This window comes from Saccostrea cucullata, unplaced genomic scaffold (genome assembly GCF_032062105.1).
Source record: "Saccostrea cucullata isolate Sc308-1 unplaced genomic scaffold, CSIRO_AGI_Scuc_v1 ctg7155, whole genome shotgun sequence".
Taxonomy (NCBI): Eukaryota; Metazoa; Mollusca; class Bivalvia; order Ostreida; family Ostreidae; genus Saccostrea; species Saccostrea cuccullata.
In genome coordinates this window covers 1-52,067 of record NW_026932687.1, presented here as the reverse complement: position 1 = coordinate 52,067, position 52,067 = coordinate 1, and the positions used below count along the sequence as shown (strand labels likewise).

At 33.7% G+C, this 52,067-nt stretch overlaps 1 protein-coding gene and 2 long non-coding RNA genes across 3 annotated transcripts; 2 read left to right on the top strand and 1 right to left on the bottom strand.

Annotated features, from left to right (window-relative positions):
• Positions 1 to 24,409: 24,409 nt before the first annotated feature.
• LOC134235777 (uncharacterized) lies at positions 24,410 to 47,762 on the bottom strand. Its single transcript, XM_062717921.1, has 3 exons — positions 47,652 to 47,762; positions 24,654 to 24,873; positions 24,410 to 24,459 (listed from the first exon to the last, which is right to left on the bottom strand). The coding sequence occupies exons 1-3, from the start codon at positions 47,697 to 47,699 to the stop codon at positions 24,410 to 24,412; spliced, it is 318 nt and encodes a 105-aa protein (XP_062573905.1). The 5' UTR covers positions 47,700 to 47,762.
• LOC134235779 (uncharacterized) lies at positions 32,681 to 38,149 on the top strand. The gene is made up of 3 exons (XR_009985482.1): positions 32,681 to 33,115; positions 34,488 to 34,615; positions 37,694 to 38,149. It is a non-coding gene; the product is annotated as an uncharacterized LOC134235779 (long non-coding RNA).
• LOC134235778 (uncharacterized) lies at positions 43,098 to 44,540 on the top strand. The gene is made up of 3 exons (XR_009985481.1): positions 43,098 to 43,221; positions 43,498 to 43,545; positions 43,926 to 44,540. It is a non-coding gene; the product is annotated as an uncharacterized LOC134235778 (long non-coding RNA).
• Positions 47,763 to 52,067: the final 4,305 nt, after the last annotated feature.

Sequence of the window (52,067 nt, the reverse complement as noted above, 5' to 3'; positions counted from 1 at the left end):
TTTTTCTGTACAATATCATGAATTATATATTTTAATAGCATTTCACACAAAAATTAATTAAAAATCTTATTTCGTTTAAAAGTTATTAAAACTTTAAGTTTTTTGGCGAGTTTGATTGACACATCCTTGCACTTTCACAAATTTTAACTGTATTCTTATTCCTTAGGAAAAGTGACAATTTTGATGTGTTTTAATGAGAAATATTAAAACTTTTATCAAGAAAAATAATTTTATTCAGAGTAGAAATGTTAGAAAGCAAAACACCTTCACAAGTATCGTCATTCCGAACTAAGAGATGCATGCAGAGTTTAGCAAATCGAGCACACTCGTGTTATGTACACAGTTTTTGTAAACAGGGCTAGAGTTCCGTTATTGTTTATATTTAGAATTCACCGGGTGCGTTCAATCGTCACAGTCTGCTTACCACAACTGCATGGACTGACAATATATTGTGTGTGTATGTTTTGCTTTCCAACGTGTCTACTTTGAATTTTCTGGATTATAGCATTAATATTTTTCATTTATACAAAACGAGATTGCCACTTTTCCTAAGGATTAAGAATAAAGTGAGAGTGCAACGATATGTCAATCAAACCCGCCGAAAAATTTGAAATTTCAAAATCTTTTAAACGAAATAAGATTTTTAAATAATTTTTGTGTGAAATGCTATTAAAATATATAAGTCGTAATATTACAGAGAAAATAATAACTTCAAATCTGTGTCCAAGTACCTTTAAGGGAAAAGTGAACAAACACTTGCAAGTAAAATCAAACGAATGAGACTCTATTTTATTAAACCAGTATGATTTATTTCTTTTGCGTTTCTAAGTGATTAATCATTCCTTTTAGTCAAATATTGTATAAGCTATTTTCTATATTTTGTTGTGAAATCTTCCTCGAAGTCTGAAAATTAAATGTACCTAGGTTTGTACACGAGATGACCATGATTCGTACATATGCGCAAACCAAAGTTCAAGCTATTTAAATGGCCTTTTTAAAAAAAATCGGAGAGTGAATAAATTACGTGATTGATATTCAAAGCATACGGATAATATATTGTTTTTAAAAAATCATAAGTCATGTAACTATAAAAAAAATGTATATATTTTAAATGTACATACGTGTACTACAGTATAGTATTTTCAATCGATCAAAATGAGATCAAACATATATGATATTATTATATGCATTTTTCAATTTTTTGATATAATAAAATTAATTCAATTGATTAAGTAAATGATGTTCAATAAATTGAAATTTAAACCAATTCATTAATCATAAATACTATTATTTCTAGCATTTAAAACAAATCCCTATTTAGCACAAAGAACTTTTGATTGGTTTAGAAATGAACAAGTGCTGGTTACATCTTTAATTAATACATAGACTTCGTTATTGTAGATTTCAATGAAATAATAATCCCTAGTTTACAGGGGATGACAAATCCCATTGCCCGACGCCCGGGGCTAGTGAATTTTAGGGGTGGGCAAGTGGAATTTTATCAACCACTTGCCCGTGGGCAAGTAACTTATCAAAAGTAAAATCAATATGTAACCCATAGATTTAAAGCTGGGCATAGGGGCTTTTATGATCTACTTAGTATTTGTCTTCCTCTTGTTATGAAATATATAAGAATACAGTATTAGCTCATGTCAGGACAAGCAAAAATTCAGGTAGGGCAAGTGAATTTTGACCATGTACTTGCCCTTGGACAAGTGCCTTAAAAATCTATTTGTCAGCCCCTGGTTTAGAAGGAAAACGTCATAATTAAGGGTGTGTATGGTCTCAGTATAGATGTACTACATGTATTTGGGTGCTAGATAACTAGTGTATCATTTGTTCAAATCATGAACGCAATAATCAGAAAGACATGTATTGATGCTATTGCAGTTCATGAAGATTGTGCACTGACATGCAGAGAAAAGATTTTATCTCCGCCGTGAGCATTCGTCATTTCTTTATTTAGAACGAAAATTAACTGAGGGTCAACCTGCAAAATGCGGAAGAAAGTTGAAGAAAACACCCCTAGCAAAAATAAATTGCATTTCAATTCAAACAACTTGTCGACAGCCCAGAAGTTTAATAATGAGAATACTTACACTCATTGCTTGTAATTAAAAAAAAAAAAAAAACAGAAAAAAATATATTTTTTATTTCTTTTATTATGGAAACAAAAAAAAACAAAAACAAAAGGGATAAAGGTTATCCTTACAATAATCAGCTCTTAAGGGTGTGTCAGCATGTCATTAAACAAAATCCTTGGACCTCGTGTGTATATTCGAGGAGGTGGAAGGGGAGGGGGGTTAAACATTTTGTAACACACGAGCTACCTTGTTATGGGGCATGGTATAGACATTAACCTATACGAATCCCTCTTAGTACAATTAGCAAGAGACGATGCCAAGCCCAAGCTTTCCATTGAAGACGAAAAGATTGAAGCTAACACGAACTTGCAAACAAAGGAATCAGACCCCTGTGAATTGATATTCATGATTTTAAGAACCTTTATGAGTTGTTCATAATTGTTCATGAATGGTTCTTAAAGGATTCTTAACAGGTTCATAAAAGTAGTTCATGAATAAAATTCATGAAAACATTCATAATTCCTAGTTCATGAACAAATGATGAACAAATATGAATATTGGTAATTTTCAGTTTAAAGAAAAAACTTAATAGTTCAAGGTAATGAATGTTCATGAATTTTCATGAAGACTAAAAATGTAAAAATTATTGTCACAAACGATCGCCAGAAAACACTCATTACTCCCATAATACAACTTTTGTATGCATATACAATTGTTGAACAAGCCCCCGATTTAATTAATAACATGCTTTTGTTTTGATTTTGAAAGTATGGGATCAGAGCCGAGTAGGGGAACATAAGAGGTTAAAATCACTATTTTCTACTCTATGTAATTGATAACTTAGATTCTTCAGGATAATAAAACTCTGTTATGAACTGTCTAGAAGGGAGATTGTAATTAAATTATGATTAATTTATAAAACACTGCATCAATATTGACAGCATTTTTTTCTCATATTGAATTACTAATGTTTCTTCATCATTTAAATTCACAGGCCAGCTATATTAATATTGTACTTTAAATTATCTCATTTTTCATGAAACAACTTTGTTCAACCGAATTTTCTCTATTTGTCAAACTTTTAACAAGTTGTAAGAAAATGAAACAGACTTACAGTCTAGGTAAAATTTCATAATCTTCGTAAAACTGTATCATAAATTTATTGACAACTAAAAAATTATATCTCTTGTCTGTACTGTACCGTACCATTCTTGGGTCGAAAAGCATTATATTTTGATGCAGTTATAAAGTCACATTTTTCTGTCCATAGTGTGTGAATGATACAGCACAGGCTGCATGGTTGTGAAGAAGCTATGATATGAACCACATTCGTATTTTGTAGTCTATCCTCCTATACACTTTCATAGCTCAGGGTACTCAGTTTGAGGGCGAGTGGTTCCAAGAGATATTTGTTGTCCTCTGATATGGAGGCGGCCATACTTGAATACGAAACTATGGCTCTACAGGTATAATGTAAAACAATCCAGTTCAATAAATGATATAACTTATATTAATTTTAAAAAATTAATTTCAGCGAAAAAGCATTCAGATAGTGTTTGTTATTTTTTGTTTAACAAAAATCTTGGCAATTCGAAACTATTTCTTAATTAGCTCTACATGACACTTTTTAAAAGGCGCAAACTTTGAAACGCGCGAGACGCTGGAAAGTGAATCGGTAGAGTGGGAGGATTATTAGCGTAGATCGAGTCATTCTTTGTCAACCTTTGAAGAAATTAACAGAATACGAAGAAGGAATATCCAGAGGATCAATTTACTTCATAACTGCAGATATTAGTGGCAATCGCTGAATCTGTGAGATATTTGTCAAGATGTTACTGTCTATTTGTAAGAGTTCAGTTATGTCCTTTTTAATGAAAATTTTGTCAAACTTTGTTATGAGTAAGATCCAACCAAATAACGTTACATTTAATTATTAAAGATTGAAACATTCATCCTGTTTACCTATAACATCTTGAACATGGCGGGCAAGGGAAACATTCAAACAGGCTAAACTCCCGCTCGGAATGCTTTAAAATATGGCAGTGCCTATGATGCAGAAGTAAATGAAACAAATATGCAAAAAAAACAAAACAAAAAACAATTAAGTCTCAAGTTTTCACATTTATCATGTTTATGAGCATTTTTAGAAAATCTTTTTTCTTGTAGGGAAAAGAGAAGCAGTTAACAGATAATGTTGATGAGTTGAGATAATAAGATTAAAAAACTCTGGCTGCCAAAAAAAAAAAAAAAGAATATAAAAGATCCAGGCTCTTGAAGAAAAACAAAAGAAAGGAATGAAAATATGAATCGTAATCGATCAAAGGATCCAAGTGATGAAATTCTGAAAATTCCACACTCCTGGGAAAGCCAATAAGATTTTTTTATTTGACCACCTCTCCACAAAATCCTTGAAAGCCCTTTTAGCTGATGCCCTAATTGCTGAACACACTTTTCTGCCAGACAGTGAAACTTGGATTAAAAATCATTCCATTTTAGGCATACACTTTGAAATACACTGAATAAGGAAGCCACTAAGGTTAAGGATTCTGCAAAGAGTCGCGTTTGAATTAAAATTTTTCATAATTTTACTAGGAATGAACTACATAATTTATTTATTACCGTTATCACTTTTCAGAGTTGTTTACTTGAACAAAGATTTTGTTACCATGATTGGAAAACAAAAATTCTGTGAAATCTTTCAAGATGCTATTAAAATATTTTCTTTTACAGTTTTTCATTTTGCATAACTTATTACATTTTTGTTTACAAAAAGCAAGAACATTCATGAATAGTTCATGAACATTCCTACATAACTTTTACAAATTATTCATGAATAGTTCATGAAAATGCATTGAACCTATTAATATCATTCATGAAGTTTTCTTGAAAGTTTAAGAATATAATTCATGAAGTTTTCTTGAAAGTTCAAGAATTATTCTTTATCATTTTGCAGGCATTTAAAAAATCCAAGTTTGTTCATGAACAACAAATAGTTCTTGAATATTCTTGAACTGGGTTTTCATGAATAAAATCCATGAAATCATGAGTGTCCAATTTTAACTTCATGGGATCTTCATGAACAATTCATGAGCTGATTCAAGAATATAATTCATGAACTTTTCTTAAAAGTTCAAGAATTATTCTTGATCATTTCGCAGGGGGATCTTCTAAAGCAAAACTATATTTGCTTCGCTGTAATATGCAGTGGTATTAGAAACAAATGGTGATTTCGAGTGAAACATGGCCTTCCAAATATGCATTGAGACAGCAAGAACTAGCGAAATCAATTACATTTAAATACAATTAATTTTTTTTTAATTCCACAATTTCAGTCTCGTTTTTTGGACATATTTGAGGTTACAGTTGAAGAAAATGGGAAGGGTGATCAAGCAATAGAAATGGATTTTTTAATATTTATTTTTCAGTGTGTTTTCATTGCAAATAACAGACGAACTCAAACGATTGTCAGTTGCTTGAAGCTCTCGCAGCACGTAATTATTATATATCAGAGTTGATACCGCTGACTACAGCGATGATTTCTTACTGAAATTGAAACTGCGACATAAGTCCAAATATGACGAAACTTTTGTCACCATACGTCATTTGATACTTATAAAGACAAACTAGAATACAAAAAGAGGAAAGAGATATAAAGAAAAAGAAGGCTAGTTTGAAATAAAAAAAAAACAACAACATATTTTTATTAGGAATGGGAAAGATATGATTAAAATCTTATTGGAGGTTTCTTATTATGTCATGCTACTCTATATGTAGTATTTGAAAGAAATCAGACACGCGTTATCGATTTTGAAGGGTTTTGGAGGGTAATCAGAAAAAATAAATTAACAACTTATCTGATAAAACTTTGACAATAAAATAAAATAAAATAAAAAAAATGAAGCAAACGAACGACCCCAAAGAAAATGTTCCGAAATTGAAAGGGGGTCACACTTTCTTTCACTTTTAAATTTTATCAAAGGTCGGAATGTGTTACCAAAACATTGCGATGTGACAATGCTATGACAAAAGAAGGGGACAGACTTTCAATGAATAGGCTTTCCCCCCTAAAATCTTTCCCCCCGGAAAACTGGCTCTACAGTAAACTTCCCCCCCCCCAGAAAACTGGCTCTAGAGTAGGATTTCCCCCCAGGAAAACTGGCTCTAGAGTAAGATTTGTCCTACAAAAATCCCACACCAGAGTAAATTTTCCGGGGGAAATCCTACTCTGTACAGTAGTTATAGAGTGCAATTTCCGCCAGAGTCAACCCCTCCCCCCAATGAAATATAATTTAAGGAAAAATGTAACAAACAAACCTTGAAAATTACAATCTATGTCCTATTTTAATAAGTAAGATAAAAGTTTAATTTTTCATTAAAAGTTTCACATAAATTAAATTTAAGGAATTTTAATATGACAAAAAAATGTATAGATTAATATGGATGGTTACAGAAAGGTGGAAATTTGAACATCATAGTAAGTTTACAATTTTTAAAAAATATTTTATCATTTCTTTTTTTTATAAGTTTATTATTGAAATCATTTAGAATCAAAAACGGTCCATTTTTTTGTTTTGAGAATATTTACATTTCATTTGAAATCTAAATATTTTGGTTGAGATTCCATCATTTGCCTTACAACAAAAGTAAAAAAAAAACCAAATTATTTACCTTTAAACTGTTAAAAAATCAGTTTGTCGTTTATATTTTTCTCACAAAAATATTGCGGCTGTGGTTTATATTGACTCTATAACGAGGGGGGAAATCCTACTCTGAGAAAGAAAGAAGGGAAATTTGGCTCTGGTGTGAGATTTCCCCTCGGGGGAAATCCTACTCTAGAGTACGATTTCCGGGGGGGGGGGGGAAGCTGGCTATGGGGGAAATCCTACTCTACAACACTGGTATCTATAAATTTAAATTTCAATAGTAAAATGTTATGTTTTAGAGGGGGGGGGAAGGGGGGGGGGGCTCGAGATCGCTACTACGAGCCTGTAAATATTGCATATCTGTTATAAAAAAAAAACAACAACATTTGTTTACCGTATACTATCATGTCCGAACCTTGGTCAGATACGTTTGAACCATGGTAAAAATCGCTTGATGACTTTAACTTCTAGTTGAAACAGAGGTATTTAGTGTTTTGGTGATATATTAACAATTGATAAAACCCGAAAGGTTCCAATACACTTTCCATTAGATAGTACGAGTCTAGACCACTGTCACTCGGAACAATAGCTTATTGCTTGTAAGCGAAACAAGAACCGTCTGAACCATGGTCAGTTTGCCCTAAACCGTAGAGGTATGAAACCTTCACCAATGTCTTCAACTAATCGAGAGGACTCTGGAATCCATTAATTGCAAAAGTCTTTGGTGACTCCTTCAATGAGTTATTTTTCCTGAAAGTTTTAAAGCTTACAAGAAAAATTAAAAACTTTTAAATGACAAGTGGTAAAGATATAGGACCAAATGCATGAGATCTTATGACCTTTGACCTTGAAAAGTAGGTCAAGGTCAAAGGTCAAAGTCATTGGAAACGTAGAGAAATTGTCAATTTAAGCTTAATATCCAAATGACCTTGACCTTTGACTTGATATTTGACCTTGACCTTTGACCCTTACTCAAAAAGTAAAAAAGAAATATTCATTACCTTTATCTAGATTCGGCTTCAAGTGTTAATCTCAAGTTTATCTCTCTCTCTCTCTCTCTCTTTTTTTTGATGACCTTGACCTTTGACCTTGATAAATGACCTTGACCTTTGACCCATTGACGCAAAAGTCACAATCAAGCTTAAGGTTGTGGAGGTATTTGCAACTCTTACTCTAGGCAAATGCTTATAAAATATCCCTTCCCTTCTCTTAAAAAAAAAAAAATCATCAGCAACGTAGAGGAAATGTCTACAAGTAAAACGACACAAAATATCGACATAAGACTCGGAATAAAATCAAGAAGAGACCTGAAAGAATGTGTACTGAGAGTTTTAAGGTGAGTCTCTCATGTATAATGAAATTCTAGTGAATATCGGCAAAGTCTGCATTTTTTTTTGTCTGAAATTTAGTTATTGCTGAGCATAAAAATTAATTAAAGCTCGTATTGGCTATTTCTGCAATTGTTGTTAAGACCATTCGATTGTCCTGCTCTATTATGACATTTTAATACCAAGTATTCTTGCTTTCTTTAGTGTATGGAATTTATTTGAATTTTATTTAGATTTAAAGATTAATCGACTGAATCTCGGAAATAGCATATTTTCATATAAAATAAATTTCCACGCTCTCCCTGACACCGTTTTCTTCATGAGATGCATGTTTCAAGTTTAATTTATGCTCATTTCTATTAATTCAATCCAAATAGAGAGGATTATTTAATCTAACCTATAAGTTCGCCATTTCTGTCAAAACGAACGCGCCTATATTTTCACATATTGTAAACACAGTGCCGACACGGAAGTTTGAATGTATCATAAGCTCTGTATGATTAATTCAATCTATTCAAACTATAAACAAACTCAAGTAATTTTTTTTTTATAGGAAATCTCCATTTTCATTATCCACCAATCGTTTTTCTCAGAACTATTCATTATTCCTCTCTATGTTCCATCACAAACAAATAAATACACATGTTTCTGTACTATTTAAAACTATCCACGTGCTTTCATTTCTTCTTTTTTTCTACACTATTAGTTTACTGAAAGCAATTTCATCGGAGTCTGTGGCATAGTGCATAGAGCGCTCGCCTATCAATTTGAGGGTCCACAGTTCGAATCCTGCTGGCAACACTTTTTTAAATTTTTTTTTTTTTTTTTTTGCGTTTTTCTTCTTTTTTTCAACCCAAATGACACGGAAAGGTGGAAAGACCATTAACTGTGCTCTGAACAATTAGTTAGGTCTTTCCACCTTTCTGTGGAAAGACCTATTGATTTTCTTCTGTTTCTTTTTTTTATTAGGTCTTTCCACCTTTCCATGGAAAGACCTATTGAAATTGTTCTGTTTATTAGGTCTTTCCACCTTTCTGTGGAAAGACCTCTTGAAATGCTTCTGTTTATTATTATTTTATTTCTGGAGATGTTTTGAAACCGTAAGACTTATCGAAAAACTTTATAATTCATGAAACTGGATATTAAAAGTTATTCCGAAAAATAACCCCCATATTTGATCTTTGACCCCTTTCGAAGTTATTGCCCCTTTTGCAAGAAATACTTGTTATCACTACTCCTCAGAAACCGTAAACCATAGAGGTATGAAGCCTTCACCAATGTCTTCAACTAATTAAGGGGACTCTTCAATCTATTCATTGCGAAAGTATTCGGTGACCCCTTCAATGAGTTATTGCCCCTGAAACTTTTTGAATTTTACAAATAATTAAAAAATTTTAAAACGACAAGTCGTAGAGACATGGGACCAACTGCATAAGATTTATTGACCTTTGACCTTAAAATTCATGTAAAGATCAAAGGTCAAGGTCATTCCAAAAATGAGAAATTTAGCTCATTTTATATCTCTTTTGTCTTTTAACATATACAAAACATCTATGCATCATTTATATGTACTCTTGAAACTGTTTCAAAGATTTCATTCTTGTCCCCTAACATTATCCCCTTCGAAAGTTATTGCCCCTTGTGCTAAAAACTTTGTTATCGCTACTCCTCCGATACCGTAGACCGCAGAGACACAAAACCTTCACTAATGTCTTAAGGGCCCTTAAGCCTAACTTTGTTGTATAAGTGTTAAAGGATCTGATGACCCCTCCTATGAGTTATTGCCCTTCAACTTCTTTGTACTTACTATTAAACCTTATAACTTGAAAACTATAAGTTTCAGAAGCATGGGGTCAATTGCAATGTGACCCTTGACCTTGAATATTTTTTTTCAAAATCAAAGGTCAAGGTCATTCTTTTTTTTTTAATTTCATTTTTTTCTATGCTTTAAAACAATTTTGGTTTCTTTTTCATGGAATTTAATTTTAAGGAGTGAAATATAAAACAAATTTGAAATTGAAAGAAGGTGGAAAGACCTCTTATTGTTCTGTGAACAATAAGTCCCCTAGTTAGGTCTTTCCACCTTTCTGTGGAAAGACCTATTGATTTCCTTCTGTTTCTTCTTTTTTATTATTTTTCCGCCGTGTGATTTTTTGTTTCAAGATTTATCGAAAAGATTTTTAGTCGATAAGAATGTACTTCGTAAAAGATTATTGCAGTTCACCCTGCGTAAATGAACCCTGACCCCTTTCGAAGTTATTGCCCCTTTCGCAAGAAATACTTGTTATCGCTACTCCTCTGAAACCGTAAACCGCAGAGGTATGAAACCTTCACCAATGTCTTTGACTAATTAAGGGGACTCTTCAATCTATTCATTGCGAAAGTATTCGGTGACCACTTCAATGATTTATTGCCCCTGAAACTTTTTGAATTTTACAAATAATTAAAAAATTTTAAAATGAGAAGTCGTAAAGACATGGGAACAACTGCATGAGATTCATTGACCTTTGACCTTAAAATTCATGTAAAGGTCAAAGGTCAAGGTCATTCCAAAACTGAGGAATTAAGCTCTTTTTATATCTCTTTTGTCTTTTAACATATACAATCAGTCTTTGTATCTTTCATATGTACTTTTAAAGCTGTTTCAAAGATTTTACTCTTGTCCCCTAACATTAACCCCTTTAAAAGTTATTGCCCCTTGTGCGAAAAACCTTGTTATCGCTACTCCTCTGAAACCATAGACCATAGAGACACCAAACCTTCACTAATGTCTTTTGGGTCTTTAGGCCTAACTTCACTGTAAAAGTGCAAAAGGATCTCATGACCTCTTATATGAGTTATTGCCCTTTTACTTCTTTGTACTTACTATTAAACCTTATAACTTGAAAACTATAAGTTGTAGAAGCATGGGGTCAATTCCATTGTGACCCTTGACCTTTGACCTTGAAAATTTTTTCAAGGTCAAAGGTCAAGGTCATTTCAATTTATTTTTTAATTTTCTTTTTTTTATGCTTAAAGAGAGTTTTGGTTTCTTTTTCATTGAATTTAATTTTTAGGAGTCAGATATGAAACAAATTTGAAATTCAAAGAAGGTGGAAAGACCTCTTATTGTTCTGTGAACAATAAGTATCCTAGTTATTATTATTATTTTTCCGTCACGTGTTTTTGAGTTTCAAGATGTATCGAAAAGATTTTTATTCCATGAGAGTGTACTCCAAAAAAGATTTTTGCAGTTCACCCTGCATAAATGAACCTTGACCCGTTTCGAAGTTATTGCCCCTTTTGCAAGAAATGCTTGTTATCGCTACTCCTCTGAAACTGTAAACCGCAAAGGTATGAAACCTTCACCAATGTCTTTGACTAACTTCATAGATGCTCTGACATTTCAATGCAAAAAGATTTATTGATCCCTTGAGATAGTTATTGCCCCTGAAAAATTTTAAATTTTCCAAATAATTACAAATCTTGAAAACGAAAAGTTGTAGAAACATGGGACCATAAGATTCATTGACCTTTGATCTTAAAATTTATGCAAAGTTCAAAGGTCAAGGTCATTCCAAATATGAGAACTTAACCATTACTTATTTCTCTTTTGTCTATAATTAATTAATTAATTACCCGATAATTATTTTTAATGATATATACATAAACCAGGGATCCATGTGTTTTCTGTAAAACTGTCTCCTTACAACAATACAAACTGACTGTAAGTACTTGGTACTGTTATACCACTGATTAAATGATCAAAGAATAATTTATTCTGATAATTACACTCTTCACACTTTTAAAGTAATCCAACAGGACCGTCTTTCATTTTTTTTTAAATCAAATGTTATTCATGTCAACGGTATGAACTTCATTCAATTTCAAATAAAACTTGTCAGATTTTTCTCTCTATTAAATGCTTGTATACTTAAAAACCGAATATTCGAATCACAAATTTGTATTCGAATATCAACTCATCGAATGAATATTCGAATATTCGAATATTCGTTGACATCCCTAATATATATATATATATATATATATATATATATATATATATATATATATATATATATATATATATATATATATATATATATATATATCTTCTTTAATCTATTTCTTGTTTTTAGAATTTAATGAAATCAGAACTCATTGTGTAGGGTATTTCAACAAAAATAAAGTAAAAACATTTATACTTCAATCCACATTTCAGAGTGTTCATAGCATTCCAAATGGACTTAACTTCAAAACAAACTTCATTTGCAGACAGAGGTGGTAATTAATCTCAATGTGACAGATAAAGATAATGCTTCAGATTTTCTTCAGGAGGAAAGCTAATTAATCCCAAGGGACTCATTCATTGCAGTATTCCCGTGGGGATCCGGGTTAGAATAGGTCCTCAGTACCCCCTTGCTTGCCGTAAAAGGCGACTAAATGGGGCGGTCCTTCGGATGAGACTGTATAAACTGAGGCCCCGTGTCACAGCAGGTGTGGCACGATAAAGATCCCTCCCTGCTCAATGGCCCTGAGTGGCGAGCATAGGCCCAAATTTGCCCCCCTTCACCGGCAATGGTGACGTCTCCATATCAGTGAAATATTCTGGAGAGGGACGTTAAACAGTATATAATCAATCAATCATTGCAGTATTCAGTTTACAATGGGAACATTTTCAGAAGTTATCTCTCTTTGCCAATTCATTCTTATATAAAGTTTAGGAATCTACCCCACCACCCCAGCTCCAAACCAGAGGACACAGAGAAACAAACTTAGCATCAAAATATGTCTTTTTGCCTACTGAACTACCATACCAAATTTGAACTTAATTGGTCTACCACAAAAAAAGTTATTAGGAAAAAACAGAAAATTTGTGGACGGAAGAATGACAGATGGACAGACGGACAGACAGAGTGATTACTATAGTGCATCCGCAAATTCTTGCGGGGCCCTAATTAAAAATTTTCAAAACAACAAGTCGTAGAGACATCGGACCAACTGCATAAGATTCATTGACCTTTGACCTTAAAATTCATGTAAAGGTCAAAGGTCAAAGTCATTCCAAAACCGAGAAATTTAGCTCTTTTTATATCTCTTTTGTCCTGGAACATATACTTTATGTCTATGCATCATTAATATGTACTCTTAAAAGTGTTTCAAAGATTTCATTCTTGTCCCCTAACATTAACCCTTTAAAAGTTTTGCCCCTTGTGCTAAAAACCTTGTTATCGCTACTCCTCCGAAACCGTAGACCACAGAGACACCAAACTTTCACTAATGTCTTCAGGGTCTTTTAAGGCCTAACTTCATAGCTGTAAAAGGATCTGATGACCCCTTATATGAGTTATTGCCCTTTAACTTCTTTGTACTTACTATTAAACCTTATAACTTGTATTCTATAAGTCGTAGAAGCATGGGGTCAATTGCATTGTGACCCTTGACCTTTGACCTTGAAATATTTTTTTCAAGGTCAAAGGTCATTCTTTTTTTTTTTTTTTTTTAAACTTCATTTTTTTTCCATGCTTTAAGAGAGTTTTGGTTTTTTATTTCATGGAATTTAATTTTAAGGAGTCAGATATAAAACAAATTTGAAATTCAAAGAAGGTGGAAAGACCTCTTATTGTTCTGTGAACAATAAGTCTCCTAGATTTAATGAAAATTTTGCCAAATTTTGTTATGAGTAGGGATCCAACCAAATTAGGTTACATTCAATAAAAGAATTAGGCTCAAAACATTCATAATCCTATTGACCCACAACATAGCGGGCAAGGGAAACAGGCTAAACTCCCGTTCGAAATGCTTTGATATATGGCAGTGCCTATGATGCAGAATTAAATAAAACAAATATGCAAAAAATAAAATTAAAGGTTTTCACATTCATGAGCATTTCCTGAAAATGTTTGTTCTTGTAGGGAAAAAAGGAGCAGTTCACAGATAATGTTGATGAGTTGAGATCAGAAGACTCTGGCTGCAAAAAAATCCAGGCTCTTGAAGAAAAACAAAAGAAAGAAATGAAAATAAGAATAGTTTTCGATCAAAGGATCCAAGTGATGAAATTCTGGAAATTCCACAGGGAAAGCCAATAAGCAACTTTTCCTAATAGTTCAGAATTATTCTGGATCATTTGGCAGAGGCTATTTCTATGTAAAACTTTGATCGGCTATCGTGTCCTGGCCCTACCACCAGGGGTCATGATTCTGTATAAATATTATCATTCATGCCTTTGTTGTTCTTGAGAAGAAGATTTTAAAGAATTTTACTTTATATTTCTATGTAAAACTTTGGTCGGCCATTGTGGCCCCTGTCCTACCCCCTGGGATCATGATTTGAACAAATCTGAATCTACACTACCTGAGGCTGCTTCCCTAAAAGTTTCATCTTTCCTGGCACATTGGGTTTTGAGAAGAACATTTTTAAAGAATTTTCCTATATATTTCTATGTAAAACTTTGATCAGCCATTGTGGCCCCAAACTACCTGGGGGGTCATGATTTGAACAAACTTGAATTTAAACTACCTGAGGATGCTTCCCTGTAAGTTTCATCTTTCCTGGCAAAGCCGTTCTTGAGAAGATTTTTAAAACATATCCTCAAATTTTCATTATTTCTGAATTACAGCGTCATGCCATAAGTATTCGGTAGAAAGGGCTACCATGATTTAATAGTTTTTGCGGTTGCTACATAAAAGTCACTCAAATGCAACAAAAACAAAACAAACGCTTACCTTCAGTACTTTGTTAAATGTCCCTTGGATCGTATACATGCCATGATGCGTTTTATAGAGATTGAGAAGGTTACTTAAATATTTCTTGACATTAATGTGTTACCTCGTACCTTGCATAAAGTCCCTGGACCATACCAGCTGATGCATCCCCATATCATTGCGGAAACTTTTGGTTTTGAAATCACATACATGCACTCCGGATGGTACGATTCCTGGGCACATCTCCAGACATACACATGATTATTTTGCTCTATAACCACTTGAGATTCATCACTAAATATGATAGGTTTCAAATTTTGTTCAACAGTCCATCTTCATTTGAGTAAACACCATGCTAAACATTTCTTTCTATATACAGGTGACTCTCGATCTCTCGAAGTTCAAGGGACCGCAAGAAAAGTTCGAGAGATCGAAGGGTTCGAGAGATAGAAAGTAAAAAAATCCGGAATTCTCAGTTCCGATCACCGAAGTTCTACTTTTATAGATACCGGAAGTATATGTAAATAAATTCATTGCACGTTTTCAATCGTATTTTGACAGGTAATTTACGTGATATCAACAACAATGATTGTATTTCGAATAAATAAAACGAATTTCTAAAGTTTCAGTATTTATTTGTTCTTATTTCATGATTACATGAAACCCGAATAGCCATTGTCGGTTTGGCTATTCCGCGGCTTGATCGGAACCTTCACCAGTGTTCACCAGATTTTTCTTAATCGGTATTCAGTCCTTGAAATAGGAATTTTCTTGTGCAATATTTGCCGTGCTGGAATTATTTAGACTCTATTTAATCATAATAAAAGTTCATAGTCTATCGGAACTTGCTGAAACGAACATCTATAAATTAAATTTCTAAAAATTTTCGTCTCAGTTTCAATTCGAAATAAGTTGTGAAATTGTTTATAATTTACCCTGTAATTAATAACCAATTAATTAAATCAAAACACGGACGACCCACAGGTGTAGTGTCATCTATGTAAACACCCAATTAACACCTCCATGCCAGCTCAAGGCTTTCATTGTTTCCAGGTAAGTCCAGACTGCATCAATTTTACGCTTGAATGGCGTGTATAAACGCGCAATCAAAACTTCGAGAGATAGAGAGTAAAATTCAATGAAATATGTGTAATGGGACCAAGATTTTGGTTCGAGAGATAGAGAACTTTGAGAGATAGAAGTTCAAGAGATCAGGAGTAAATTTGATTAATTATATAGAGGAAAAAAATGGGACCGGAGGTTCACTTCGAGAGATCGGAGTTCGAGCCATCGAGAGTCACCTGTACTTCTTTGACAACCATACGCTTTCTCACTACTCTTCTGTAAATTTTGTTATGATGTAGAATCCGCTTGACTGGCCGTTCACTAATAGGTTCACAATAATTTCCATCGTTAAAATCATTTGTAATGTCCTTCAAAACACTTCCCCGATTCTTCCTAACCATACGAAGTAATCTTACATCACCATGTTTTGACACTTTCCTGGGACGTCCTGAACGAGGAGATCTTTCCACATTTTTTCACTGATGAAACATTTTCAAAATTGATCTGCACGGTATGATAGAATCGGGAATTTTCATAATTCTTGAGATCTCACTGACTTTATGTCCATTTTCTTTCAAATCTATAATCAGCTGTTTTATATCTAAGGACAGTTCTTTTGATTTTTAACTTTAGCAGATGTCAAACATGACATCACGGTAAACTTTGACCTTATGCCGTTTTAGGGAAGATGTCAAAATACAAAAAAGTGATTGCATAATGATTAAGGATGATTTGAAAAAAACACGAAGTGTGAACGTTTTACGACGGCTGCCATTTTTCCGTGAATACTTTTGGCACGACACTGTATCTCCCCTTTAATAAGGACTTGGCCCTTCAATTGAAATAAAGTGCCGCGCCACAGCATGATACGCCCGTCAAAAAATTAACCAGAAGTCTCTGTCGAGACTGTAGCTCTACTGGTTTGTACTTATAACAAAGGATGAGAAAAGAAGCCATTGCCATCAGACCAAAACTGTAGGATGACTAGCGTTTTAAAGGAATTTCAAAGAAAATTCAATTTTGAGTTACCATGGCAACACTGTTCATCGAAATTAAAATCCAATGCACTATTTTATGTATCTTAGTGTAGTCTACTTGTGTGCCAAGTAATATTGAAATCAAATCAAAACTGTAGGAGGAGTAGCGTTTTAAAGGAATTTCAAAGAAAATTCTTTTTTTAGTAACCATGGCAACACCGTTCATCAAAATAAAAAACAAATGCATTATTTTATGTATCTTAGTGTAGTCTACTTGTGTGTTACGTAATATTAAAATCAGACCAAAACTGTAGAAGGAGTAGCATTTTAAAGGAATTTCAAAGAAAATTTCTATTTTTAGTAACCATGGCAACACCCTTCAACGAAATCAAAAACCGATGCACTATTTAATGTATCTTAGTGTAGTCTACTTGTGTGCCAAGTAATATTGAAACCAGACCAAAACTGTAGATGGAGTAGCATTTTAAAGGAATTTCAAAGAAAATTCTATTTTTAGTAACCATGGCAACACCGTTCACCGAAATCAAAAACCGATGCACTAATTTATGTATCTTAGTGTAGTCTACTTGTGTGCCAAGTAATATTGAAATCAAATCACCAGAAGTCTCTGTCGAGACTGAAGCTCTACTGGTTTGTACTTATAGCAAAGGAAGAGAAAAGTTCTTAAGCAGTTGGAAATTGAAAGTTTTCAACAGCAATAAATAGAATAATGATCCTTGATTAAGTCTCTTTATGTTCTTAGTGCAGTCTACTTGCATGCCATTTATATAGGGTTGTCAACGAATATTCGAGTACTCGACTATCGTTCGATCATACCGACTATCGACTAAAATTTGTTTAGTCGGTTATTCGTTAAAAATGTGTTTTCATCAAAGTAATATTGAATTCAAGGCAATAAACTTATATTTGCCCATTTCATTTATTTTCATATATAAAAATTAAGGGTATGGTATAACTGTTCAAAGGAAATTTATTATTTTTTACGTCGATGTATTTTCGGCAAACATATCTTCAAAGTACATGTAGGGTCAGTTTTAAGAGTAATTAAACCGTGTTTTCTTTTTCTGATATCATGCAATCATTGATTGTTTGCACAAAATTTCATAATTAAAATTTATCCCAAGCTCTCTCTTTATTTTTATAAGAGACACGCTTTAATTGTTTACCTGTCAAAGATCATTGACGGACACGTAGATATTGGCTTCAATTATGGGGTACTTGTACTACCGTTACAGTTATGTAAAGAAAGGACAAATAACAGCTTTTGATATCCCGCATTTAGATAAAATGTACAGCTGAACTATTAATTTTGAAATTAAATACATTGGATACATATTGATGTGCAGTTTTTATTGTACTACGTACATGTTTACAATTCAGAAATTCGTGGTATAATGGTGATAGTGTAGGTTAAATATTGTAAAGTAGTCTGTAAAAGACAAACAGTGAAGATGATATGAACAAATAATTAAAATTAAACGAATATTCGACTATCGTTCGACTAAAGCATCCGACTATTCGACTAAGCTGTCCGAGTAAAATTGACATCCCTACATTTATATTATAATCAGACTAAAATTGTATTTGGAGTAGCATTTTGAAAGAATTTCACAGAAACTTCTATTTTTCGTAACCACGGCAACACTGTTCATCGAAATCAAAAATTGATACACAGAATTATGCATCTTATTGTAGTCTACTTGTGTGCCAAGTTATATTGAAATCAGACTAAAACTGTAGGAGGAGTAGCATTTTGAAACAATTTCACAGAAATTTCTATTTTTAGTAACCACGGCAACACCGTTCATCGAAATCAAAAACTCATATACAGAATTGTGTATCTTATTGTAGTCTACTTGTGTGCCAAGTTATATTGAAATCAGACTAAAACTGTTGGAGGAGTAGCATTTTGAAACAATTTCACAGAAATTTCTATTTTTAGTAACCACGGCAACACCGTTCATCGAAATCAAAAACCGATACACAGAATTATGTATCTTAGTGTAGTCTACCTGTGTGCCAAGTTGTATTAAAATCAGACAAAAACTGTAGGAGGAGTAGCATTTTGAAACAATTTCACAGAAATTTCTATTTTTAGTAACCATGGCAACACCGTTCATCGAAATCAAAAACCGATATATAGAATTATGTATCTTAGTGTAGTCTACTTGTGTGCCAAGTTATATTGAAATCAGACCAAAACTGTAGGAGGAGTAGCATTTTGAAAAATTGTTTACAGACAGACGGACAGACAGACAGACGGACGGACGACGGACGCATTACTATCGCATAAGCTCTTCTGGTCTCTGACCAGTAGAGCTAAAAACTGTAGGAGGAGTAGCGTTTTAAAGGAATTTCAAAGAAAATTCTATTTTTAGTAACCACGGCAACACCGTTCACCGAAATCAAAAACCGATGCACTCTTTTATGTATCTTAGTGTAGTCTACTTGTGTGCCAAGTAATTTTGATATCAAATTAAAACTGTAGGCGGAGTAGCGTTTTTAAGGAATCTCAAAGAAAATTCTATTTTTAGTAACCATGGCAACACCGTTCATCGAAATCAAAAACCGATGCACTATTTTATGTATCTTAGTGTAGTCTACTTGTGTGCCAAGTAATATTGAAATCAAATCAAAACTGTAGGAGGAGTAGCGTTTTAAAGGAATTTCAAAGAAAATTCTAATTTTAGTAACCATGGCAACACCCTTCATCGAAATCAAAAACCGATGCACTATTTTATGTATCTTAGTGTAGTCTACTTGTGTGCCAAGTAATATTAAAATCAGACCAAAACCGTAGGAGGAGTAGCGTTTTAAAGGAATTTCAAAGAAAATTCTAATTTTAGTAACCATGACAACACCGTTCATCGAAATCAAAAACCGATGCACTATTTTATGTATCTTAGTGTAGTCTACTTGTGTGCCAAGTAATATTGAAATCAAATCAAAACTGTAGGAGGAGTAGCGTTTTAAAGGAATTTCAAAGAAAATTCTATTTTTAGTAACCATGGCAACACTGTTCATCGAAATCAAAAACCGATGCACTATTCTATGTATCTTAGTGTAGTCTACTTGTGTGCCAAGTAATATTGAAATCAAACTAAAACTGTAGGAGTAGCGTTTTAAAGGAATTTTACAGAAAATTCTATTTTTAGTAACCATGGCAACACCGTTCATCAAAATCAAAAACCGATGCACTATTTTAAGTATCTTAGTGTAGCCTACTTGTGTGCCAAGTTATATTGAAATCAGACCAAAACTGTAGGAGGAGTAGCGTTTTGAAAAATTGTTTACAGACAGACGGACAGACAGACGGACGGACAGACGGACGGACGACGGACACCTTACTACTTACTTTACATTTTTCATCCAATTTCTTTATAAGCTTAAATAATTGAAAATAATATAATCACTGGGACATTGAAATAGTGAAAATTTGATTTGTGTAAATCTAATATACTGATTTAGGTTCTGATTTGCGGAAAAAACATGACGCAGAAAAAACCTGATATATGGTATTTATGCATCCCCTGTGATGTAGGCCTTAATTATTATAATAAATATAACATCACTGATAGATTTCTGTGCTGGTTGTGTTAGACCTTGTCAAATGCCCATCATATTAATCAATATCAAATTAGTCTGAACAACTTAATCTATACCAAATTAATTTTGAAAAGAAAAGGCTGGCCATCAAAGGACATATGTTATAAACTGACCAGCAGTTCTTCTGTCTAATCCCCAAAGGGTACAGATAAGACTGCTTGATCACATAGCCTTCCTACATTGAACTCATTAAGTAATTAATCTTAACTGGATGCTTGTTTTCTCATTACTACCAAGAGATGAATGGGTCTGCACTATCCACCATAATTTTTTTTGAAAACATAAAATACTCAAATATTTTTTTTTTCTTTGGTTGAGATTTAATATCGAACAGGTTTTAATATATAATTTATATGGACATGCTGATTCCAACCCAACCCATAAAATTAGTTTTTAAATTGATAATATTACATAATATCAGATTAGTCTATTATGCAAAATCTTTAAAACTTAAGCTAGCCAACAAGTGCTATTTTTAATCAAACAGGCTTACCCATTTGCCCAATACTCAAGGGATATAGATAACACCAATGCCCTGTCAGTTAGCTCCTCACACTCAATACCCATTAATTTCTCTACAATTTGACATGCAATTTTCTGTTATCAAAATTCTTCTTGACCAGTGCATGATAATTACACTCATGGGAGAGGTAGAATTTCTCTAACATACATTATATTTGTTATAGATTGCTGTCAAGTATATGCTTAAAAAAATAAGTATTTTCTTGATTTAACACTTTTTTAATAGGGACAGTGCAATACTCTTACATTATTTGGGATGTGTAAATGAATAGTAAAAAGACACATTTTTTTTAATTTCACTTAAATTAAAGGTCACAGTGATCTTGAAATAGGTCGCGACACACCTTCTACCTAAGATGCATAAACTGGCCAAGTTTGATGATTGTAAGTCTTATAGTTTCCTAGTTATGGGCCAGAAAGGATTTTCCCTATTTGGCTATAACTTCTTAATTAAAGGTCAGATCGACCTACTTCTACCCAAGATGCATCAGATGACAAAGTTTGATAATCCTAAGCCTAGTAGTATTGAAGTTATGAGCCGGTGTAGTATAATATTTTGATACCGCGATATATTGAACCTGGGTTCGAAATATCGCATAATATTTTGAACCCGGGTTCACTTTTTCGCTGCGATATATTGAACCCCCTTATAAAATATTGAACCCCTACCTTTTTCATTTAAGAGGTAGGGGGTTCAAAATATTATGGCCATAATATACCGAGTCCCCCTGCCCATTTAATTTTACAGGGAGGGGGGTCAAAATATTATGGCCATCAAATATAGAGTCCCCCTGTCCTTTAAATTGATGAGGGAGGGGGTTGCAAAATATTATGGTCATAAAATATTTAGTCCCCCCTACCCTTTTTAATTCAAGAAGGAGGTGGTTCAAAATATTATGGCCATAAAATATTGAGTCCCCCTACCCTTTTAATTCAAGAAGGAGGGGGTTCAAAATATTATGGCCATAAATATCAAGTCCCCTGATCTTTTTATGTTTTAGGCACAAAAAAAGATCCATCACTGATCAATGGCCGTAAAGTACCGAGCATAGGGCAAAATTTGCAGCTCTACATTGGCAAGTGGTGATGCCTGGCCATATGAGTAAAAATTTTTGAGAGGGATGTTAAACAACGTACAAACAATACCATCAACTCATAGCAGTACTTTGATTAATGTAACTAAAGCAAAAATTGTCTGCATTCCATACACACAGTCAAGGGCATCATGGAAACAAGTTATTTTTTAAATGACTTGTTTAAGTTATTAAATGTCAACATTTTGGGTTATCTTTCCCTGATTATGCTTTTCTTCAGTAACTTATTCCAGTTATTGATACTTTACTACTCATTATTGTAAACCTACTGGTATTTGAAAGGCTTTATTCATGCTGTGCTTGGGTTATTAAGTAGAAGGAAATCATTCATGACATAACTTATTTCTGTTATTTCATCCTTAACCTACCTCACTTCAGAACTCTTGCACAAAAATATACAGCTTTGCACAAAAAATGTAAGACTTAGAGATTGTACAGTAATGTCCAAAGATTATAAGAAAATTAGTCTCAGTGTTGGCAAAATTGGCGGAAGATGTGTAATTGACTCCTGAAATGTTCATGAAATGTCATTATTTTTCCTTTGATTTTTTAAAAAAATATCATCTTATCTGCTCAGGAGATATTAAGTCTGATGATTTTATTAAAAGAAGTACATATATTTACAACTTTCTCAGCCTTATATCATCTTTAATCAGCAGAAAACTCAACATATTGATGTTTTTTGGCAAAACTGATAGGCATTCTACTTTTTCAGAGTTAACTCAAATGAGTTACTTCTTTGTTTAGTCATAAATAAGTGAAGTAACCTAAACAAGTTATTTTAAAGAATAACTTGATTCCATCATGCCCCTGACTGACACAGGTAAACAAACAAATTTTACCTCTGGTGTTAAATGGAACAGTGTAATCGAGACATGGTGATCTAATTCGTTTCTCTGTAGAGGAAACAATCAGCCGTACTTTAGTGATTTTAGTAGACATGGAAGAATAGAAATAAAGTCCTTGTTGTCGTGAATGATGCAGAAAAATCTCCTCAGTCTTGGCTTTTATCTTTGAAACAACATTTCTCAACCCTCGGAGGTTATTCTGCAACATTCATGAAAATGTGGACTTTATTTCTTAAGTAAACTAGGGTATTCCCGACATCTGTCTACAAATAAAATTTTTTTAGACTGTTACATATTGTAGACCTTGGTCTGTAAAAGAGCTATACTGGAGGTCAGGAAGAAGATTATAGATGAAAACTTTATCCGGACTGTAAAGAGCATGACTGAGAGTAACCAATTTCACACCATATCTCACAAATACACAAGAATTAATGCTTTACTTGTTAAATAGATTTTAAGCTTGACAAGAAATTGTGTAGAAATGTTTAGTAGATAAGGTAACATATTCTGTTCATGAACTCTTGGGAAAATGTTGAGAAAAAGAAAGCTCATATTTTATCATGCCCAAGACATCTAAGATTTTTCTGCTCTGTGACTGAATGATATGTCGATATGTCCTAATAAATCACCAAAACTTGATACCAATTTACAATATTTTGATATGAAATTGTGAAGTTCATATAAATAAAGCTTCTAGCTTTCATATTATTTATTGTGTGACTTTTTGCCTTACATGTTGACACTTTTTTTCTGTGCAAGAAGTCAACGGGGACTCGATATTTTATGGCCATAATATTTTGAAACCCTCTCCCTCTAAAATTAAATGGGTTGGGGACACGATATTTTATAGCCATAATATTCTGAACCCCCTCCCTGTAAAATTAAATGGGTCGGGGACTCAATATTTTATGGCCATAATATTTTGAACCCTGGGTTCAATATTTTATAGGGGGGTTCAATATTTCGCAGTGATATTTTGAACCCGGGTTCAAAATATAGCGGGGTTCAATATATTATATGACACCGGAAACGAAAAAGCTAACAGACAGACAGACGGACACGAAGCCTAAAACATAATACGTCCCGTCTTAAGACGGGCGTATAAAAACTTGAATCCCCTTCACATATGGAAACTATGTATTTAGTTTGGTTGAAATTGGCCAGGTGGTTCTTGAGAAAAAGTTGAAAAGTTAACAACAACAATGACAACAACCAACAATGGACAAATTTTGAACAGAAAAGCTCACTTGAGCCTTTGGCTCAGGTGAGCTAAAAACTCATCAATAGCTGCCATGTTTTACATCTTGTTCATACATGTACACACAAATTGGAAAAATAAAGAGGAGCTAGTTCCCATCTAGTATTGGATGTTAACAGTAAAAGCAGTTGCTATGATGTATTCATTATAGTTTAACAAACATAAAACAAGCAATATTATTTGAGTATATGATTTTCTACTTTTCCACTTGTCTGTGGACTGGTAACAATTATCAAATTATTTGCCCGCCACACTACCTGTCTAGCCCTGATTATTTTGGTCATTCTCTAGCTGCAGCGTCTGAAACCTTGACTAGTACAATGAAACATACTAGAAGCATTTCAATACATCTCTGATTAATACAAGGTACAGAAGACCATGTACTTGAAAATAAACCTGCTCAAAAAACTTTAATCTATTACATATTCCTCAACTTCATTAAAGTGACCTAAAATTGACAATAAACTACCAGGATTTAAAACAAGTTTTCAGCATTAATTCTCTCTTAAAATACTTCAACATACCTGATATTAAAGTGAATTCCGAAATTGTGTATGTCGCAGAAGAAGTACCAAACATTGCTGTAGCCTTTATTTTTGCTGATTCTTTTAAATTTGTGTCTTTCAGGGTAAAAGTTCCACTCACAGATATTGCTCTACTATCAACTACAGGACAATTCAATGCTGTGCCATTGGTAAATTTAACTTCACTTTCACTACTCAGAACGCTATCTGTGTCAAACTCCTAAATGAAATGTAAAGCAAACATAAATAATTGACAGATTAAATTAAATTTTTAGACATATATCAATGCCTTATTTGACATTATTATCTGATACAATAAATTCTGGAAAGTTTTTAAATTCTGTGACTGGATAAATATAATTTTTAAATCTACGAAATATAACTATATTCATTTATTTTCCAATACAAAGTGAAGCCCAGTGCAGTAACTGTTAAATCTTTTCTTAGCAAAATTCTGGACCTATAATATAAAGAAATAGAACTAAATGAGATTTCATTGGGTGCAACAAGTAGGTCTTCCGTCCGATTTTTCGATAAGATGAGATATAATTTTGACTATGATATTTGTTAGATCATAATGATAGATATCAAGACTTCATTCTTTGATTAAATTATTTTATCTATAGAACATTACAACATTATTTAATAGTTAAAGATGAAAGTTAGCAATTCCCTTTTGTTTTCGAGCTTTGTAAAATGGAAAACTTAAGGGGCCAGCCTTTTACATCCTTTAAGGGACGTTTTTGAAAATATTGAATGGTTTTCTTTTGTTAAGGATATTATTCAGGCTGAACATCTTTGATTCAATACTGCCTATTAAAATATTCCCCCCTTTGGAGATATAAAGAATTCAAGAATGAGCATTTTTGGCCCCCTTATGGCCCCTAATTACATAACATATGATCATAATTTTACAATGCATTGATGCAAATCATTATGATGCTTCAGTAATTTACCGTAAAATCCTGTGTATTGGTTGCACTTCTTTTTTGTCAGAAAATTGTTCAAAAGTAGGGATGCGCTCAATACATAGGAACAAAATTCAACCCTCTTTTTTTCAGGTCACTTTTTCAGTGCCGATGACCATTTTCCTGATCCATTTGAATTGATTACCCTTTGTAACCAATTACGTCAAAGTTAATCTAATTTCTGAGAGTTATATACGTTAGCCCTATCTGTTGTAGAAATAAACATATACCTCAAGTAGGAATGTCAAATCGGTCAATTTTTACTACTCGGATACTCGGACGTTTCTCCGATCGAGTATCCGGGTACTCAGTAAAAGTGTACATAAATATGAAGAAGTAACATTGAAAACTGTAAAACATTGTAAACTCTTGTAGAAATAAAACCACATGCTCCGATGGGGAGGTTTACCCATAAATCTGATGTAGTAATTATGAGCACTTCATGCCCAAAGAAATTTAATATAACATTATTTTAAGTTCAATTTATTCATCTGATAAACACAAGGAATTAAACCATAAATAGTTCAGAGTTTTGTTTATTATTATTTTTTTTTAATGTTACTCTGCTCCGTAATTGTAATGTAACTCTTTGGTTGCATTTGATCAGTCGTCCGAGGTTCAGTATCAACTTGATCAAGTTCTCCTTTGACAGATTGGATTTACTATATATCTTCATACATTTTTCCGATCCTATAGTTTATAGTATTATGGGATGGTATGTTCTATTTTGATGCAACTATGGACATCGGTTTTTTAAACCCTTTGTCTCAACCATCTGAATTAATTGGCATGTAATCAAACACAACCATATCAACAATCCGTTCGCACGTGTACATATAATATCATCTGTCTCTTTTCCCGAGAATTACGACTTCTTGATGAATTGAAAAAAATTATCTAATTTATCTAAACATAATAGACCATAAACGATGTTCAGTGAAAACAAATCATTAAAGCAAACAACAAATATGGGTAATCAATCAATCAATCATTTATTTGAATCTCTTCACCATTTTACAATAGCGTACAGAGACTACAAAAACATATAGGTGATTTTATATACAACAACAGGTCTAGAAAGGCATGCGTGAGTAAGAAACTGAACAAAAACAAAAAAAAAAATTGTAGGTTACTATAAATGTGAAGCATGGGAATTTAGGCTGGGGAGCATACTGTATACAGGGAAATTTTCGCCCCCGTTTTATTTTCGCCCTTTTCGCCCTACTCTGATTTGGGCGAATTTAAAACGGGGCGAATTCAAAGAATACAGTATAATTTCTTAAACAAAACTATGACTGGGCGAATTTAAAACTGGGTGAAATTGTTTTCAAGAGTTAAAGGGCGAAAATAAGACGGGGCGAAAATAACCCAGTATACAGTATTTTATTTATTTTCTTTACAAAGGAGCACAATTTTCTTAGAAAGCAGTGTTTATTGTTGTTCATAGTTTTTAAAACTAATTAAGGTCTTCCGTTTTCAACGGAAGACCTTCTACTGATTCTGATGATTAAGATTATTCTTATTATTCTTTTTTTTTTCATTTTTCTAGATGCCATCTTTGAGGCCTCATATTTCACTCATTTCTCAATCGATTTTGCTCAAATTTTCAGAGTTTATAGACGTTACTAAATTCTATCAGAATTTTGTCTAGGGTTCCAAAAATTTACTTCCGGTTTTGAGTTATTTCCCTTTAAACGAAAATTTATAGGCTTTCTGGAACAGAAATTTTATTGATTTTACACAATAGAAGGATTGAAGTTGTGCATAGCGGTTTTTGTTTTTCGATTTCTTGATTTAAAATGGTGCTATTTAGGGGTCAAAAATTAGAATGCCTAAAAGAGCGAAAATTTACACATATTTTGCTTTTTATCTTTTAAACAAAAAATATTTTATTAAAACATATAGAACAAAATTATTGCAGAATTACAAGATCTTTCAAATGTTATCTCAAAAAAAGGGCTGACCACTAAATTAAGGAATCTAGAGGGGCCAAAAGTTTTTTTTCCAGATATTTCAAAAAGTATTGAGAATTTGTAATACGTACAAGAAGCAAAGTTGTTCAAAATGTCAAGCTTAATCTATTGAAGTCATCAAAATGCGTCCGGCGATGTCACTTCCGGTCAAACCGGAAGTAGTCAGAAAATGCATATTTTTGCTGTTCTCAGACCTGTTTACCCATATCGTTGTCTCTCAGTATTTTTGATTAGATTTCTCCGTGAGATTTGTAATTTCCCAGTAAGATTTAAATTTCCGTCGATTTTACATATATTAAAATAGATCAACTACTATACTGAAAAAAAAAAAACTTGGTTTAACAACATGGTCATTGTCATTTTATAATACCACATCGTTTTGGCAACCCGACATCACTTAGGTGTTTGACATTTTTCTCCTTTTAATCGACTCAAATGCATGAAACGAAGACATATCAAAACGAAAACTAACTGCTAAGTTCCAAATGAACGTATTTCCAATTTCCGTATTTTCATAAAAGCAAAACGTGAGACGTATTTTAGACGAAAAATCCGTACAAAATACGGCGAAATCGTAAGAGTAAACAGGTCTGTGTTCTTGACAAGTTTTTGAGTAACATATGTCACTGGAAGCATAAAACTTAATTTTCCGTCCGTCGACGTCACTTCCGGTCAAACCGGAAGTAGCCAAAAATAGCTTATTTTTTAAGGGTTTGATGCAAAATTGAAATTATAAAGTGACTGGAGACGACTTAGCTCATTGTTTTCTTTTGTTGACGTCACTTCCGGTCAAAACAGGATTGAAGACCTACTCGTTGCTTTGCAACGAGCTTTGCTCTAGTTACATTCTGGAATTTTATGTGTTTTTCTGTTAAGCAAAGTTTTCTTTCTGTTTGTAGCGAGTTGCACTTTAAAATGTAATGAAACTCATCTCCAAGTTCTTTTAGATTACAATGGGGACAAATTCTATCTTGTCTTCATATATTAAGCCAGCGTCCACTTTCAATATATTGGTAAATGATGGTTACACGTTCGAAATCTATAAAATGTTATTAAGTCCTTTTTTGATAAAATATTAAAATAGTTTTCAAATTTTAGTTCGTCTTTGTATATTCTATAATTTGAAGCTTTGGGTGAGGTTTGAAGGATTGATTGCCAACTTTGTTTGAATTGATCCAATAATGTGAGTTTAACTTTTGGGTAGAAGACAGTCGCAGGTGAGAAAAGCCAGGTAACAGGTGCTTGGTCACGATAATTATTGTATAAACACTGCCACGGGCGATAACGGTCATTTAGAGATGTAGAAAATCCTAATTACTGTATGTACAAATGCAATGAACATTTTACTTTTTAAAACTGATGTTTTAATGCATTAATAAATAAGCTTTGAAACATTAAACAAGAGGTCCAAGGGCCTTGAATCACTCTTCTGATAATTGTACAATCTATCAGAAGCCTCCAACTCTATTAGTATCATAAGACCCAAAATGCATCAACTTACAAAGTTTGATGATATTTAGCCAGTTAAGACTGAAGATATAATATAATTATATTTTACCATAAGTAGGTCACAGTGAATCAAAAGTAGGTCACAATGACCTACTTTTTGGTCAACATTCTCTGAAAACCCAAGATGCATCATCTGACAAAGTTTGACGATTCTAAGCCAATTAGTACCAGAGATAATTAAATATAGCCTCAAATGTCAAAAGTAGGTCACCAAAAACCCAAGATGCCTAAACTGACAAAATTTGATGATTCTAAGCCAATAAGTACCTGAGATATTCAAAAGTAGGTCACCGTGACCTACTTCTTCTTGGACATTCAATGAAACCGTAAGATGCCTCATCTGACAAAGTTTGATGATTTCGAGCCAATATGTACCAGATATAATTAAATATAGCCATAAAATGTCAAAAGTAGGTCACAGTGACCTACTTTTTGGTCGACGTTCTCCGAAAACCCAAGGTGCCTAAACTGACAAAGTTTGATGATTCTAAGCTAATACGTACCTGAGATATTCAAAAGTAGGTCACGGTGACCTACTTTTTGGTCGACATTCTCCGAAAACCCAAGATGCATCAACTGACAAAGTTTGATGATTCTTAACCAATAAGTGCCTGAGAGATACTTAAATATACCAATAAAATGTCAAAAGTAGGTCACTGTGACCTACTTTTTGGTCGACAATCTCCGAAAACCCAAGATGCATCAACTGACAAAGTTTGATGATTTTAGGTCAATAAGTACCAGAGATACTTAATTATAGCCACAAAATGTCAAAAGTAGGTCACCATGACCTACTTTTTGGTCGTCACTCATCGAAAACCCAAGATGCATCAACACATAAAGTTTGATGATTCTAAGCGAATAAGTACCGGAGATACTTAAATAAAGCCATAAAATGTCAAAAGTAGGTCACCGTGACCTACTTTTTGGTCGTCACTCTCCGAAAACAAAATATGCATCCACTTACAAAGTTTGCTGAATCTAAGCCAATAAATACCTAAGATACTTAAATATAGCCATAAAATGTCAAAAGTAGGTCATCGTGACCTACATTTTGGTCGACATTTTTCGAAGACCCAAGATGCATCTACCAGCCAAGTTTGATGATCATAGGTCTGAAGGTAATCAAAATATGCATTTTCAACAATTTGAAAACAAATGTCGGCAAAATTCAAAAAGTAGGTCACAGTGTCCTACTTTTTCATAAATAGGTTTTAAGGTCCCTAGATGCATCAAAGTACACGATTTGATGATTCTAAACCTCCCAGTGTCTGAAATAATGGGATTTAATGTTTTTAAAAGGATAAGTCATAAAGTTCAAAAAGTAGGTCACGGTGACCTACTTTTGTGACCTACTTTTAAGTTGACATTGTTCGAGGACCCAAGATGCATCAACTGACAAAGTTTGATGATCATAGGCCTTAAATTGTCCAAAATATGCCTTCAAATCAATTTGAAAAAAAATCCCCGCAAAATTTAAAAAGTAGGTCACGGTGACCTACTTTTGAGTTAACATGATGTGAAGTCGTAAGATGCATCAACTTGCAAGATTTGATGATCCTAGTCCTTATAGTAAGCAAAATATACCGGTACATGTTTTTATTAATTGTAAATTCAGGTCAACTTTGAAGTGACCTTGAGACCACGCCCTTTGCCCAAGGGTAATTCCCCGTGCAAATTTTAATCTTCGACATATTCTGATCCTTGTATGAAAGTTTGGTGAATATCTGCCTGGTGGTTATGGAGAAAAAGATTTTTTAGCAACCAGTACTTTTGGTTTTGTTTTCCTGATTATCTCCCCTTGTTAAAGGGTCCCAACCCTTATTTTAGTATAAATGGTAGCCCTTGGGCCAAGGATACCCTGTGACAAATTTGGTACCTATTGGCCAAGGGGTTCCTGAGTTATGGCCCATATTCTAAAAATTTAACACAAACCGCACACAGCACAAAAGGCCATAGCAATAGCTCTTTCAGCCTTTGGCTCAGAATAGCTAAAAATATACATACGAGTAACCGAGTACCGATTTTAGTATTCCATACTCGGACGTTCGATCGAGTACCCGGTTAACCGGGTACTCGTGACATCCCTAACCTCAAGTGTTGAAAGAAAGAAAACCATTTCAAAAATAAAATTCTGATGAAAAACGATCTTTGTTTATTTCCATTGCGTATTCCGCCATTTTGAACTATCATCACTTATATCATCAACGAACTGCATGTCGCTTAAGACATAGATGTATTTAATTACAATACCTATAAATGAGTCAACAGTTATAATCTCTTTTATGTTTTCTGAATTATTCTTAATTCTATAACTTATATTTTATTTTTCTAAATTTGATATGTAATTCCAGTTACAAATCGTAAGGGATTCTATTGCCGCGTCATTGCAGCTATATTTAACCATGACCATTGTTTATATAACAATTATCACCTCAACACCTGCATTATTAAAACACTTGCCAGTGGAAGCACATATAAAACCAATCAGATCAGAATTGAAAAGTTTACCTGGGGGGGGGGGGGGGGGGTTAATTTTAATACTACTTGAATGTCTCCATATCAATACAGCATATGACTCTGCTGTTCTTGAGAAAAAGATTTTTAAAGATTTTTTTAAACATTTTGTTTGTACATGTATACGTTACTTCGTAATACAGGTAACTCTTGATGGCTCTAACTTCGATCTCTCGAAGTGAGTCTCCAATCCCGAATTTTTCCCCTATATAACTAAGCAAATTTACTCTTGATTTCTCGAACTCTTGATCTCTCGCAACTCTTGATCCCTCAAAGTAAAATGCAGTCCTGCCTTGAATACTGTAAATCACTTTTTATTCGTGAGAACTTTATTTTCGAGAAATAACCCCAGACAGTGTGCTTGTGAAAATTTCATTCTCGCTCATAATAGAATTCCTTAAGATTATATAGAGCAATGACCACAATTCATGAAAATTTTGTCTTGCTAATAAAAAGTCAATGACTATCTCGCGAAAATTAGGTGTCATGAAAATTAAGTGATCTACAGTATTCTATTGAAATTTACCCTCGATACCTCAAAGTGGTTAAGTACAGCTATTTATAAGAACCAGGCAGAAATGAAAATAAGTGATTCATGATAGTGATAGATTTTTCAAAAACTATCATATTTACATTAAGATACATCAAACTAAATACTTGATCACAGTTATAAATGGATTTCATGCATAAGTGGTTAAAAAATGAATTCAATATATACTGAAACAGTCAACAGTATCCATTGAAAGGTGTCTGTACGTGCAGGTGATTTTTTAAGAAGGCCCGCACTCTCCTTGAATGTGAATTATAAAATATTGAACATCTAGTATCAAAGAGTAAAAAACAATTAAAAAACTCATGGGTTATTTTAATTACGAATAGATATTGTGAAGTTAAATTATGTAAAAACATGAAATTCTAGTTATCTCCCTTGGAGCTCTTTAGTAAAAGGAGTTGGAAAGAGTGTATTTAACTCTTCAGTTTAGAAGGGGAGGATTAAGAAATGTGTGTGATTTCATCTTCATTTTGGAATTTTTTCCAGTTTTCATACATCCAAGGGGCATGTAAGTCTAAAATTTTTATTAGAAAAATATATTCCTAGGATAAAAAAAATAACTGCCTGCAATTTGCTTAATTTTATCTGACAAAAACAAAATTTCATTTCCTAAACATTCTAAGAGTTTGAGTGTTTTGAAAAAGGCTAACTTGTTCAACAATATCATCAAAACTACTTAAATTCAGTTAATTTTGGGGAAAACATTTAATTTTGTACTGGAATTTGAACAGTAGCTCGCTGCTGGGGATTAGAGTATGATGAGTATCTCTCCTTTCCGTCGATACTCCCTTAGTACTGCAATATACACAGTCGACTGGAAGAAATCCTCGACCTCAGCATACATGAAGCCATAGCAAGAAGCAGTGAAAGCCACAGCAGAGATTGGATGGAGCATAATTTTTTCATGTCTCGGCGCCTCTATGGATGTCATATTTAGATCAGGTATTTAATACATAACACAGACAAATGTCTAAACAAAGACAATATTGACTATTTTTTATCAAATTGAAAAAGGGGAAAGTCAAGAAAAAATGATAGCAAACATACAGGCTGACTGCTAGTGAAAGTTATCAGTCCTGCTAAAAAACTACCAGCCTTGCTGAGAAAATAATTGTCTTTTGTAAAATTTATTTTTGAAACTAGAGGTGCTGTGAGCAATGAGCAAATGATACCCCCCCCCCCCGGCCTCCCATATGAATATAATAGTGTCCATGTTTTGCTGTATGAAAATATTATATTAATAATGTTATACTTTCATACAAAACCACTATTTTTTTGCCTAATTTTACTCTTAAACACATGAAATCTCAGGAGCTTCTGGGGCTTTGCCCCCTGGACCCCCTTCATTCAAACTATGGTATGACTAAACGTATGACTGTACTATGGAACATCACTATCAAGACCCCTTGTCTGAACAAAGTTATCCATGCCCCCCCCCCTCCCTTTTAATCACAAATCCTGTACTGCTCATGAAACCATTAGTTGATTTGGAAGTGATTAATCAAATTATTAAATTTTAATTAATGAAAACTTTAAACAAGTCCAGTTGGGCATCAATATGTGCAAATTGGTAAGCCCACAGCAAAATTTGTGTGTCTCGGGCAGTCAGGAGCACTGTTGTTTCAAACACTGTTTACGGAATGGCCAATGGGTCCTTCTTAAAATAGTGAATATTTAACTAAGCCCTGAAAAAACTCAGATGTTATGGCAAAACCATAATTACTATTTTTCTTATTCATTTAATCAAAATGTAAAATTGTGCCCTTTCAAACTGTATATTTCCAAATTTATATGTGTATGATATTCTTCAAATGCATTTCCTTTTATTTGAATTATATAGAAGGGTGGGGAGCCCTACAAAATTTAATTGACAAGCAAAACAACCAATAAAATATTGTTATGGTTTTATCAGTTGAAACGAGGGGGAGGGGGTGTTAAAGCCATAAAACCCTATCCGAATGGGGGAGGGGGGCTTCCCAAATATTCCTACAAGCAAATATATACACACATAGAAAGAGAGAGATTTATAAATATGAGAGCACATAAAATATGCATGGGTTAAATTTCTGCCAATTTTTTCATCTAATTTAGGATTAAAACTTAAAAAATAAAATTTGATCCTACAAAACTAGAACTCTTTTTCAAATTTATAACTACCTGGTAATAGTATGAATTCATGATGATATCACTAGTACATGGGGGAGGGGTGGAGGTAAATAAATATTTTTTATCAATAATTCAAAAGCTAAATTGTTATATAAATGTATGCATTCTCTTGTCATATGATGAATGTCATGATTTGTTATCATTTCAGATGCAATCTGAGCCTTGTTCTGAATTTCAAAATCCCCTTTGACAACACCTGCACAGCTGAGGTAGTGTAAACTTAAAAATTGAGGACAACCAAAGAATCACCAAGAAAAGATTATCAATTCAACTAACGTTAGTGTTACATATACTTTATATTATTTATGTATCATTAGATAATTCGGTATTTTGTGTTGACAACTTGCAGTTTTTTGCTCACTTGAGCTGAACAAGTGAGCTTTTCTGATCACATTTTGTCCGGCGTCCATCTGTTTAGCTGTCCGTCTGTCTGTAAATTTTTCACATTTTCGACTTCTTCTCAAGAACCGCTGGGCCAATTTCAACCAAACTTGCCACATAGTATCCTTGGGTGAAGGGGATTCAAGTTTGTTCAAATGAAGGGCCACGCCCTCATTCAAGGGGAGATAATTGGGAATTAATGAAAATTTGGTGGCATATTTTAAAAATCTTCTTCTCGAGAACCACTGTGCCAGGAAAGATAATTTATTGAAACTTATGGGGAAACATCCTCAGGTAGTGTAGATTCAAGTTTGTTCAAATCATTACCCCCGGGGGTAGGGCGGGGCCAAAATGGCTGACCAAAGTTTTACATAGAAATATATAGGAAAATTCTTTAAAAATCTTCTTCCCAAGAATGAAAAAGCCATAATTCATCATATTTATATGGAAGCATTCTCACATAGTGAGATTCAAGTTTGTTCAAATCATGACCCCCGGGGGTACCGTAGGGCGAGGCCAAAATGGCCGACCAAAGTTTTACATAGAAATATATAGGAAAATTCTTTAAAAATCTTCTTCTCAAGAATGACAAAGCCATAATTCATCATATTTAAATGGAAGCATGCTCAGGTAGTGTAGATTCAAGTTTGTTCAAACCATGCCCCCCGGGGGTAGGGCGGAGCCAAAATGGCCGACCAAAGTTTTACATAGAAATATATAGGAAAATTCTTTAAAAATCATTTTCTAAAAAATAGCAAATCCATGATTGGTCATGGAACTACTTTTGGATTTAAACTGTACAATAAAAAGCCATTTTCTACTTTTTCATACCCTTAGTGCTCAGGTGAGCGATGTGGCCCATGGGCTTCTTGTTTTTAATTATCATTAAGAACATTCCTTTTCGTTTAGCAATCAAGGGCCTAGGGATCCGGGTTAGAATAGGTCCTCAGTACCCCCTTGCTTGTCGTAAAAGGCGACTAAATGGGGCGGTCCTTCGGATGAGACCGTATAAACCGAGGCCCCTGTCACAGCAGGTGTGTCACGATAACGATCCCTCCTTGCTCAATGGCCCTGAGTGCCGAGCATAGGCCTAAATTTGCAGCCCTTCACCGGCAATGGTGACGTCTCCATAGTGAAATATTCTGGAGAGGGACGTTAAACAGTATACAATCAATCAATCACCTTCTGACTAAGGGCTGAATTATAGTGAACACTACCATTCAGAGACTTTGAAACAGGTATATATTTCTTCTGATCTTGATTCTCTGATTTTTTTAGCTCACCTGAGTTGAAGGCTCAAGTGATCTTTTCTAATCAAAGTTTGTCTTTTGTCTGTCATTGTCATTCTTCAAGGGGAGAGAATTACAAAATTAATAGCATTACAGATATCTTCTAAGGAACCAATAGCCCAGGAAATATGAAACTTATGTGGAACCATTGTCGGGTAGTGTAGATTCAAATTTTTCAAATCATGAACCCCATGTGTAGGACGGGGCCACAACGGATGATCAGAGTTTAACATAGGAATATATAAAAAAAAATATTTCAAAATCTTCTTCTCGGATACAGCAAGCCTTGATTGGTAATATTTATATGAAAGCATTTTCAGGTGGTGTAGATTCAAGTTTGATCAAATCATGACCCCGGGGATAGGGTGGGACCACAAAGGCCAATCAAAGTTTAACTAAGAATATAGAGAAAAAATCCTTTAAAAATATTCTTCCAAAGAACAGAAAAGCCAGTAAGTTATATATACTTATGGAAGCATTTTCTTGTAGTGTAGATTTGTTCAAATCATGACCCCCCCTCCCCTCAGGTATAGGGTGGGGCTACAATAAAAGTGTTCAAACTTGTAGGGAAAAACTCACAGTACCCTGTAAGCATCCCTAGTGTAGATTCAGTTATGTTCAATCATACCCCCTCTCTCTCTCCCTTACAGGGAGAGGTCAGGACCACGTATGCTTTTAAGCTTTTCAATACAAAGCTGATTTTTTATTTTTATCCAAGCCAGGTGAGTGATGTGGCCCTGGGTCTCTTGTTAAATCATTTATCTACACATATATGTACAGTACAACTCAGTTATAACAAACTAGGACCTGTAAAAGTACTTCATTATATAATTCGTTATATCCATATTTGTAATTTTGTAATATTTATATAGTTGGAGATCCAAGAAGACTTCTTTTAATTCACAATGCCCGTGTTTGTACTAAACAAGTTTTACTGCAGTTACATGTATGTGGAAGCCAAATAGGAGTAAAAGATGTATTATTGTATGTCATCTTCATTATTTTGTTCAATCCATAATGTTTCTTTGAATATTGGAAACTAAAATCAGTAGAAAGTTAGAAATTAAAATCTATAAAATGCAGCATATCTAAACAGAATTTTTGTTGTTGAAAAAAAACCTTTTTCAGATGATCAAGGCTGTAATAGTTATACTAATATTCAGAATCAAATAACAGCTAACTACTTAAGGCAAGGATGGGGTGAGGGTTAAAGAAGGGGTTACATCACTTGAAAATTTAGAGAAGAATTGTAGAGCTGAGGTTTTTCTCAAGAACCACAGGGCCAATTTTTACCAAACTTGGCAGGGCTAAGATCCCTTACAAGGGGTGATAATCAAGAAAAGAGAAAAAATAGGGAGCCACTGGGTCAGAAAAGCTGAAACTCTTGTGTTAAAGCATCCAGGGATTAAGTGTAGATTCTAAATTGTTTAAATCATGTCCCCCTCCTCCTAAGAATAGACCTAAACCACAATAGGTATTACAAGTAGGAAAATCTGGTGTAGAACAGCAAGACCAGTTACTCTGGTGAGTGTTATGGACCATGGCCTTCTTGTATTTGTGATCATGATCATAGAAAAAACGAACCTTAGATACTCTCCTCCTTCAACAGCAACAAGAAAAAATTGCTTTACGGAATGCCTTTTTTCATTAACAAAGTTCAAATTTTGAATTATATTTTTTCCAGATTGATGAATGAACCACATGCATTGTGTCAGAGGAATCTAGCTGGAACACCTATTTAGCAGCCAGGACACATAGATGTACCTGTACAGTTGATACAGATAATCTCAACGGCACATTTCTAAATGATGGCCAAAAAAATCTAATAAAGACACTGTCAGTTTAAAACTTTTTGAAAGAAATCCAGACCAGAAACAAAGGATATTGATTTTTAAGCTCCTCCAAATGTAAAAGGGGTTTTATTGAAGCCAAGACCTGGATACACCCAAGGATATTTAATATTACACCCCTTTAACATAAAATTTTGAATTTTAGTTTGCCTATCTAGTCAAGAACATGGATTTTTTGACATTTGATACACTTTATAATGTTATATTGACATTTTTTCAAGATTTATTTACTGTAAACTATGTATTTCAGCAAAAAGTAAATTTACAGATGATTTTTCAAAAATTGCTTTAAAAATACAATTGAAATAATTAGATCATGTCTCATAAATGGTTAATCACAGTTACCACAGAAACCAAATATTTGTTTTAAAGAAGTTAGGTACAACAAAAATGTTGTGTCTTTCATTATTCTTTCACTAATGGCCACTCATACAGTTTTCTTCATACAAACTAATCACTTTGACTAAATTGTATAGGCAAATACAATATATTTGGAGATGTTGTCATGGTAACCAGATACAAATCACAAAAGCATATTTAAAAAAAATATATATTTTCATGCATTTACAATAAACTGTGAAAATAATACATGTATGTTAGTCAATAATTATTTTGTATTTCATGGAGATTTTGTAAAGTCAATTTATTTAAAAAAAGCATTTCCAGAATAATTTGTTACCATGGTTACAAAAATTTATGAGAAATCCACTGGTTTTATCTAATTTTTGCAAGGTTTAGGAGAACATGTTTTATCTTATATTATCAATTTTTTTTGCTTGTGGTATTTTTTCCACAACATACTCTGAAAATGATATATTTTGGTATTTTCTTGAAAAATGAATTTTTGTGATATTCTGTTGCCATGGTTACAGAATATTTTTGAAAAACCCATGGGTTTTGTTTTGTTTTATTAGAATAAGGATTGTGGTCTTTCTATCCCACGCTTTCAGTTTTCTTTACCATGTGGGATTTTTTCTAACTATGCTCTTAAAAATGGTTATTATTGTGAAAAATGAATTTTTGTGACATTTTGTTGCCATGGTAACAGAATATTATTTAAAAACCCATGGGTTTTATTTAATTTTATTGAAATTAAGAAAGTGCTCTTTCTACTCCACATTATGAGATTTCTTTAACATGTGGGACTTTTTCTTACTATGCTCTTAAAAATGGTTATTATTGTGAAAAATGAATTTTTGTGACATTTCGTTGCCATGGTAACAGAATATTTTTAAAAAACCCATGGGTTTTATTTAATTTTATTAAAATTAAGAATGTGTTCTTTCTATCCCATGTTATCAGATTTCTTGAACATGCAGGCCTTTTTCTTAATATGCTTCTAAAACATGTTGGATTTGAAGAAATATTGTGAAAAGTGAATTTTATGAAATGACCTATGTTAAATTGAAATTCAGCACCTTTAATAAATCCTATATAATTTTATCCTAATGGTAATCATTTATCATTTTGTATGTACTTCTCAGGAAAAAAAGATTTATTTATGGTACTATCATCAAAAAAGCTCTGTTCCTGTGTTCAATAAAGGCTAAATTCACATTTTTTTCAATTTTTTGCTTGGTTGCCATGTGCATTTACATGGTGCATTGTTTCCATGGCAACAAAGGCTGGCCAAAAAAATTATGTTGTCCAATGATGTTCCCTTGGTCCATGAAGCAACATATTAAAATTTTGTAAAAATCTGAAGTGGTCATGAATCACCCCCTGCCTGGTTCTTACAAATAGCTGTACTTAAGTAAATAGAAAGTTACATAATGGGCAAGTTTAACTTGACATTTAACGGCCCCCGGCAGAAGACGTGGGTCTCGTGAAATGGGATCTTTATTCAGGTGAGACATACTGCAAGGTGATAATTGAATTTTAACTAGAAAACTGACCAGTCAGCAAGGGCCCCGCCATGGGGTAGAATAAAAAGGGTGCAGCTTACGAAATGATTAAAAAATGTAAAAAGAATAAGCAACAGCAACTGTATTCTTAAAATATCAAGATAATTCCTGAATATTCAAAAACCTGAAAATAATATCCTTGTATTTACATTAGGCAGTAAAGAACAACTTAACATTGAATGTATATTTAAACAATTATGAAGCTTGTGTTATATAGAATGCCAGCCTTCAATGAATGCAAATATCGTGAAGGCTTGACCTTAACTTCAAACAAACAGCAGTTGCAGACAAAGGTTTTCATTAATCTTAAAGATAAAGAAAAGCCTACTTAATTTTCTGCAGCAGGCTAGATAATTAATCCCAAAGGATTAATTGTACCTCTCTCATCATTTTCTTCTAAAGTTACAATAAACACTTTTTCAGTATTAATGATAGAATGGGGTTTTAATACAACTACCTTCAAAATTAATTAACATAAAGTGAAATAAGAGGCCCAGGGGCCGCAGCGCTCACCAGAGCACATCGGGCTTGAATTTAACCCCTCCCCCCCGGCATTCATCATTTGAACAAACTAGAATCTACACTACCTGAGGATGATTCCATATAAATATCACTAAAAATAGCTTTGAAGTACTTGAAAAGAAGATTTTAAAAGGTTTCCCTATATATCCCTTTGTAAAATTGGGTCGGCCATTTTGGCCCCACCCTAGCCTGGGGGTCATGATTTGAACAAACTTGAATCTACACTACCTGAGATGATTCCACATGAGTTTCAGCTTTCCTGGCCAAGTGGTTCTTGAGAAGAAGATTTTTAAAGATTTTTCCTATATATTCCTATGTAAAACTTGGGTCGGCCATTTTGGCCCCATCCTAGCCTGGGGGGTCATGATTTGAACAAACTTGAATCTACACTACCTGAGATGATTCCACATGAGTTTCAGCTTTCCTGGCCAAGTGGTTCTTGAGAAGATTTTTAAAGATTTTTCCTATATATTCCTATGTAAAACTTGGGTCGGCCATTTTGGCCCCATCCTAGCCCCGGGGGTCATGATTTGAACAAACTTGAATCTACACTACCTGAGGATGATTCCACATGAGTTTCGTCTTTCCTGGCCAATGGTTCTTGAGAAGAAGATTTTTAAAGATTTTTCCTACATATTGCTATGTAAAATTTTTGTTCCCCTTCACCCATAGATGCTTTATGCGAAATTTGGTTGAAACTGATTCAGTGGTTGCAGAGAAGAAGCTGAAAATGTTCAAATGTTAACGCACAACGCACGACGACGGACGAAAACAGATAGCAATAGGTCACCTGAGTTTACTCAGGTGACCTAAAAATACAGTGTGGCAAGTTTGGCTGAAATATTCCGACCTCTCTTTCTTCTGAATAAAAGTAGGGGCCATACACGTGATACATAGGGCATACATGAATGTGCATGGGGAATAAAAACGTATCGGTGATAAATTGTAATCATGTTAAAGACTTCAGAGCATGCACGTGTATAATAATTATAACTATAAACTATAATTTTTCTGAATATTCACGAAAATAAAAATTGGACAAAATTTAGAAACGTACAGTACATGACCAACATTTTACGCAAGTGCGTCATTAGTAGCATGTTCACGATGTTAACGAAAGAAGATCCAAGAATTCTTTCAGCATGACCTGAGGAAATATCTTGACAAAAGAAATCAGAAGGGCTGATCAGGTTTGTCTTCATCATTTTTATGAAAAATTATTTTGAGAAATCAGTAAAACAGTGTCAACAACCTCCGTCTGTCACAAGCTGCCGGTGATTTGTTTACATTCTGTAAAATCGGAATGTCTGTGTTAGGGGCCTAGTAAAAATTGCATATTTGGTTAACAATTTATATGTTTACAATCTACAATCTTAAATTTTCTGAGATAGAATTCTTTAATTCCAAATTAACCGGTAAAGGTTGTGTATTCTACATCTAGTGATCTACAGGCCTACATCATAGTGTAACTTGCATTTTCAGAGCATTCAATGATTCAGAGAACGTAAATACCAAACTTTATGAGAAAATATGATACAAGATATTTTTAGACAGAATGGAATGAAATTAAAGTAAATGTTGACACTTTGCGGACAAAATAAGTGTATCGTATGCTACACAAAAATATGTAATGATTTTCTATTGCTCAAGTTTTACATACAAAAGTAGTATGTGTCACTGGTTGCCATCGATTATTAGCTTGGACGCCAGTACACGGGGTATAAGGTCTGAGTTCGAATCTGCCTTTGAACTTTTTTTTTAATTAATATTTTTGAATTTTCATATTTTATGTTTTAATATTCATATTTTATGAAGTATAGCATTTACTTTATTTATCTAATACAAGTTTCACTTTAATGCATAGATAATTATACTGATATTGTATAGGGAAAAGCATTTTTTTTAGTCATTTAGGTCCTAATGTAATTTTGACAAATTATTATGAACACTATTTAGAAAACTATACAAACAATAATGACTAATTTATTTATTTTTTCTTTATATTTTAGAATATCCTCACCAAGGTTCCACTCATGTGTTCTATGTTCATCTAGACCAAAGCCCTAATGTAGATTTTCCAGAGGGTTTGGAAAAGTTTTGGAATTCCATGGAATTCCATTCATTTCTATACCAAACTCGAAAATGTGTCTGGAAGTTTTTGGAATATTTTGGAATTTGAAAAAAAAAATGGACTTAGACATTTTTTGGTTTGGAAAGTAGTGGAATTCTTTGGAAAAAATGATAAAATGAGAAACTTAGCCATTTTCTGCACTGGAAAACTGTGGAAAAATACTTAGAATTTAACTGTCCACTGATAGTACAATAACATCGGGATCGAAGTCGGGCTCGATGAACAATTAATTTAAACAACACGCCGAAATTCAAAAATATCGAATGCCATGTTGATGTTGCACAGAAGGAAAGTTGGAAAGAGAGTGTCTAGAACAGGGGAATCATGATAAGCTTTGGATGGAAGAAGATGAAGACATTTTAAGATCCGATAGGTACAATATTGTACAGTATTTTATGTGCCCTTGAATGAAGAACGCTTCTGCTACTGTTTATTAGTCTGGGCATCACACATAAACTGCCCGACAGTTAAATCATAAGTGCACTATTTTAATTTTGTAATAATTATTTAACAACTCTAAACATATTAAGATCATGGGCTTGAACCCGAATTTCCTCGTTTGGGATCGAACTCATGCAAAGAATTTTATCTATACGTTCCTTCGTTCAAGATAACATTTACAGAGTATGATGTACAATGTGATTAATGATATATTTTTTAATGCATGTTCATGATCATTTTCAGCTCTTATTTTAATTATTTTATAGTTGCTGCATTGTGCCTGAGATGATCCCCACAGCGCTGGCATTTTATAACTTGGTGGATGTAGATGCTCAGCCAATCAGTCACTAGGCTTGTGAATATAGTGAGAACTAGCTCAAATTATCATTCAAACCAAGTAAACTAACTTTGATTTTATTAATCCATGTCAGTATTAGCATTAGATTAAAAAAAATATTGCAACTTTGCCAAGTAAACAAAATTTAAAGGTTTATATTCTTAACACGCTTAAATTCCTTATTCTAATAATTTAAAACAATTAATTCTGACAGGTAATCTAAACATGCTAACTGCACAGGCATCATAATTAATTTAGATCAAATAGCAATCATCTACTATGAAGTATACATGCATTTTTCAGGAATCCGGATGCTCACAAGGACAAGAACTGTATGAAAAAACCAAAAAGGTCAGATTTCTTAATTATTTTCTAAATCAATAAAATCACATGAATTGAAATTATCTTTTTCAGTGTTAGTCAGGCATTGAGCTTGAGCACTAACCTTTTCGTTTTAGCTCACCTGAGCCATTTTAAGGCCTAAGTGAATTTTTTGATCAATGTCCGATGTTGTCTGTCGTCCATAAACTTTTCACATTTTTACATTTATCAGAATTAATCCTAATTTGAACAAAAATTGCATAATAGTGAATTCATATTCTACAGTAAACTGATTTGCCAGGTCGAAAAAACCAACTGTTTTGTATAACTTTAGTTTATTATTTGTCATATCCTAGTATTTATATGCATATCAATAACATCAATATCTTAATGGTCATCTTTTCTTTCAGAAATTGTGCAAAGAAACTTTGAAGTGTCTGTGGGTATGATCAACGTCCAACTTCCTGAGCCTTCGTACTGAAAGTGAATCCGTTCGTGACACCAATTATCTGTCAACCCTCTAACGTGACCATTTACTAATTTCAAGCGATATCAGTGAGGAAGTGATTCTCTAGCAAACACGTCAGAAGTTTTGGATCTTCATTAATTGGGATCTTTGGCACGTATGTTGGGGGAAAATAGCATCTGTTGCTTTTATGGGATCTTTGTATCAATATAGTTGTGTAGTACATATTTTTTGCATTCAATACATGTGTTTGTCACTCTAGTCATTAACTTTGTACCAGTACATAAGCCACTGGCAGTTCATTGTAAATGAATACCCTGTTGAGGTTTCAATGACCTCTCCAATTCCATGGCCAATGTCATTTAATAAAACTAACTTCTTATTTTAGAAAATGTAGACTGGAGTTTACTAAATACATGTATATCATAATATGATTATCATTAATTTAACCAAGGTGATTCTCCAGTAATCATATTTTTCTCTGGATATTTTTGTAAATAACATTTGATGTAAAAATACTTTCAGTGAGAATACATTTAAAAAGTGTGCTTAGATTGTACATCTGAGAGTAATGCAATATTTGTCTCAAAAAACATTGTAAGAGAAACATGAATTTTTTATTTTGAAAATATAGATTTGATCTATAAAAAATTGTGATGTTATCAAGTTTTTTTTTGTAATTATGTGGCACTAATTATTTCAGTGTTCATTGTACATGTATTTGGAATTTGGAATCCTGGAATTCCATGGATTTCCATGGAATTCCTTAGATTTACAAATATCCTGGAATTCCATGGATTTCCTACGCAAATTTCCATTCTGGCATTGTTCCGCTCTTTTCCAGGCTAGATTCAAAATTCCAAATCATTCCGAAAAAAGTTCCGTCCCAATACTCCGGAGAATTCCTAAGAATTCTGCGGAACAAAAATTCCATGGAATTCCATGGAATATGCCTTGGAATTCCATGGAAGTTGCAGAAAATCTACATTAGGGAGGTCCGAGATAGAGGACCAATAACTGGATCAAAAAATAAAGAACTTCGGAAATTCCTCCAACAACGTTTCCTAATAGAATCCTCCAAAATACTTGCTACTGGAAGTGTCATCTGTCATAAATGTCGACTCCGCTGTTCCCGAGAAATCCATGCAACTGCTGGGGATTCAGAAAAGGACTTTGCGAAACAGAACCGTATTCTGGACACAGATGTAGACACAGAGTACATACCCACCACCAAGAAAGCTAAGAAAATACCTAAGTCACCTCCAAGCATCACACTGCCAATACCTTCAGTGGGAGGTAGTCATTCACAGTGTGCTGTTTGCAAGCGTCGTGGTCCAAAGCTAGTCGTCATACCTAAAAATGCTAGGTATAACCTGTTTTTGGAAAAACTTATTGTATTGCCCATTGGAGCTAGATGCTGCCCAGGTCATCTATCTGAAAATCTTTTCCATGCTCATGCAGTAGAACAGATTTCCCAGTCTCGAACCACATCTGATTTTAACCGCTCAGATCTAATGGAACTTATAATGGAGATTCAAGAAATTGCTGTAAGGGAAAGTGAAAAACGCATCCATTTTGACAATGTAAAGTCTTTATCGGATTCAGACATCTTAACTTTGACTGGAATAACAAAAAAGAACTTAGATGAACTTTGTTCAGAAGTTGGAGGAAATCTGAGAGATTCGAGTACATGCAGTGTCCGCACATGTATTGGCATATTTCTCACTAAACTGAAGACAGGCATGCCAAATAAAATTCTCTGCACATTATTCAATTAAGGCAGAGACTCAATCCGTCATGCCATTGCATCAGCACGGAAGTATCTTTCACAACATTTTGTGCCATCAAATCTGGTATTTGGGCACATAAGCAGAGAAGAAATAATATCATCGCATAGAAGACCAATAGCACAATCATTATTTGGAGAAGGCAAGTTTCCAGCCATATTAGTAGCCGACAGAACTTACATCTACATACAGAAGAGTTTACAGTTCAAATTCCAACGCAAGTGCTACAGTTTACATAAACACCGTCCACTGGTAAAACCAATGGTTTTTGTTTCTACAACTGGTTATATCCTTACTGTGATTGGCTCCTACTTCAGTGATGGCAAAAATAGTGATGCTCAAATTATGAAGCACATAATTGGTAACGATATTGAAGACTTTAAACGGTGGATTTGTGAAGAAGATGTCCTTATCGTTGATCGAGGTTTTAGAGACTCTGTTGAATTGTTGGATGAACTTGGTGTAAGAACCAAAATGCCATCATTTAACCAGAAAGGTGAATCTCAATTGCCAGTGAAAGAGAGCAACACCTTAAGACTCGTTAAGAAAATACGATGGATTGTCGAGTCTGTGAATGGCCGCATAAAACAATGGAAATATCTTGACCGGGTTCTTCCAAACAGTCAAATACCATATATTGCTGATTATGTAAAAATCGCCTGTGCCATGATGAATAAGTACTTGCCAGAAATTAACCCAAAGGACTCTGAAAAGGAAGATCAACTGGGCTGTAAAATGCTATATCTCTCCAAACAGCAAAATGTAATTCATGAAAGAATCAAGTCCGAGGGTCTAGACAAAAGATCGTGCAAATGGGAAAAATTCAATACCTCTTCTATTTCTGACTTTCCGATATTATGTGAAGAGGATATTCAAAACCTGACATTTGGCGTGTACCAGTTGAAGCTTGCACCCTGCTACACAAGAGAGCACTTGGATAGTGACGGCAATTTTGATGTTATATGATATGCAACCATGAGCCAGACCTACTTTGCGCAAAAATACAGTCATGACGTGTCTTCGAAAGGCTACAAAGTTTGGATTCAATATAGTGACGTCCAAGTTATTAGCTGGTACATGTACTGTCAATGTAAAATAGGAACCCGTGTTGTTGGGACCTGTTGTCATGTCACTTCCCTTATGTGGTATCTTGGCATCGGACATTACAGTGAGAGCACTTTTGAGAGTCTTCGGGACTGGAGCAAATACCTACTTGATGCACAGGATATTCCAGAGCCACTGACAGTAGATGAAAGCGAGAGTGAAGATGAGAATGATGAAGAATAATGTTGTACAATTACTTTTACATCCATTTTGAAGTAAATAAGCTATTAATTGAAAAACCTTTCTCATTTTTAGAAAAACAAAGCTATTATTGCACTTTCAGAACGTCTTGAAAAGTCATAGTAATGTTTCCCAATTTTTAAAAGTAGAGTCCTGTTTGATTGATTCTATTCCTTTTACGTACATGTATTTACTTCGTATAAATTAAATTTTATGTTTCTAATTGCTACAATAAAAATCAAAAGGAAAAAAAGAAACTTTAAAATAAAGAAAACCCAATTAAAATCAATGCTCAATGTGCGATGTCCAGATTTGTGGTAACGTCAATCCATGACGTTATAGGTATAAAAACGTCGACGTCATGTCATTTGTTGAGAAAACAATGCCTAATCTAAAAGACAGAAGGAAGAAAACTAGAAAAGATAACGCTAAAATTTAAATTGTTTAATCATTTACAAACCCTAAGGTATTATTTGAGAATGTTTCATTTATTTCTAACTTGAGGCAGATTTTTGCCCTTAGAGCCCTTTCTTCTTTGATCAGAAAAACTTACTTGAGCCTTCGGTTCAGGTGAGCTAAAAAGTTATTTCAGCACTTACCTTAACATAGTCAATTCTGATATTTGGATACGGATACACACAGTCCATTTTTATGGTTACTTTATCTCCAAAAGTTGCTGTTTTTGGAGAGATGGTAATTCTGGTATAAGCTAAAATAGTAAGAGAATGAGGTATTACCCCCCTACAATTTTTTTTTATATATTTGAAAAAGGATATGAAAATATTGAAAACAAGAGGCCCATGGGCTTTATCGCTCAACTGAGTAACTTTGGCAATTCTGTCACTTAACAGATTTCCCCCTTTGTAATACCTGTCTGACCTTGACAATCCTAAAGGGTCGTGATTCAAACAATGTAGAATCTACACTCCCCCAGGATGCTTCCACTTAAGTTTCAGCTGTTTTAGTCTACTTGTCCTTGAGAAGAAGATGTTGAAAGTTTTTTTCCCATATACCGGTACTTCCATGTAAAACTTGGGTTCCCTATTGTGGCCCTACCCTACCCCTGGGGGTCATGATTTGAACAATTTTGAATCTACTAGGGATGGCAATCGATTTCAGAATTGCTAATTGATTAACTGCAATACATTCCGACAGATTAACCAGTAAGTCATATCAAGATATACATTTTGACATTTTCTTTTCATATACACAAGAAGGCTTCAAAAAGACGGTAGAAGTTACATTCTGTTTATTATTTTGCGCAGGGAATTTTATGTACATAAAATTATTTTTTTTTAATTTCAATAGACAAGAAAAAATTAAGAAAACTATGAATCTTGCTTGAGAAATCAGACAGGGATAATTTTTTCCAACACAGATGTTAAAGAAGTTAATTCTGCACTAGCTGTCACCATAATCAAAACTATGTCTGAACTCTCCCTTTATTTACAATTTACAATGTTCTTTCTGATGATATAATTTAATAGATAACGACAAAATATAGACATACCATAATTAAAAGTGTGTAACATTTATGTTTCTAATATCATTAAATCCAGAAGTCTCTGTCGAGACTGAAGCTCTACTGGTTTGTACTTATAATAAAGGAAGACAATAGTAGCATTTGGGACTTCAAATTTTAAAAAAAGCAATATATACTATAATGATCCTTGATTAAGTCTCTTTATGTAGCAAGATTGCAATAAGACTACAATGGTAGGAGAAGCTTTTAATAACAAGAGACCCATGGGCCCCATCGCTCACCTGAGCACTGTGGCTAGGAAAAAGTAGAAATTGGTTTATTATTGAAAAGTTTAAATCCAAAAGTAGTCCCATGACCAATTATGGATTTGCTATTCTTGAAAAAGATTTTTAAAAAATTTCCCAGTATATTTCTTCGTAAAACTTGGTCGGCCATTTTGTACCCGCCCTACCCCCAGGGTCATGATTTGAACAATCAAGAATCTACACAACATGAGGATGCTTCCATATAAATATGATCAATTATGGCTTTTCTATTCTTGAGAAGAATTTTCCTATTTATTTCTACGTAAAACTTTGGTCGGCCATTTTGGCCTTGCTCTACCCCGAGGGGTCATGATTTAAACAAACTTGAATCGACACAACCTAAGGATGCTTCCATATAAATATGATGAATTATGCCTTTGTCATTCTTGAGAAGAAGATTTTTAAAGAATTTTCCTATACATTTCTATGTAAAACTTTGGTTGACCATTTTGACCCTGCCCTACCCTGGGGGTCATGGTTTGAACAAACTTGAATCTACACTACCTGAGGATGTTTCCCCATAAGTTTTATCTTTCCTGGCACAGTGGTTCTTAAGAAGATTTTTAAAACATCCCACCAAATTTTCATTAATTCCCAATTATCTCCCCTTGAATGAGGGCGTGGCCCTTCATTTGAACAAACTTGAATCCCCTTCACCCAAGGATGCTTTATGGTAAATTTGGTTGAAATTGGCCCAAATAGGTTCTTGAGAAGAAATCGAAAATGTGAAAAGTTTACAGACAGACAAAGGAAAAACTAGCTAGCTATTTATCTCATTATTGGAAACTTCTGAACATTCTTATGATAAAAGTTTCCGAAATTCTTAGTTAGGGTTTGTTTTACCAGATTATCCCCCAACACTGTACATAAAATACCTTCATTTAAATAATGTTAAACGTCATACCGTTACATTATACATGTGTATATACGAGGGCTGTTCGGAAATTATTGAGACAATTACATTAACTCCATAAGGGATGGAGATAATTTCACGAAAATTCATCCACATTTTATTTAGAACTAATAAAACACTTATGCAAAATTTCTTATTCCTATGATAATTAGATAAGTTTCGGTGAAATGATAATCATACATAGGTCTATCGACCCGGAGCAGCATCGCATCATCATTTTACTGTCACGTCAGTCGGAGATGTTTTCACATGTAAAGTGATCAGGAAGTGTTTAATACTCCTCTTTCTTTGTTATTACATATAAAGTTACAACAAGAGGCCCAAGGGCCTAGAATCGCTCTTCTGATAAATTATACAATCTATCCTAAGACCCAAGATGCATCAACTGACAAAGTTTGATGATTCTAAGCCAGTTAGGCCTAGAAAGAAAATATGTTTGTTTCCGCTTTCCCGACCGACCCTAATTTATAGTGCCGACCCTATATATTTTTTAATGCTTTTGGCCCATGATGTGCAAGATTTCACCCAAGGAATTATAGTCTCCAACTTTGCAAGCTTTTCAAGACAGAAAGAAGTTTGGATCACCTTTCTATTATAAATTTTAACTCACAGAAATATTTGAAAACACCATTTCTTTTGTCATTTACTCATTAATGTTACTACTATACACGTTTTGATTAAAGAAGCAAAAAATATATATATATAAAAAAAAATGCCTACCTACCTACCCTATATTTTTTCAGCCCGAAAGCGGAAACAAACATATTTTTTTCTAGGCCTTAGGGCTGAAGATATTTAAATGTAACTATAAAATACTATAAGTAGGTCATGGTGACCTACTTTTTGATTGAAATTTTCTGAAAACACAAGATGCATTAATGGACAAAGATTGATGATTCTAAGCCAATAAGTACTTGAGATATTCAAAAGTGGGTCACAGTGACCTACTTATTAGTCAACATTCTCTGAAAACCAAAGGTGCATAAACTGACAAAGTTTGACAATTCTAATCCAATAAGTACCCTAGAATACTTAAATATAGCCATAAATGTCACAAGTAGGTCACTGTGACCTATATTTTGATCATCATTCTCCTATAACCCAAGATGCATCAAATAACAAAGTTTGATGATTTTGAACCAATAAGTACCCGAAATACCTAAATATAGCCATAAAATGACAAAAGTAGGTCACTGTGACCTACTTTTTGACCTACTTTTTGGTCGACATTTTCCGAAAACCCAAGATGCATCTACTGACAAAGTTTGATGATTCTAAGCCAATCAGTACCTGAGAGGACACGCTTCAGATTTTTAAATGCGAATATCTAGTGTGTGGATTGATCAATTCTTAAATAAACTAGTGCTAATTGTAACGGGGACCGTTACAGATGTTCCCCAAACGCTCCCCAACTCCCTTTTGGTGCCATATTCCCTGTAAGCTTCATTAAATAAGACAAACTCTGTGCATTTGAGACTTTAACAACGTTTACCCAGTAGTGTACCAAGTTCATTCAAATTTTAGCATTGCAGCCTGCGCATGTGAATGCATGTGCATAATGACCATATCATCTTGTCTACACAATCTATATATTTTAATATACTAAATATTAAAGTATTTAATCTAAAAGTATTTTAAAAAATACGCTCATTGAAGTGTATTTTTGATTTTATTCATTTCACGTGCACGCACGTGCATACATGAGCATGGTGACCATACCTTCTTGTAGAAGTCCATTACATCTATCTATGTTCTAAATCCCACCCCGTTTAGTTGAAAACCAAGGGAGTTATAGCTTTTTAAAGTTTCAGCCAATCAGATTGCAGCGCACTTACCCCCATGTGTATGCATGTGGTGACCATACCTTCTTGTAGAAGTCCATTATATCTATCTATATTCCAAATCCCATCCTGTTTGGTTGAAAACCAAGGGAGTTATAGCTATTTAAAGTTTAAGCCAATCAGATTGCAGCGCACGTGCACGCACGTGTTTTCATGATAATTGCTATATATCATATTGTAGGATATCCTAATGCATGGCTTTGTTCAAAATTTCAAAGGATTTCGTCAAAAAAACAAGAAAGATATTGAGACTTTAATTTCAGCCAATCAGAACGAAGCACAGTTGCATGCGCGTGAGATCTTGCTATTTTGACCATGTCATATTGTCTATGCTACTAACATATTCTTATTTTATGAGTTTCAAAGCATTTCATCAAAAAAGTAAAAAGTTACACCTATATCAATTAAATTGGTCATTTCACGTGTTGCACGTGCACGCTCTTGCAAGCACGTGCGCGAAAAATGACCTTCGT

Bases quoted from the DNA above. Each gene is read 5' to 3' on its own strand.
- LOC134235777 (XM_062717921.1), bottom strand. From the start codon at position 47,699: ATGGACTGTGTGTATCCGTATCCAAATATCAGAATTGACTATGTTAAG. The intron at 24,874-47,651 runs GTAAGTGCTGAA...CATTTCATTTAG, and splicing joins TCAGAATTGACTATGTTAAG to GAGTTTGACACAGATAGCGT. The intron at 24,460-24,653 runs GTATGTTGAAGT...AAATGCTTCTAG, and splicing joins GGAATTCACTTTAATATCAG to TATGTTTCATTGTACTAGTC.